Raw genomic sequence first — 72,089 nt, forward strand, 5'->3', positions numbered from 1 at the left:
TGGGTCAAGAAGGAAAAAATACTGGCCAACAAAACAAGATAATCATGCCCTTACAGGTTTTTAATACTAGAAAAATGTCAATAGTTGTTGAGCCAACGTTAGACTAATCCTACAAGTAGTTCAGAGGGCTTCCAGGAAGAAAGGAAGAGAGACAGAGAGAGGGGGGGAGGGGAAGGAGGGAGGGAGGGAAGAATTTGTCTTCCTCTCTTCCTCATCCTTCCTTCGTTCCACCATGGACTGTGTCATTGGAGAGGCTGAATCAGCAGAATATAGTGCATTGAGAGGACACACAAAGGACAAAGAAGAACAAAATGGATGTAGAAAGATAGTCACTAGAGAGATGAAATAGCTCTAAGGAATATGATCCCTTGCACTAGGGAAGAATGACAACTATGTAGTTGAGAAAGGACTTTTAGTAATCAGAACTTGTGGGTTAATCTTTTGGCTCCCTGTGTTCTATATGTATGTATTTCACTATAGCCTCCCTCTTTCTCTTGCACTCTGTGTATACTTATAGGAAAGTGTGTCTAAAACTTTGGAGGCAATACTTTGTACTAAGCGTTCTTAATAAATCATCTTAGTAAATACCTTTGCTAAAAATTAACTAAGACTACTAGTTGATAATCAGTAGGGATCACACTGATGGGAGCCTGTGAGCAACAATAATACAAGTGCCATAGCCCACATCACCTCTAGAATTATAAGGGATACAATAGTAAGATTGTTTTATAGGGACTCCAACCTGTGATTTTGAGGACAAGTTGAATTAGTGGACCCAAGTTGGGAGGGGAGGACACATGAATTTTATATGTGCAAACATTTCAATATAAAAATGAAAATAAGCAGATTTTGTATGAAACTATGAACTATAAGCACATTCTAAAATGTCTATTAAATTGACATAATAGTGACAAAGTTTGTATCCCTCTCTAAATTTTCTTCTTCCTTTTTTGTAGTTTTAAAATGTTTCATTGTTACTCTTTCCTTTTTTATTTGACTTGTATCCTCTCCAATTTTAGCAGAATGCTATAATAAGATGAAAATATAGTATGTCTTGACACAATGTCTTGCACATAGTAATCACTCAATAAATATTTATACCACTATATAAACTGACAAGAGCTCTAATCTTGGAAGCCTAGAAGATTTTTGTTTTGTATTCTTCCTCACCAACTTTATAATCACTTTCAAGCTTCTTAAACTCTCTAAATCTGTTTCTTCATCTGTAAAATGGGCATCATATGAATAAGCTGATTTTAGAAAGGTCTGGAAAAATTTACATGAACTGATGCTGAGTGAAACAAGCAGAACCATGAATACATTGTATGTAGTAACAGCAAGAATGCGCAGTGATCAACTATGAAAGACTTGGTTCTTCTAAGTGGTTCAAAGATTCGAGGCAATCCCAGTAAACTTTGGATGGAAGATGCCATCTGCGTCTTGCAAGAGAACTATGGAGAGTCAATGTAAATCAACATGTTACATTCACTTTTTTCTTTTTCTTCTATTTTTTCTCTCTCACGATTTTTCTCTTTTGTTCTGATTGTTTCTCCCAACATAATTCATAAGGAAATGTGTTAAAAAAAAAAGAATGTAAATGTATAACCAGAAAAAAATATAGCACATGGCATATGGTGATTCATAAATATTTATGTATTGACCAAAAATGGACATCATAACTATAGCACATTATCTCTTAGGATAGTCATGAAGATTCAATGAATGTATATAATGAGCTTTCCAAAGTTTATAGCAATGGTGAAACATGAGCTATTATTTATTCTGAAACTATAGCATGGAAAGAACTTAGTTTTGGAAATCAGTATGGTTATAATTTGAAAGTGAAAGAATTTGGTTTGATTATCTTTAAGGGTTGTATTTGAGGTGGCTAAGTGGAGGAATGGATAGAGTAAAGGACTTAAAGTCAGAAGTTCAAATCCAGCCTCAGACACACTGTAACCTTGGACAAGTCACTTGATCTTGTTTTCCTCAGTTTCCTCATCTGTAAAAGGAGCTACAGAAAGAAATGGAAAACCATTTTTATTGTCTTTGCCAAGAAAACCACAAATGGAGTCATAAAGAGTCAGATAAGACTGAAATGACTGAATAACAGCAAAGGTCTCCTCTTTAATTTTCCAACAAATTGAAGATGTCAAGGGGCAGGTAAGTACAAAAAAAAATTAATTATGAGTTAATTTACATTGACTTAGTGATTCACTTTAAACTTACAAAATTAAATTCTTCCTTCTAAAACAAAAAAGATATGCAAAATAACTATTGTTGGTTATAGTCCTGTGATCATGACATATTTCTTGCTATTCAGCAAGATCAGAAAATGACAGTCCTCCAGAGTCTAGAGATTGGAACTTAACTCCAGCTTGACTTGGTTTTGGTCCTTTGATGATTTGGCTCCAGAGCTATGATTGGTTACCAGATTAAAGATTTGTATTGGGTTATAATAAATGCCAGTCCCTAGAGTTTGTCCTCTGGAAAAAATGACAGATAACAGGGCTCTTATTAATTATTGTCCATGTGGGCTAATTCCTATAAAGTGATCTTCACTTCTCTTTTTCTGTGGGTTGCATTTTCCATGATAGTTCTAACTAGAAAAAATATATATAACCCTTAATGTCAGACTGCATTGTAATTGTATACAGTCCCTGGAGTTGAGGGATTATAAACCTGGAGCCCTCTGTGTGAAAGCTATCAGAATAAGGGCTTGGGGCAATTAATAAAGATGGATGTGACTTTTTCAGAGTTAGCATTTTTGGACGTTTTTTATGTTTTAATTTTTCAAAAAAATTGCTGGCTTGTTAAAATACTCAGAAATTAGAAATGAATGATAGAACCATTCCAGTTTCAGGATTTACAGAAAAAAGACAAATTTATTAATGAGCTTAAGGCCATTGCCTCTTGATGTTGACATCTTAGGAATGAGACACACTTTTTTCCCAAGAGAAATCCTCCTTTTTTATCTTCCAAAGGCCTTTGTAGCCATGTGACAGGAATGTCGCTAAAAGATTATGGAAGGCCTTGAATGCCAATCATTTTTTCTGTACTTTTCTCTAGGTAATGGGAAGATATAAAAAGTTTTTGAGTAAAGTATGGGACAATCATATCAGTGCATTAGAAAGATTATTTAGGCAACAGTGAGAAGATTTTGTAGGAGGGATAGACTGCAGACTGGCAGACTAATCAGGAGATAATTGTAAAAATCTTTAAAAAAAAAAAAACAATAGCTTTTTATTTTCAAAATGGTTTTCAACACTTACCCTGTGCTCCAAAAATGTTCTCCCTCCCTTCCCCCACTCCTTCCTATGCAAATGAGCTAATATATGTTAAACATGTGCAATTCTACTATACATATTTCCACATTTATCATGCTGCACAAGAAAAACCAGGTCAAAAAGGAAAAAAAAAAAAAAAAAGATGAGAAAGAAAACAAACAGCAAGCAAACAACCAAAAAGGTGAAAAAACTATGTTGTGATCCACATTCAGTCCCCACAGTCTCTTTGTGGCCCTCTCCATTACAAGTCTATTGGAATTGTCCTGATTCACCACATTGTTTTTTTATTTTTTATTATAATAACTTTTTATTGACAGAACCCATGCCAGGATAATTTTTTACAACATTATCCCTTGCACTCACTTCTGTTCCGATTTTTCCCTCCCACCCTCCACCCCCTCCCCTAGATGGCAAGCAGTCCTATATATGTTGAATATGTCCTAGTATATCCTAGATACAATTAATTTTTTACAACATTATCCCTTGCACTCACTTCTGTTCCGATTTTTTCCCCTCTCTCCCTCCACCCCCTCCCCTAGATGGCAAGCAGTCCTATATATGTTGAACATGTCGCAGTATAGATTCACCACATTGTTGCAAAGAGCCAAGTCCATCACAGCTGATCATCACATAATCTTGTTGTTGCTGTGTACAGTTTTCTCCTGGTTCTGCTCACTTCACTCAGCATCAGTTCCTGTAAGTCTCTCCAGGCCGTTTTGAAATCCTGCTGATCGTTTCTTATAGAACAATAATCCACCATAACTTATTCAGTCATTCTCCAATTGATGGGCATCCACTCAGTTCCAGCCACAACCAAGGCTGAACTGCAACAGTCTTAATGAAAAGAGATAAGGGTCTGAACTTAAATGGATACTCCATCTCCCATTAATTAACTTTTGCACTGGCCGAATTTCTTGCCTGTAAGCCTTCTCTTTTCACTTCTTCATCTTAGAATTCCCTAATTTCCTTCAAGCTTCAGCTTAAGAGCTACCTTCTACACAGAGTCTTTTCTGATGTCCCAAGACACCAATGTTTCTAATGTCCCCCCCACACTTTTCCTCACTTCTCCTGCTTATTTTGCATATATATAAGTGTGCACATGTTTCTAACTGACATGATCTGTAAGCTCCTTGGGGACAGTGACTATTTCACTGTTTTCCTTGCATCTTCAGGGTAGATATTCAGTAAATACTCGTTGATTAAGTGATCGATTGTCAGAAAAGGTGCTGGATATAAGAAATACTGACTAGTTAAAAATATTAAGATCTGGCTACTGACTACTTGTATAAAGTGAAAAAGAAATAGGAATCAAAGATACTGTCTAAGATTATAACATAGGAAGGATGATAGAACATCAGGAACAGAAAAAATTGTTAATGAAAAGAAATTAGGGAGGAATATTAAATTTAGAGGGAGAGATGTCAGAGTTGTTAAACCTGAGGTGTCAGTAGGAAATCCATGTTGAGATCAGACGATAGTAGATATGAAGCTGGAAGAGACCAGAAAACCCAGCAACTCCAACCTTTTCACAAACTGAAGCACAGAGGCAGATTACCTTGTCTGAGGTCATAAAGTTTAGAAATGTCCGAGGTGGAGTTTGAACCCAATTTTTCCTGATTCCAAGTCCAGTGCCAATTCACTATGCCATATCCTGCTATTGGGAGTAGAGAGATAGAATTCTGGGAAAGATGAGTGTGGAACCATGGGTCTAAGACGGCTACACCAAGTGGAAGGCACATCTCTCAGGGCTCTGAGAGGTCTAATGTTTGATAGTCTAAAACAACATGACATTTGGTAAAAGCCTTTGTTGGTTTTATGGATGGGAATTGGAATCCTGACCTTTTTTCTGAACTCCATCAGAACAGGGAAGTTGCAAAGGCTTTGTTAGAATTCATTAAGTAACCTTCCATTTTTGATTTAACTTAAGTATGGCTTTCAAACAATGACTCCTCAGAGCCAGGCACCATGTTCATAATGAAATGATTTCCTCTAATACTGCTTGAATTCTTCATCTCCCCCTCTCCCAACCTGCCCAACTATAACTAGCAAGCCCAGGTCAAGTCAACCTCTGTTTATTTCCCATTTCTTGTGATAGATGTTCTGGGAACAAACAGGGAACATTCTCTTTGAGTGTCGCCAGTAGTGACAGGACAGTGTCTCCTGATGCTTTATGATCCATGGTTTCCATCACTCCTCCACCATTTTCTACACAAGGTGATGGAGATACTGAGCACTTAGTAACCTGTCCAAGTTCTGATCATTATTTGTCAGTCTAGACACAAATAAACCACTCAGTTTGTCTAGCCAATTTTTGCTTATTTCAGGGTCGTGATTTATGAGCTCCAGAGTGGCCAAATGAGCAGCTATTAAGAACTGTAGGCAAGGTGACAGTAAGATGTGTGAGTTCCCTAAGAGGCAGTATGGTAGAGTGCAATGAATTTAGCGATATGGGTTCAAAAACCCTAAATGAATTAAGCAATATGGGCTCAAGGCTAGCTCTGATATTTAAAAGCTGTGTGACAAATTAATTCCATTCTTTGGACCTCAGTTTCCTCATCTGTAATATGAGCTGAGTGATGGTAGAAATAGACGAGACCTTTTCAAGGTTACCACTTAAAATTTTTTTTAGCTGGTAGACTGTTTTTTTTCTCAATGGTATTTTATTTTTTCAGTTACATGTAAAGATAGTTTTCAACATTCATTTTTGTAAGATTTTGAGTTTCATTTCTCTCCTTGGTTTCAAGAGCTCTTCTGCTAGTCCTTTGCCTCTGCCTCTGCCAGCTTCAGCCTCTCCTCTTCTGAATGTCTCCAGCCAGTACAATGGTGATATATGGAATGAATCTATCTTGCCTCCAAGAGTGGGCTTCTGGGTGTCTGTGGGCTTGTGGGAGCTCCTTGCTAATATGCTGTACACTGAGTATATTCCAATCATTACATCACTAGGAAACCATTATTTGTTGTAGGATTAAATCAATGCTAAATTAAATTTAACCATTGTCTCCTTAATTTAATACCTTGTTTCAAGTTCTGGCCCATTACATCTCCTTGGTAGGATCAGATCAATTCCACTGGCTTAGTACCTTGTAAGAATTATAACACCAATTATCACTCTTTATATCTAAATCATGAACTCATTTCAACCTTATCTTGATATAGGGTGTGAGGTGTTGATCAGTATCTATTTTCTGTCATATTCTTTTCCAGTTTTCTCAGTAATTTTTGTCAGATAGTGGGTTCTTATCCCAGACATTAGAATCTATGGGTTTATCAAACAGTAGATTACTATAGTCATTGATTGTTTCTTGCATAGCTAATCCATTCCATTGATCCATCGAGATTCTCATTTTACTTTAAATATCCAAGGATAAGAAAGATAGGATGATGCAGTAGGAATAATACTAAATTTGGAATCATACCTAAATTAAAACCCCAAGTTTCCTCTTACTTCTTGTTTGCCAGGTAAGTAATTTAAGCTCTATGAGTTTCAGATTCCTTATCTGCAACAAGAAGGGATTGGGCTAGATTTCCTATAAACTTCCTTTTAGCTTTAAAACTATGATAATATTATCTATAGGTCCATGTCTCTGATCCTCAGTTTCCTCAACTGTATGTAAACTGAGATAATATTTACACAAAGTGGTTGTAAGGATGAGATGTCATAGAGTAGATTTTAAAAGTTTATAATTATTTTAATCCTTCCAGGAATCATAGCTTTGTGGATGCAAGTCCCCACTTCCAATAGTGGGGATGGCCATCACCATTTTTCCTATCACCTGGCTTTGCAATTTTAAAGTCATCCTTGCTTCTTTAATCTACCTCAGTCCTTATATTCAATCAGCTGACAAAGTTTTCCAGGCCTAATTCTACAACATCTCATATCTAACTTCTCTATTCCTAACAACTTGATTTTAATTTAAAATCTCATAACCTGTGTAGTTTCTTTCTGGGTCTCTCTTCCTCAAGTCTCTTTCCTTTTCAATCTTCCATAAAACATAGATGAACGAAAGAGTTGCCAAGATTCATATGATGAATCCAAGAGTAGAGCTTTGCTTAGTAGTAATAGTAAAAAATGCTGTGGTAGAGGGAGTTATTTCACAGAGTAGATCTAGGAAACAAAGTACCAAAGGAATCAGTCGGCATGGAGTGCACAGATGACTTCACCTAGCTTCTTCACCTGAGATCGTGTTTTTGCTAGGCACTTATACCTGAGCAAGTCTCTCCCCTACAACCTCCCCATCCTCTTTATTCAATTGCTTTCCTGAGAGGAAAGTCTCTATTTCCTCATTCACTCTTTTCTACTTTAGGATCACTCTAATTATTCAAAATTTCCTCTTTAGATTGAGCTACAAACTTCCTCCGGTTACTCTTGTTTCTGACCTCTGTGACCACGTAAGAATAAGACCTAACCCTGTTGGACAAGATGGCTTTTCAAAGATCTGAAGACGGTTTTCAGGTGCCCTCTGATTCTGTTCTTCTCTGGGTTAAATGTTCCCATTTCCTTCAACTTTTTCTTACAATAATAATTATGGCTGATGTTGATAGAACACCTTAAGGTTTATAAAGCCCTTTCACCATCCCAGATGCCTTCCTCTGAACATGTTAAACTTATGCATAATCTTCCTAAAATACATCACCCAGAACTAAATACGGGGGTTCCAGCATAGTAATCCCATAACCTCAAGGATATAGAGTAGTTACCATCAAAGATGGAAGCTCTGAGAGGAGACTGATTGTCAGACAATCCTTATCTTCTAACTTCTGACCTGGTAGACTGACTTGAATGTTCATGTCCACACTTGGCTTCCTATTCACCCATTCCCTTGATGCATGTAGGAGTAGACTCGATACTCACTTCCAGTGATTTCTCAGATCTCACGCATAGAACTTATATGGATGATATATGATGGATGTCAAAGGGAGTGTGTATGTGTGTGGAGTAGAAGGAAGTAAAAGTGACAGGTAAATAAGTGACTGGCAAGGGATTGTTGTAAAATTCAATTAAATAAAACAAACATTTCCTAATGAAATAGAACCGGAGTAGTTGTATGATTTCAGAATTCTATTCGCAATGCTGCCTGATATTTTCCTGGTTCCTTCCAAAGGTCATGTTTGTCCTTCTCAAGTAAATTCCTTGCTCTAACACCATCCCAGACAACCTAACAAAACTTCGGGGGAGATTTTATGAAATTTAGAGAAAATCATTTTGGAAATTATTTTTTCTCACGTTCCCCTTTTCACTAAATCCCTTGGTCCAAGAGGATGTGATGTTTCCCCTTCAGCTTGAGAGACAAGGAGGGATTGAAGACTGATAAGAAATCTAATGACAGAGATAAAGAGGAAAAATGAGATGAGAATGGTTTCTCCAGTTCTGCTGTACTGAGGAGTGTAATAAACCCTTGTTTTAAAGGTTTGGGTATCTTTTGTTCTCCTTACTGAGGGTATTGATTTTTAGCCTCTGTTCTTAAATGACTATCCTTTCCCAAGGGGCACAGGGGCTTAACAAGTCTCATATATCCTCTGCTGGAATCAATATGAAGATGAAGCGGGTTCTCAGAAAGTGATGCAAAACTGGGGTCTCTGAATAAAGCCATGCTCTCTACCCTAACAAGGATGTGGCCAGTGACTTTAGAGCTAATACGAACTCTTAATGACTCAATTTCTTTAGCAAAACAAGAGAAGGTAATTAGTGTGGTAGTTGGTGATTGAGAGCCTTTCTTTAATAAGACTTTTCCCTGGGAATTTATTTTATGGAAACTCCAACAGGAATAAATGAGAAAGGGAAATCAGTTCCCAAGCTGAAAATATGACTGTGTCCTGTCTGCATCTTGAGGTCATGTTCCTTTCTGCCCTCCAGATTCCCAGAGGAAGGCCTTTCCTTGGAGCCAAGGCACTTGTCAACTTCACCTGAGAAATTTAATCAAGAGCTCTCAGACTTCTTATCTGTCTCAAAGATGGAGCCATGTCTCCCTTTCCACCTTGAGCTTATCAGAGACAAAAACACCGGGGCATTATATCTTTCTGTGGAGGAGATAAATAAGAGGTCCTATTTCTTTGAAGGGTATAAAAGGTGCCACCACATTATTCCCCCTCTTCCCATCATTCTTCTTTCCATTGGAAAGAGTAAAAATTTTAGTTAATGGCATTTCTTCCCATGAATGGGACCCTGAAGTCCTGGGCCCCTGTGAGATCTCAGCTCTATTTTCTCTTCATGTTTCTACTGGGGTAGTGGAGGTGATGGGAAGGGCAATCTGCTTGGCTCATCACTCAAGAACTGAGTCAGTGCTCAATCCTGTCACTGCCCTTTGCAACCTTGCTAAACTTATGTCTGCTCACTTAACAAATTGGAATAATGAAAGCTAATTCAATAGATATTTACCAGACCTCTACTATATTATGAACAATTCAATAACAATTAATAAATCTTTATTAAATACCTCCTCTGCACCTAAAATAAATTCTTATTAAGGGTCTTCTATATGCAAGGTCCTATGATAAATACCAGAGTAGGGACTGAACCTGTGATTTAATTGATTTAGGGAACATTTGTTAAGAAGAGATAATTTCTCCAAAAAAGCTTTATTGAGGGGACATACTCCTAAGAAAAAAGATCATTGAGCTTTAGCCCCACTAAGTCTGCACTCACGTGGATAAGATCACTTATCTGGGTTACCACCCTCCTTACTTAGGGCGCAGGCAGAGCTAATTTCTGGCTGCTAAATGACTAATCATGGCCACTTGGAGCTAAGTGTTGAGCGAAGGGGTAACCCTTAGGCTTTATGAGAGCAGATTGTAATCAGCAAAAGCTACAAGCTAGGGCTAGATTTATTATTTTGCTGATTGTCTAGACTTAAGAAAGAAATTGAACAATGCAGATTAAATGTAAAAGCCTGTTGTACCTTTTAGGAGAAATGGTTATTAAACACTGATCTGTAGACCCTTGGGTCTTAGGAGAGTTTTGCTAAGTGATTCACCCAAAGTTATTTAATCAGTATGTGTTAGAGGCAAAATTTGAACCCATATCATTGGTGGATCTGATGACAGCTCTCTATCCCTTATGTCACAATTGTCCCAAGGTGTTGGAACACATAACTGAAAAATTAAATAATCTTGGAATTTATTGAGTGTGCATCCCCTTGTTATATGGTGGGGAGATCACTTTGTTCTTCTCAGAGAGGGAACTAAGCTAGAAGCATATTTATCTATTCCCCTAAATATTATTAGGCTAGGGGATATGATAGGGCTCCTTTTAGATAAAAGATGATAGATCCAGATAGGGGTAAATAAACTGATAGATGGAGGGATGGAAAAATAAAGACAGACACAGGTACATGGATAGAGACAGACAGACAGACAGATCGATCCAGATAGAGGTAAATAAACAGATAAATGGAGAGATGGAAGGATAGATAAAGGTAGACACAGATACATGGATAGTTAGACAGACAGATAGCTAGATATGGGTAAAAACAGATAGGTAGAGGAAGACAGATTGAGACTGACAGAGGTAGATAAACAGATGGATGGATAGATACAGACAGACAGACAAACACATAGATTGAGGTAGATAGAGATAAATGGATGAATGGATGCATACAGACAGATAGATTAGGCAGATAGAGGTAGATAAATAGATGGATGAATGGATATTTACAGATGGACAAGCACAATAGAGATAGATGCATAAGTAGATGTTAGGTAGATAGATGATTACTTACATAGATGATAGAAAATGGAAAGAGAAATAGTTAAATAGGAATAGAAAATAGAAGGTAGTGATACATAGAGATGAGCAGATAGGTAAATAGATCATAGACATGGAAAGAGAAATAGCTATAGAGATAAATTATAGATATAAATTATATAGATATAGATATAGGTTGGTTATATAATAAAGTATTTATTGATCTTAATACATGCAAAGAAAGGTGATTTGGGGCATCATGGGTTGATCTAGTTTGAAGAGAGCAGTATAGCCAGCATGGGTATTCCAAGGTATATATGTGATTGTCGTCTACTGATTTGTCCAATTGAATATTTACCCAGAAATTCATCAATAGATGATCAATGTTTTGGCCACAGATTACCAGAGATCTGAGAGACACTGGATAGGACACAGAGCCTGGAGACAGGAAAAACTGAGTTCAAATCCAGCCTAACAAACTCCCTACCTGTGTGACTCTGGGCAAGTTATTTAATCTCTCTGAGCCTCAGTTTCCTCACTTATAAAGTGGGGCTAATAATAACACCCACTTTGAAGGGCTGTTACGAGGATCAAATGAGACCAGAGATAGCTTTTAAACAGATTTTAACCTTAAAACCTTAAACCTTAAAATTGTCACTCTATAAATATGAGCTATTGCTATACGTGAAGAAAATATTCAACAAAGAAATTGTAACTTTTTTCAGTATTGAAGGATCTGAAATTTATGTAGCTCAATCCCTTGTGATACAACAGATTTTGGATTCTAAATAGCTGAGTATGTGATGGTAAGATGACTTACTAGTAAAGTCTAGTGCAGAAAGGAAGAAAAGATGGTTCCAAGGTCTGGAAGAGGTTCACTTCTTGATCTATTGGTGGTGAAGGAGTTGGAAAAACTCAAGAGGGCAGCCCCTGGACACTAGCCTCACTGTCTCTGCCTACCTGGAACTTTGGCTTCTTTAGGATAGGATCTAACCATATGATTCTCCTGCTCAATAAACTCCAGTGGCTCCTTATTGCTCCAGGGCCAAATAGAAAATCTTAGTTGGCATTTAAAGCCTTTCACCATCTAGTTCCAAATTATCTTTTTATCTTAGTTATCCATTATGCCCCTTGTAAGCACTTTGAAATCTGGTCAAACTGCCTTTTTTGCTGTTTCTCATGTGACACTTCCTTTCCCAACCCTGTCTTTCCATGAGCTCTCCTTCATAGTTTGAATACATTTCTTGCTCATCTTTGCCTCTAAGAATCCCACACTTTCATCAAAATTAGTTCAAGCTCTCTTTTCTTTTTGCTCAGGGTTACATAATTAAGTGTCAAGGCCAGATTTGAATTCAGGAAGATGAGTCTTCTTGATTCTAAGCCCAGTGCTCAATCATCATGCTATCTAGCTGCCTTTGATTAATAAATGCTTATTAGTTGGTTAGTTACTATTGCCTCACCTCCCCAGTTTTATTTTATAAAAAAAACTGAGGTCTCTGTGCTTTAATTCTGAAAACCTTTAGGCAGCTTGCTCCCCAATGGATAATAAAAATGATACTGCAGCATCACTGCCAAGAACCTACCATCAGATGTGAAGAAAATTGAAGTGGTGATTAGTCATGCTTTCCAAAACAGCTCAGTCCACTCCTGAGAGAACAGAACGACTCTGCAGCCTTTGGGGGCAGCCCATTGGTAGTGCCAAACAGGGATCTCTTAGTCACCAGAGCAAGAGAGTCACAGGTGAGTGCCTGGGGCTGGCAAGATATGGGATGACTTTGTAGCTGCTCAGAGGGTGTTTTGGAGATCAGTACTGACTTCACAGTTGAACACACTGTACCTTGACTCCAATATAGGAATGTTATTTTGGTCCTCTTCAAGAACAAAGGACAACCACTGATCACAGTGAATGGGAGCTAAAAAGGAAAATCACTGAATCATATAATTATGGAGAGTGAAAACGATGCTGAACCTGAAGTTCCAGATTCTTTTTGAGAAGCAAGTCTTGAATCTTCATCTTTCTAGCTCCAAAGCTGGGCCTCTGGTCACTGTTTTTCACTACCTGAGGTGCCTCTCACACACAAAAAATGGAGCTCAATACTTACCTATCTTACAAGATGGGGGGAGGACGAACATAAGCAGCTCATTTCTCAGTCCTCTCTCATCTGTAAAATGAAGGAAGGATGATCCTTTCCTCATCTCCTCAGTTATTAAAGCTCTTCCTAGCTTTATCATGAGTACACTTAATCCTTTACATGGTATGTATTCCCCAGATAGAAAGTAAACTCCTTGAGGGCAGGAGATGGTTTTGTGTTTATTTGGGTCCATACCCAGAGAAGCTGATTCATAAACATTAGTTGGATTGGATTGGACATAAAATAAAAGACGTGCATTTGCAGGCCATGTTGGAGCCAGCTCAAACCAGCTCTCCAGAGATGATTGCTGAATCTTCATTGTAATCATTTACACCACAGAGGTTGCAGATGCTATAATCAAGACTTGACTTATCATTTTCTTGATCATCTAGACTTAAGAAAGTGATAGATAAAATGTTAATAATGCTGACTAAATTTAAAGGAGTATAATATGTATATATATATATTTTTCCTTTTAAAGACATTTGTTAAATGTTTACCAGCACATCTCTGAATATTGTACCCAGAGAAAGTAGAATTTGGTTGTAGGAACTTCCTATTATTATTTGATTATTGATTTTCATTTTCTAAAATTCCCGCCGTGAGAAAAGAGACTTCCCTCATCAAGAAATTCTCTGTATCAATTAATACATGTATCTATTCCCTATTCCTTTTCTATGATGCTCCCAAGAGAAGGGAAATGAAGCCTATATGTAAACTTTTAACTGATTTGAAGTAGATGAATAAATAGATATTTTTGGTTTTCGGGCAAAAGCTGGATGGAATGGAGTACTGTTGGGTATTTTGAGGTGGAGATTATTTCAAGTAAGGATGGGTTGGATTATATGGTGACCAATGACTGTGTCATTCTGTGATTTTGTGGATTTTAGAAGAGAAGGGAATCTAGAGATTATCTTTGTTGCTGTTGTTGAGTTGTTTCAGTCATGTTCAACTTTTCGTGAACCACATTTTGGTTTTTTTTTTTGGCAAAAATTCTTTCTCCAGATCATTTTACAGATGAGGAAATTGAGTCAAATAGGATTAAGTATCTTGCCCAGAGTCCACAGCTAGTAAGTGTCATTGAAACTCATGAAGATTAGTCTTTCTGGTTCCAAGCCCAGCGCTCTTATCTACTATGTTGCCTAGCTGTCCAGAATCTATAACTGTCCTCCCATCATACCTATAGAAAACTGAGACCAAACATATACCCTACATGGTTCTTATCATTCCAAGGAGCAGTATATCTTGTTTCCCAAGGAGCAAGTACAGAATAAATGGACTCTGCTATTATTGCTGTTCTGAGCTCTTACCTTTCCTGTAAATGGGACCATGTTCCAGGTGGTCACTACAACATGGCCTTTGGCCAACTTTGAAAATGATCTTCATACCAGGTAATAAATGCTTTCTCTGTAATCTACTATAATTAGCTCAAAGGGAACTATTTCTAACACTGCGTAACTGCCTTCCATTATACCAATCTAATCATGGAAGTGTTTTCATTGGGGTGAAAGGGAAAGTTGAAAGTAGCAAACCTTTGGAAAGGAAATATTGACATAACCCCAGTGAAGCAGAAAATGACTTGTTTTTCAACTTTCCATTAACTAAAGAGCAAATGCCACCTTTTATTAAAAAACAGTCCTTTGTCAAGTCTTATAACATGATTGAAAATAATGCCTGTCATCTCTTTTCATTTACCTATCCCCCACATTCAGGTTTTTTTTTTTTGCCCTTTCAAACCAATCTCCTATTTCAATCCTGTAGTGACAGTGAACATTATCTGTGACCCATCAGCTCATTTTCTTTTTTCAGTTTTCACATGGCTTTTATTTTGCTTTTTTTTTTTAATCAGTAGTCAGCTCAACAGAACTAGGGCATATAAGCATCTTAGAAAAAAAATACAGCAATGATTTGGTCTTGCTTTCTGAGTTTTACAACTCTCCCTCCCCCATCTCTTGGATTTCCCTTTTCTGGAATTTTATCAAGGATTTGGAGTTGGTAAAACCAAAAGGTCACCAGCAATTATTCCATTTGTAAGTCCCTAAGAAAAGAGGAACAGACAATTTCCATATCCTCATGCAAGGGACCCTATGTAAATGAAAAGCATTACTATTATCAAGAAAGGGGGTTATAATTTTTCAATTTAAAAAGCTTTCTTAAACATTTTAATCTTGGATACAAATTACTGCCTGGTGTTGTTTTTTAAAAAGGTAAATGACTTAGGTACCAAACATCCACAGTAAGCTATTTTTATATTGATTTTTACCTGTGTCAGAATTGTATTACTAGCATGCAAGGGAAGAGATTATAATAGGCCTATTGACATTGGACTAAATCTGGAGAACTCACCTTTATTATCAGGCCAGTTTTTGTGCCACTGACACGATACTTATCTAGGAGAGCTGGAAGGGTGCCAGCCCTTTATTTCTAGATGCTATCTCATTGACACTATAGATCAGGGAATACTCTACTGTATTAAGTTAGCATAGACTAGAGGTGAGCAAAATAGGAGTTAAAACTAGTATATAAAACTAGAGAAGAAAGGGGTCTCCCTGCCTTCCCATTCTCTAAATTTCATAATCTCTGAATTGGAAGGGACTGCCCATATCTGAAGAGTAATCCTCACCTATCACACTCCTAACAAATTAAGGAAGATTGGGAAAGGCTTCTTGTAGAAGGCGAGATCTTATAGAAGAGAGTTATAGAACCCAATAGGTGGAGATGAGAAGGGAGAGAATTACTATTATCAGAAACAGCCAGTAGAAATGACCAGTTTAGAGATGGAATGTCCTGTTGGAAGCCAACCCTATGGTACTGAATTGATGAATATCTATGTGGAAGTTGGAGAGGGTTGGGGATGCCGATGGAGAGGGAAATGTAAAAAGAGAAGAGCCAGGAGAGGGTCTGGTTATTTTCAAGCAGAAATTTTGATATTTTATCCTGGAAGTGATATGGAGCTACTGATTGAAAAGAGGGTTGACATGGTTAATTAGCCTTGCCTGGCTCTCCATCTTTGAGTTAACCGGCTTGTAGCTTGTTTGTATATAGTTGCTGGCACACTGTCTTTCCCATGATAGCTCCTTGAGACCAGGGGCTAGATTTTGTTGGGTTTTTTTGTCTATTTGGTTTTTTTAAATTAAAAAAAAATTCTGTCTTTATATCCCCACTCTACCACAATGTCTGATCTATAGTAAGCACTTAAAAATATTGGTGACATCTTCAGAATCTCTAAGATTCCATTTAATTCTAACACACTATAATGTTCACATCTTTCCCACTTCAAACTTCCAAAGATCTGTGATTTCATTATTGTGAGTGTTCTCCCCACTGGCGTACATCATAACTTTTCACATCTCTGGAGAAGGCTTCATGAGTTTTTCTGGCTTCAAACTCCATCACTTCATGATGAGTGTTTTGGGCACAGGCTCTTTGAGCATTCTGAGTCTGGTTCTTCATGGACATTCTGGTTCTGAGCCCAAACTCAAAGACTTTCTAGCATCTGCTAGAATTTGTGATTCCCTAGTATGATTTTGGCCAACTCACGGTCACTTGCCTGCCATTGTAAGGTATCAGGGAACAAGGTTAGTGAAAGAGAAAGGTTCATTTAAAGAGTGAATATCCAAACATGTCTACAATTTGAGCAATTAACCTCATATCATTTTGAAGTAGAAGATTAAGTTGATGTTATTAGGCAAATCAAAAGGCATCAGCAACAAGAGATATCTTTTAATATCCAGGGAATTCTAAACTCCCCGGGGTTCAGGCTTTTACATCCTGTCCATTTGCTCCCCCAACCTCCTAAATTTTCCAAACTAGACCTGCGAGACTTCCAGAGAGGAGCTTAGTTGTTAGCTTCTTTTCCCTCCCTTTTTCCTTCTCTCTTCCCCCTCCCTTTCTCCCTCCTTTTTTCCTTCCCTTTCTCCCTCCCTTCTTCCCTTCCTCTCTTCCTCCCTTTCTTCCTTCCTTCCTTCTTTCCTTTTTTCTTTTCCCTCCCATCTTCATTTCTAATTAGGACTTGAATTTAATGCTCCATCCCCAATGCTACCCTGCCTTCTAGGCCTGGGATTCTGAACAATGATAAACATTCCATAACCAGGAAACTTGGTTCCTTCTTTGAATCACATTAAGCCTAATTATCACGAATACTTTCTTGGGATTTTGAGATCAGGTAGTCTCTAATTAAGGAACAACATTGGGATCATCATTCATTCATGATGGCTGGCCCCATTTGTTTTGCAGGAGCCCTCCTGCTGTTAGGAGATCTAAGCCAACAGATTCTGTTTTGTTCTTGACTGGGAAAGATACAATAGATGGTCGTTTTTGTTTTACTTTTATGATCAGCAAGGTAAAATGTTGGAATTTATTTTTAAGCACTTAAAAGCACTGCAGATAACATTTTCCTCTAAAAGTGGAGTGAAGGAAAAGGACTACAATGCAGCCTTTAGACAATTTTTAATTACTTCTCTTCATGACTGTAAATAACTTGAAAGCAGGAGACTGTGCCAGAATGGAAGGAAGGGTATGCACTGAGGCCTTAAAGAGACCCCTGGGTAATGTGTTAACTCCAGGGCATTAATAGCCAGAGAACAGAGGGAATATGTAAAAAGCAGTAAATGAGGATGGATAAACTCCCCATCTTCCAGCTCAGATATGCAATCCAAAGTCAATGTAACTTAATGATACCAGCTTCTGGAAACACTCAGGAAAGCATAAGAGAGTGGGCCCTGGGTACACTCCAAAGAAAAGAGCAGGCTCAAGCCCTAAGCTGAACATGAGACAGAGATGGAATTATCTCTGGGGGACTGGGATGTAGCTCAGGTAACAACATTCAAAGAGGGCATGCCATCTGACTCCTTATTCCTGATATTTATTCATCCATCCATCCATCTATCCATCCATCCACCCATTCATTTGTCTATCATCCCTCATTTCTCTCTCTCTCTCTCTCTCTCTCTCTCTCTCCCTCTCTCTCTCTCTCTATCTCTCTATCTATCTATCCAGCCATCCACCTATCCATTTATCTATGGATAAACAAGGACTTCGAGAGACAGAGATAAGGGAAATCTGTGCCTGGAGGATGGCTTGTGTGATTGGAAGTCGAAGACTTTCTTTGTTCCCTCAGCATTTAGCCTAGTACCTAGCACACAGTAGGCTCTTAATACATGTTTATTGACTGACAATCTCTCAATGCTCCAGATCCTTCTGGAAGGTTATCAGTTATAGATGAAGCACCAATCTGTGTCAGTAGAAGAAGTTTCCATATCAGGCAATCCCAGGACTGATGAAACCTTAGAACTAGAACCCTTCCCCACCAATAAGCATGACTATAGATATCATAGCTAATGAATCACTCACATTTGCACAATATTTTAAGTAAACAGAAGAATCAAAGCCTAGAGTCATCAAAGAACAAACAGAAAAAAAATTAAATTTCTTTTCTTCTTGGGGATCTTTGATAGAAAGCAAACTTTACTCCTATTAACGGTGAGCCCCTAAACCATATTGGGAAGTGTTTGCTCTTTGGCTTGCTTCTGCTGTGACTTCCTTTGTAGGGGTAAATCCTTTTGCTCTGCACCCCTGCCACAATCGCCAGATTATACCCTGACAGGTGGAATTGGAAAGAAGTTCCTTTCTGGGGGCCTTGTGTACCAGAACCCTGAAACGATAGTGTCAGTCACACTAAGAATCTTGTGAATGGAGCAAGAGTGGCTGTCCCTATGTAAATAATCCATAGCCAATCCAGGTGGCTCAGAGAGCCCAGCCTTCTCCCAGAGGGCCATATGTTCATGCCATATGAGGTCCAGGAAAAGGGCTGCAAAAAACAATAGCAAAAGAATAAACTGAGATTTCAGGAAAAGGTAAGGGCAACAGAAGGATTGTGGGTCATTTTTTTTTAAAATTATGACAGAGGATCAAACTCGGTCCATTGTTCAGGGTCACTGAGGCAATGACAATTGACAAGCGAAAGAAAGAAGTGGGAAAACAGAGAAGCGGGAAGGAAGGAAAGAAGGAACATCAATAGATTTCATTACTCCACCAGGGCATGAGAGAATATTGCTAATTCCAGGACCCACTTTGGGTTGATGATGAATGGATTTTGAAGCCAAATATTATGAAATGTTTATTAAAAACACTTTATGGAAAATACCCAGAGTTTTGCAGGCTGACCCACGGAATCAGGGCTTGAAAACTTTGGGGGAGATTTTACATAATTAATAAGAAGGCATCTCCATCAATAAATCATTCACAGCCTCCAACAATTACCTTAACTCAGGCCTCTTTGCTTACTGGCTGCTAGATCTAATCTTTAGGGGGAGGGTCCTCTCTCTGCTCTTTGGAGATTCTCTCAGAGGTATGAGAACAGGGAACATTTGCCAAAGTTGTGATTATAAGACTGGAAATTCTTCATTGATTTTGATAAATGCCTGTTCCTTTTTAATGATAAGTGTATGAATTTGGAGAAACAAGAGCAAATATTTTCTAGAGGGAATGGAGAGGAACATGGAGGATGTTCTGCATTTGGGAAACTGTGCCTTTACAAGTGGGTGCTGCTCAACAATTGTGGTTGCCCTTTTGTCATCCTGTAGGCCTAAAAGGGAAATTGAGGCTCCAGGTCATAGAGGTTGAGCATATCAGATAGAAGAGCTAGAATTTAAACCCAAGGTGCCTTCCATCATAGAGCAGCTATCTGCCCTCCACACAGACTCTGTTGTGTGAATGAATGAATATTATTACGCACTGAATTGTTGTTCCCAGTTATATTACTACTACTAATAAATAATAATTGGCATATATTTAGCACATTAAGGTTTGCAAAGTTCTTTACACATATTATCTCATTTGATCTTTCCTTCATTTCTGGGATGCTAGTATTATACATATTTTCTAGATGAGGAAACTGAGGCAGATAAAGGGATTAAGTGACTTGCCTCAGGTCTGCCCATCTTAGATTTTCCTGATTACAAGTCCAGAACTCTATTCACAGCATCATCTAGTTGCTTGTTTCCATAGGGATATGATGGGGTCGCCTCCTATGGAAGTTGTGTTACTCTATCTTATTGTATTCCTTGTGGTGTAAAGGCAAAATCAATATCCTGTTGTTAAGTACTCAATGACTTATTGTTGTCTCATTTTTTCTCCAAATCAAATCTGATCTAACAGAGTGCTGGCAAAAATTAGGCTTGTCACCAATAGTAAGGAAGCTCCTCCCCTTGATATCCTCATGGGGAAGGAATAACCAAGGTTCTCATAGGAGGAGCAGACATGAACCTAGGTCTGTCCATAGCATTGGAGAGAAGACTCACATTGAGGAGATCATAGATTCAATGGACTAAGATTAGTCATAGGTAAACTGAGGGAATTGGATTAAATGCCAAACTCCAAATTTAATAATCCTATAGTCCTGTGATCTGCCATATTAGTTACCCAGAATGATGACTGTTTAAATTGGAAAATATAGGTTGGAAAACAGGAAGGGAGGGGTACTTTAAACATGTACTTTCTCAGAGAAACAGCTGGAAAGATACATTGTGATGTACCCTGGCAGCCCCCTGCCTCTTGTTGACCAGAAAGCTGGGCTGGACCTGGACCAGTCTCGGACACTGCCCTCCACCCTTCTCTTCTTCCCCACCCCCCTCTCCCTCATACACTGAATCACCAATGGTTTGTTTAGGAAATGCTCTCTTTTGCTAGCTGGGCTTTTATCTCAGCTGGAAGCCTTTCCTGTTTCAGCCCCTTCCTGTCTAGGCGTTAAAGCTAACACTTGACTCTGGGAGTTACAATCAACAAAGCCCCTGTTGTTAGATGAAGCTGGAGTCACTTTTAGCAACAGCCCCTGCCAAGAGTTTTGAGGCTACTCCATAATGTGGCTACACCTGCTGTCTGATGCATTAGGTGGAGGCTTCTGTTTGGGCTTCTGGTCTAGGAAACAACCCTTCAATTAGTCGATACCCCCTTCTAGGTTTTAAGGGCTCTCATCTTCCTCAAATTGCTTTTTGTAAGTGTTCTACTAGTTTAGTCAATAAAACTTGACTGCGAGAGAGGGAATAAAAATAATAATATTAATAATAGAATAAAAATAAGGATAGCATCTTTATCGGTTTTTTAAAGATTTGCAAAGAACTTTATAGTTATTATCTCATTTGATTCCAACAATCCAGAGAGAAAGGTGTGCTTATTATCTTCATTTTACAGTTGAGGAAACTGAGGCAAACTGAGGTTAACTGCCTTTCTGAGACTTGCAGAGATAGGGTCTGAGGCTAGATTTGAAGTCAGATCTGCCTGCCTCAGTGCTCTATCCCCAGAAAAATCTAGCTAGGGAATTGCACAGTTGATTCAATTCAATAAAAATTTATTAAGGGTCTACTATGAGCAAAGCTTTGTGACAGATGTGATTTCAAAGACAAAAGGAGGGAATTCCAGAAAATAGCCAATGAAAATGCATGGAGCTAAGAGATTGAGAGTTTTGTGCAAGGAACAGGGAGGGAGGAGGCCATTCACTGGGTCATAGAACACACAGGAGAGAAGTGAATAAACCTTAGAAAGGTCATGGGAGGTTAGGTAGAGAAAGGCTTTAACATTAGGGCCAGTGTTTCATTTTTGATCCATGTTATTTTTTAATTTTCTTTATTCTTTATTTGTTTTTAGATTATTATAGCTTTTTATTTACAAAACATAAACATGAGTAATTTTCAACATTAACCCTTGCAAAATCTTCTGTTCCAACTTTTCCCCTCCTTCCCCTGACCCCCTCCCTTAAATGGCAGGTGGTCCAATACATGTTAAATATGTTAAAGTATATGTTAAATCCAACATATGTATAACATATTTATACAATTATCTTGCTGCACAAGAAAAATCATGTGATTCATATAAAAGATAATAGAAGACTAGGGAGTTGATTGAATGGAGGGTGTGTATGTGAAGTGTTCAGAAGTGTGGTTTTGGAAAACAAATTTGGTGGGTGAATGGAAGATGGACTGGAATGAAGGGAGATGAGGTAGGAAGAGGCCCTCATAATTTTTTGCAATAATCTAGGTATGAGTTGATTTCATCCTGTATCAGAGTGATGGCTATGTAAGAAGCCAAAAGAGGATGGATAAGAGAGATCTTATGAATACAGAACCAATGGGACTTGGAACTTGGAGAGCCCAGAGCCAGAGACTGGATAAGAGGGTGAGAGAGTGAAGAGTTGAGCATGAGTAATTGAGGGGATAGCAGTAGGACCTTTGAAAGAAAGAGGAGAACACTTGGGATAGTGGAATAGGAAAGATAATGATTTCAGGTTTAGATATACTGAATTTAAGATATCTATGGGATATTTAGTTTGAGATATCAGGTAGTTGGAGATGCAAGACTGGAGGTTATTTATAGATAACTCAATTTGAGAATCATCAGCAGAGAAGATAATTAGCTCCATGTGAATCAATGAGATCACCCCGTATAGAAGGAGTAGAGAAGAGGGCCTGGTTCAGAGCTTTGGAGGATATCCACATTTAGTGGGAGTGACTTGCATAATGATTCTAAAGAGGAAAATGAGAAAGACCAGTCAGACAGTAGGAGGAGAATAAGGGAAGGAAATGACCCAAAAAACCTAGGGAGAAAAGATTGTCAAGGAGAAGAGGCTGATTGATAGTGTTAAAAAAAAGAATGCAAAGGTCAAGAGAGATAAGGATTGAGAAAAGATCATTACGTGTAGGAGATGGCACCTGAATTCTGTTTTGAAGGAAGTTAGGAACTCTATGAAGCAGATATGAGAAAGGAGAGCATTCTAGACATAGAAATGATAAAGAAGCACATGGAGGTTGTGAGGGATTGTATTTTAAATTGCCAGCAAAAAATTATACAGAAGGAGTGACCATCAGAAAGATGTATGACCTGAAAAGATAGTGGGGGAATGGGAAGAAGCATTTACTAAGACCTACTATGATTCAGACACTGTGCTAAGTGCTTTTCAAATATTGTAATGCAGGTGTTATTATTATTGCAGTTGAGGAAACCAAGGCAGACAGATGTTACATGACTTGTTTAGCATCATATAGCTAATATCTTATGTCAAATTTGAACTTGGGGTGTTTTTGACTTCCCAGAACACTAGCCCTTTACTATCTGCAATATAGCAAGAAAAAAAAGGGGAAAGAAAGATTTCTAGCACATTGTACTCCCCATAGAGTTTTTTAATGGGCAAAAGTTGAGTAGGAGGAGAATATGGAGAACACAGAGCTTTGTGCGTTCTTTTAGACCAAGAATGGTTTTCTTTTATTTTTGCCTCTTTGATCCTGCACATGTTGCACATTATTGTTGTTGTTGTTCAGTTGTTTCAGTAGGACTTTGTGACCCCATTTGGAATTTTTTGGGCAAATATACTGGAGGAGTTTGCCATTTTCTTCTCCAACTTGTTTTATAGGTGAGAATCTATAGATGGTTAAGTGACTTGCCCAGAATCACATAGCTAATAAATGTCTGAGGCCATGTTTGAACTCAAGGCACCAAGCTCTATCCACTGTACCACCCAGCTGCTCCTTACACATCATTAGTACATAGTAAATGAAATGAATTGTCTGAAAGAAGTCTGGAATATTAAAGGGCTAAACTATTGCAATAGTAGAGGTTAAACTTTAAGAGGATATGTTTTGGAAGATAACCACAGATAGCTATTAGCTTAATTGAGTCCAGACTACTAGCCTTTTAAAAAGCAAATCTAAACTTAAACAAAAAAAAACCTTAAAAAAACCCAATTGATTTCCTGCTTAAATCTGATCTAAAATTCAGTTGATTTTTCTCTTTATGGTTTCTTGCTGATATAATTTAGCTATTTACTTATAAATAGCATAAATATTTATTCCAGTTCATCTGGAATTTATTATTTGTATTTAGGCAGGAGGGGGTGGATCTGGATATCATCTTTATTCTGGAACTATGTATGGAGCCTGTATGAAGCTCAGCAGCTTTTGACTTACTTAGTCTAAAGGGTATAAAAAGTTTGAAATGTAGGCTAAGAGATTAGAAGAACATCAAGGAGAGAGATGGGAAAGAATGAGTTGCCAAGAATAGACCACAACTTTCTGTTCACTTGGTTGCTGTGCTGAGAAGCTGTAAAGCTTTCTAAAATGCTCCTGGACTCATGTCAAGGGAAAATAGGAATGCTTTCTCCACTGGTACCCTTACTACAATATCTTACTACAGTATCCCTAGTTTTCAGGGATGGTCTGGGAAATCCAGTGCATCCCAAATTGCTGCCAACCTAACATCCTTCTACAAGTAATCAGATATGCATTTACATCTTGTTAGATAGAGTTGACTATATAAGCCTAGAGTGGTCAATTAGGTGTTCAATTAGGAGAGCAGTGCTTCCTGGCAAAGTAGCAATATTGGGAAGAGTGCTGGCTGCTTGGTTTTACTTTTGTTATTTACCTTCAGTTCAATATTAACTAAATATCCTTTGCTTTACAAGATTTATTCTGATTTAGTTGGGGGAACTTTTAGCGAAAGTGGGGGGCTTATGGATTGAAAGAGAGCCAATTAGCCAAGAAGCAATGTGATAGGGGCATCCAGGTGTTCAAATAATTTATACTATATTTGGAATGATGATTAAAATAATAATAATGGTGGTGATGAAATAAGAAAAAGGCCAGTCTTGAAAGTGATATTGCATGTGAGTTAATTGCAGAGTTTGGGTAACTGAAAAGAGCAAGGAAGCCAGAGAAAGGTAAGAGTGGGAGAGGAGCAAGGAGTAGAATTTGAATAACTCATTCCGGGGATCAGAGTCCATAAAACCTATTTTTCCCCTAAGGAAGGCAACTGTTGAGTCTCAATTTTTTTCTCTCTAGAAGAACATTTTATCAAGCCCCCTTGACATCTGATTTTCAGAGGTTTCACTGGATGATTTTTTTTGTGCTGACAAATATTAACTGATGGCATGTAGATAATGGATTGTGAATGGCTTGGCCATGTCTCATTGAAAACAGTTCCTGTTCTAGTCAAGATCAGTATTTGCAGAATCTATGGGATTTGTTTGTTTCCAGCTCAGATCATTTATATAACTTGAATCTTCATTTTGACTTTTATGATTTTTACCTTCTATGAGAATAGTTTCCTGCTCGATAGTTCACTCCAAATTCTAATTAGCCCAGAAGAATCTCATGGCTAATGGTTAGTGTATGAAAGTATATTTATTGCTTTATATTTAGTCTTACAAATTCATAGATGCTTAGTTTCTGATTGCTACTTTGCATATAATTTTAAATTAAATTTTTTCAATGGACAAACATTTATTTTTCTCTCCCTTTTACCTGCCCCCCAAATTCTAGGGGAGGAAGAGAGAGAGAAAGAGACAAAGATAGAGGAAGAAGAAGAAGGAGAAGAAGAAAAAAAAAGCAAAACTTTAAAAACATATATAACATACAATATATATAACGTATATTTTCACATTGGCCATGCCCCAAAGTATATATACTTCATTTTGCTTCTTGAGCTCTTCACTTCTGTTAGAAGGTATGTGAAATTTGGAATTATGTCTTTTGGAATTATGTTCTTTGTAATTATGACTGGTCAATGTATTGATCAGAGTCTTTTAAAGTTGTTTATTTTTATGGTGTGGTTGTTCTGTATAAATTGTTCTCCTGGTACTTCTTATTTATTCTTCATCGATTCATCCAAGTATGTTTAGGTTTCTCTGAAACTATCCCCTGCATCATTTATTAGGGCACAATAGTATTCCATTATATTCATATACCATGATTTATTTAGCCATTTTCCAATTGATGAGTACTTTGGTTTTCAGTTTTTTGCGATTAAAACAAGAGCTGTTTTTTGTACAAATGTGTTCTTTTCTGCTTTGATCTTTTGGGGGCTTAGAACTGGCAGTGGTATTTCTGGGTCAAAGAATATGCAGAATTTAGTATAATTAAGGATACACTTCTACTGGGTAGGCTTTGGTTATGCATGGTTTAAAGACTCTAAACAATCATTTTATAGGCTTGCTTAATACAGAAATTAAAATATTTTTTGTTCAGCTGCCCTTTTTGTTGTCTTAAAATATAACTTCCAGCTAAATATAGAAATATTTAAGAACAATATATATGAAAGATTATACTGTTAGAGGAAGATTTAAAGAAATACACATTTTAATACAATTTTAGAGATAAATATTTTTGAGAAAGTTTTCCTCATAACTATTTTCTTTTAGAGAACTTGCATTCCCACTAAGAAAAATATTTTTTTTAAAAAATCCTTAAACAGAAAACTCAGAAAGATTTTCAACTAAGACTTAAAGTGTTTTCATGATAATGATATTCTTTGGTTGTCATTCAGAAGCCCTCAGGATAGAAAGGATCTTCACTGAAGTCATTTTTCAGTGAGTACAGACTGTTACTGTCCAATTAATTTGTTGTATTAACTTTTGTTTATGTTATTAGAAACTGAGAATTTTTTTCCTTTTTTGGTTAGATTCCTTTTTTACATTTTAACTATTTTTTCAATTACATGAAAAAATTAATTTTAGCATCAGTTTTTAACAATTTTGAGTTCCAAAGTTTCTTCTCTCTTCTCATTGAGAAATCAAGCAATGTTAGAGATTTTTATATGTATAGTCATGAAAAACATATTTATACATTTGTTGTGCTATGGGGAAAAAAAGACAACATACCCAAAAAATTAAGTAAAAAAAAAAGTATGTTTCAACTTGCATTTAAACTCCATCAGTTCTTTCTCTGGATGAAGCATTTTTCATCATTAGTCCTTCGGGATAGTCTTGGCTCTTTGTAGTGCTAAGAATAGCTAAATCATTCACAGTGTCATGGTACAATATTATTGTTACTATATTCACTGTTTTCCTGATTCTGCCTACTTCACTTTGCGTCAGTTCTTGAAAGTCCTTCCAGGTCTTTCTGAAAGAATTCTGCTCATCATTTCTTATAAAAATATTATTTCATCACAATCAGATACTCCAAAATTGTTCAGCATTCCTCAATTGATGAGCACCCCTGCAATTTCCATGTCTTTGCCACCACAGAAATAACTGCCACAGTATTTTTGTACATAAATGTCTCATTTAAAAATTCTCTTTGGGATATAGACCTTGCAGTGGTATTTCTGGGTTAATGGATATGCAGTTATATAGTCCTTTGGGTATAGTTCCAAATTGTTCTCCAGAATGATTGTATTAATTTGTAACTCCATCAATTAATGTCCCAATTTCCCCAGATCCCATCTAATATTTGTCATTTTAAAAATCTTATTAGTCAATCTGATAGTTATGAGGGAGTCTCTCAGAGTTGTTTTTAATATGTATTTTTCTAATCAGTAGTCATTTAGAGCATTACTTCATATGATTATAGATAACTTATTTCTTCATCTGAAAACTGGCTTTGATCATTTATCAATTGGGGAATGACTTGTATGTTTATAAATTTGACTCAGTTCCCTTTATTTTTGAGAAATGGGGCTTTTATCAGAGAAATTTGCTGTAATTCTTTTTACTTTTATGATTACTGTTTATTGCCCTTCATGGTATTTTCCCCCTGTTTACACTTCTGTCTGTCTATCTCTCTCCTTTTACCTTGTCCTTACTCAAAAATATCTTACTTCTTTTTAAAATTCTTTTTTATCATTTTAATTTTGGACTTATTACTACTTTCAACTAACTTCCGTTGTAAAAAAAAAAAAACATCAAGTAAATAAAAGCTATTCTTTTACTTAATTATTTGTGTGTGTTGGGGATCATTAATCTCTCTGGGCCTTAGTCTCTGAATCAATAATGTGGAAGGTTTAGATTAGATATTTTTCTTAGTGGGAATGCAAGTTCTCTGAAAGAAAATAGTTATGAGGAAAACTTTTTCAAAAATAATTTATCGGCTAAAATTCTTCCCAGATTTAAGTCTATGATTCTAAGGAAATAATCCCTACTAATATATTGAAAAATATGTCATTTTCCATTTTTGCAGATTATCACCGGTTAAGAAGGAAAAAGGATGTGTGTTTTAACTTTAGTAATTTGTAATGTACATTTTTAAATATGAGGACACTGAGTATGAGAGAACTGAAGAGATTTTTCCAGCATCTCACACATATAGTAAGGATCAGATGTGAATCTGAACCCAAATCTTCTTACCCAAGAACCAGCACTCTTTCCAATGTAATGAAGATAACTTCATATAAGTCTTCCCATAATTCTCTCTTCATGTTTGTTTTTCCTTGTGGAACAATAATATTCTTTTACAATCATGTCTAGCCAATTTCAAATCACTGGGTATTTTTCTTGTACTTTTTCATTACAAATAATGCTGCTATAAATATTTTGGTGCATTAAGGACTTTTGAACTCTTAGCTTTTCAGTACTAAAATTAAGCTCCTATGTGTGTCTCCCTTGAAGAATGGGAGTTCCTCCCATGTCAAGATTGTATATCGTTCCATGTATGCTAATGCTCATGTCTACAATCCCAACATAGTAACAGCTCAGAATTTTGTTTTGTCATTATTGTTTAATCATTTCAGCCATTCCAACCCTTTGTGACCCCATTTGGGCTAATACTTCAAAATCTGCAAAGTGCTTTCTAGGCATTTTCTCTTGATCTTCTTGTGAGATAGATGCTGTTTGTATTCTCTATAGAAACTGAAACTTAGAAAGAACAACTGATTTTTCAGGGACATGAAATGTTGTTGCTGTTGTTTATTCTTTCAGTTGAGCCTCAGTTGTGACCCAATGGACCTCTAAGTCCTTCTAGCTTCCACTGTCTCCCAAAATGTGTTCGAGTTCATGTTCCATTCAGTTTCCATTACACTATCTATCCATCTCAGCCACTGCCATTTCCTTTTCCTTTTGCTTTTAATCTTTCCCACTATCAGGATCTTTTCAATGAATCCTGTCTTTTCATTATGTGGCTAAAGTATTTATGCTTCAGTTTCAGAATTTGACCTTCCAGTGAATAGCCTGGATTGATTTCTTTAAGTATTGACTGATTTGATCTCCTTACTTTCCAAAGGATTCGCAAAAGACTGCTCTAGCATTACAATTTTAAAACATCAATTCTGTAGCTCTCAGCTTTCCATAGGGTCCAACTCTCATAACCATATATTATTGCTGTATCTTACTATTGGAAAAACCATAGGTGTGACTACATGGACTTTTCTCAGCAAGTTGATGACTTTACTTTTTAGTATTGTGTCCAGATTGAGTACAGCTGTCCTTTTAATGAGTGTCTTTTAATTTCATAACTGCTTTCGCCATCTGTTTGACCCTTTGGACCCAAGAATATAAAATCTGACACTGCTTCCATTTCTTATCCTTTTGTTAGGAAGTGATGGGACAAGTTGCCAAGATTTTTTTGTTAAATTAAAGCTTTTTATTATATATATATATATATATATATATATATATACATATACATATATATATACACACACATATGTATGTGTATATATATATATATATGGATAATTTTCAACATTCATCCTTACAAAACCTTGTGTTCCAAATTTTTCCCATCCCTTCCTCCCACCCCTTTCCTAGATGGCAAGTAATCCAATATATGTGAAATATGTGCAATTCTTCTATACATATTTCCACAAATATTCTGCATAAGAAAAATTAAATTTAAAAAAATGAGAAAAATGAAAGTTAACAACAACAAAAAGAGTGAAAATATTATGTTGTAATCCATACTCAGTTCCCACAGTCCTCTCTCTGGGTGCAGATGGCTCTCTCCATCACAAGACCATTGGAACTTACTTGCTTCATCTTCTTGTTGAAGAGAGCCAAGTCCATCAGAATTGAAGATTTTTTTTAATATATTAAGCTTCAAGCCAGCTTGATTCTCATTCATAAGATAATGATAATTTAAGGTGGAATCCAAACACGTCATTCTCACTCAAAATTCTGTGCTCTATAAATTGCACAATTCCTCTCATGATGAACATTTTAATTGTTTCCATTTAATTATTGAGAGGTCAACAGCAAAGTCTCTTGAAACATGGAAAAAACCTTATAAAGTTATACTTATACAAAATTTTAAAAGGACTAGAAGAATGAAATATATATTAAGAGAAAAGGTGACTAAAGCTGAATGGACAGAGTCCTTAAATGTCTTGACAAGAATGTCAAATAGAGTCTAGCACTTAGCACAGTGGCAGGTACATAATTGGTACTTAATCAATATTTGTTACTTGACTTATTTTCTGTGTTGACATGAATATATTTTATTGTAAATATTGACTAAGAAAGCTTATTTGTTTTTTATTGATATTAAATTTCTTTAAAAATTAAAAAAAATTCCCATTTGGGATCTTCCTTTGGATCTTCCTGTGATGTTAACTTGCCATTTCTATCCATTTTGGTCATCCTCCTCTAGACATATTCCCAGATGACAGTGGTCAGAAATAAATTTAAATGTTTGTTTTATTTTAAACTCAGGCTTTTTGGTTCCAAAACCTGAATACTATGATGCCCCCTTCTCTTTCCCTCCATGCCTTTCCACAGCCTCCACGGGAGGGACAAACCAGGGATGGGTAGGGATGAGAGAAGGCAGCACACCTGTGAAAGAATCGAGTTGGCTCATCAAGCAATCCACGCTCCCAGGGGTACCCTACTCCCTTCTAGTTCTTTTTAATTATTTATTAGGCTCTGACAATAGACTTGCATTTGTATAAGACATGAAAGCTTCAACCTTGCCCTCCAGTGTCCCTCTTTTCTAAGCTAGGCCAGCAAATAATTCAGAGAGATGATGCTCCTACTGAGAACGTGCTTAGTTAGCAGTGGGACTAAAGGCTTGGGTTTTGTTGGCAGATTTGTCTTTTCTATTGCCCAACATTGTTACGCATGGCAATATCTCTTCTTGGGAACGGTGCTGCACTCTAATCTCTGCCAGGTGTCTGGCTAGGACAAAGTCAAGGTCAGATATAAAACAGATAATACAGGAGTATACCATCGACCCCAGGTGACATAATTCTGAGCAGTCATAATATATTATCCCAAATATAAGAACACCTTTGATCATGAGCCAAGAAATTCCCTTAAGTTGCCTGTCTTCCATGGTCCGCAAAACACAGTACAGAATTCCATCCATGAATTTCTTTCTTTTTTAACTTTGATTTTTGATTTTTTGAATAAAATGAGCATTTCTATAATTTAGTTTATATTTGCTATATATACTTTATATATAATATATATTTTCTATATATATAATATAATATAGTATAATAAAAAGATGTTTGCACACGAAACTGCAAATCTATTATGTACAACTTATTATGCTTTTAAAATATATAATAAAGTGTTCATGTACATTTTTTCTTCCTTCCCCATCCCTCTGCCCTAGAAATGGTTATACCATTAGACATATATATGTGTGCATACATGTATACACACATATACATATATATTTAAAAGAAATAAGTTGTATTTTATATATACACATATTCATAAGGAATAACAAGTTATACATTATATATATTCATAAAATTATTCCATACAAACTTCTATTTATCATTTCCTTCTCTGGATGAAGAGAACACTTTCCTTCATATGTCCTTTTTTGTTAATTTGGATATTTGTAATAGTCAAAATGACTTATTTGCTTAGAATTGTTCTTAAAACAATATTGCTGTTATTAAATAAATATTCTCTTGGTCCTGCTCATTTCACTCATCATTATTTCTTGCAAGTCTTTCTTTGTATTTATAAGATCATTAAACTCATCATTTCTTTTTTTAAGCCTTCAAGTCTAATATTTTTATTTTATAGATAAGAAAGCTGAGGCATAGTGAGGTCAAATGATTTGGTCACGATCCCATAGTTAATAAATATGAGGTGGGATGCCAATTGAGACCTTCCTAACTCCGAATCCACTGCCTTATCCCTTATATTAAAACAATTTTTTTTTACTTTAAACTCGGAATGATACAATAATATGACAACACTGGGGGGAAATTATACCACCTATATAATATAGAAAGATAGTATTAAGAATAAGGGAATAGTACAACTATTTTGTACTTGTCAGAAATCTGGAGTACCATGTTTAGCCATCAAGCTCATCATTTCTTATAGCATAGTGTTTCATTGCAATCATATCCCATCATTTGGCATCCCTAAATTTCTAGATATTTGCCACCACAAAGAGAACTGTTAGAAACATTTTAGGACACATAGGTTCTTGTCATTGTTCCCTAATCATCTTTGGAAATAGATCTAGTAGTGGTATCGTTGGGTCAAAGGGATAGTTTAATAATTCTTTGAACTGCCCATGAATTTCTACCTACAGACTCCCATGTAAGAGGAAAAATCAGCTGGCATCAATATAGGACTTTCAGGATGACTGATAACATCTTTCTGCGATGGGGAGTGTAAGTTTTAATATCTTCATTTAGGCTCTTATTAGTTACATAACAATTACCTTGTCACGAAGTAAAGAAGAGCAGAAATAATAAATCAATCCCATCCAAGATCTATTGAGCACCTACTCTGTGTCAGGTACCATGTTAGGTGCTGAGATTACAAAAACGAAATATCCTCATTTTCAAAAAACTTACATTTGATCAAGAGGGCTAATGAGTATAAATAAGTTTACATAAAATATATATAAATTAAATATAGAGGACATTTTGTAAGGTGAGGGAACTAGCAATTGGGGATGGGGTCGGGAAGGGCTTCATACAAATGATATTTGTAGAGCAGTATTTGGTAGAAAATCAGGGACTCTTAGAAATGGTGGTGAAAGTAGGAATTTCTTTCAAGTGTTGAGTATGTAACTCAACATACTGTTGAGTATGTTGAGTAGGTGTCCAGTGGAAATGTAGTTCTAGTGCCATCCAGCACCATATATGAAGGGCTCCTGGAAGAGTTACATAAAATAATAAGCTTAGAAAGGTAGGTGGCTACAGAGGATTTTCAAAGTTAAATAGAGCAGCTTTTATTTGATCTTAGAGACAGTAGGGAGCCATTAGAGTTTATTGACTAAAATGGAGTAAAGATTTGTACTTATGAAAATCCCTTTGGTGGCTGTGTGCAGAATAGGCTGAAGAGGAGGAGTATTGGAAATAGAAAAACACTGGACAGGCTGTGAAATGGTCTACGTGGGAGGTTATAAAGTCTTGAATTAGAATTGTGGCTATGAGAGTAGAGGGAAGGAGTTAGGGTGTGACAGATACTGTTGAGTGAGGAAGCATAAGGCTTGAATTTGACAGATGAAGAAGAAATGTGTAATCAAGGATAATTACAAGGTTACAAATGTTGGTGACTAGAAGGATAACAGTATCCTGAACAGAAACAGGGAAGTATACAAGGGTAAGTTTTGTGGGAAAGATGAATTCACTTTGAGATGCTTACAAAAATCTTATTAGAAATATTCATTTGGTAATTGGAAAAAGCCAGCTAGGTGGTTCAGTGGATAGAATGCTGGACCTAAAGTCAGGAAGATTCATTTTCTTGAGTTTAAATCTGGCCTCGTATACTTATTAGCTATGTGACCCTAGGCAAGTCACTTCACCCTGTTTGCCTCAGTTTCCTTATTGGCAAAATAAATTGGAAAAGGAACTAGTAAAACTACTTCAGTGCCTTTGCCAAGAAACCCACAAATGGGTCATGAAGAGTTGGACAGGACTGAAAGATAACACTATTCCCTTCCTTTTCTCCTGGGCTGGTTTAACTAGAGTACACCAGCACGGATGCAAGTTTGGCTTAAATACCCATTCACCCACTGTAGAGCTATTTGGAGCCCTTGATGCTTGTCTTTAACATTCAGCCCTGACTCTTCTTTTTTCCTGTTCATTGCCAACACCTTAGCTGCAACATATACTTTGAAGGCATAGTCATTGATTGAAATTCCTGTACAATGGTCTCATTTTTGACAAAATTATTAAACCATAGCTATTGTAGATATAATTTATTTCAATTTGGCAAAGGTTTCAAAAAAAGCATATCATTCTTTTCTTCTGGAAAAGATGGAGAGATTAGGATTGGACAACAATATGATTAGATGTATTCACAACTGGTTGGATAGACAGATTCAAAAAAACAACTATTATTGTTCAATGTCAATGTGACAGGAGGTCATCAGTGGAGTACCCCAAGGATAAGTATTTATACTAGTACTACTTGCCATTTTTATTAACTTTTATAGTGTTATAGTTGCCATGCTTCTTAAATTTGCAAATGACACAATACTGGGAAGGATATATAATTAGCATACTGGATGACAGAATCAGGATCCAAAAAGATCTAGAGAATAGGGATCAATCTAACAAGGAAAAAATTCAATAAGACAGATGTAAAGTCTTAAACTTGGATACAAAAAAATCAATTTCATTGGTAGAAGATGAAGAAATTATTAGGACATAAGAGTTGTTCTGAAACTGGGATCTCCAGCACTCATGGTTCCTGACACATAGAAAGCACCTAATAAATGCTTGTTGGTTGATGAACTTCTTGTAGACTTCATCCATTTTGGACAATGATTACCAGCTACTTTGCTGTTTCCTGGCCATCTCTTAGTTCCAAACATACCATTTTGTTGAATTAAGAATCCTAGAATCCCACACTCTGCTTTTCTTTCCAGATCACAGCTTAAATTTCATCTTCTTTCTCAAGGATGTGTCTATCTTTCCCCTGGGCTCTGTTAATTGTCCCTAATCATCATTGAGCATTGGCCCTGTTCTCCCTAGGGCTGGGACTTGACAGTGTAGTTAATAAGCAATCCTTTTGATTAGCTTCTCCTAGTCTCCAACCTCATCAAATTACTGCCCATGTCTTAATTTTTAACTAAGGCATTAGTCTATAGCACTACTCCAAACCAATGGAGTTGGAGTTCCCATTTTAAAACTATTAATACTCCTTTTTAGAGAATTATTCTTGTCACATACCATCATATGATCACAAGAAGCTCAAAAACAATATAAGGCCTAAGCTTAGTTCATTTTCACCAATATTTTATAAATTTAATTCCAATCTAATCAAAAAATGGGCAGTCATAGAATCATAGATTTATAGCAGGCCTTAGAGGTTATTATTTAGTTCAACCTCTTCATTTTACAGTTAAGGAAACTGAGGCTGAGAGAGATGAAATAACTTGCCCAGCATCTTATAGTTAATAACAAATGTCTGACAGGATTGGAACTTAGAGCTTCTTGACTTCAACCACATTTTCTGAGAAATCAAAAAGTCCAATACTGTGTGAGGTATTATAAAACCAGAAAGAGCCAGTTTATGGAAAGCTTTATAAGCCAAACAGGATTTTATATTTCATTCTAGAGATGATGGGAAACCAGACATTGACTGAAAAGGGGTGGGGAGGGGTAGCATTGCCGATTTGTATTTTAGGAAGATTAATTTGACAATTGAGTGGAAGATGGACTGAAATGGAGATAGATTTAAAGCAGAGAGATCAGATAATAAATTACTACAATCATCCAGGCATAGGGTGGTGGGGGATTGTAACAGGGTATCATAGACAAGAAGGAAGTATATCCAAGAGTTCTACAAAGGTAGACAACAGAACTTGTTTGGAGATAAATGAGAGATCGAGGATGTTAGAAAGGAAAATCGACTGAAGATGATGAGATGGAATGTGGATGTGTGCATAAGGAGGGTTTTGCCTTGGCAAGGAAAAGGGTCAGGTTGCCCTCTGAGGTTCTCTACCATCTCTATCACCCCAGGGCCTTTTACATGCTTTGTTGTATTTGTGGTCTCTTCCAGGTAGATATTTCCAGATTGTCACTTTTTAACCCTCTTATCCTGTGAGATGCTTCCCTCTGTAGAGGACCCACTCAACATTCTAGAAGTCTTTCTTTGGGTCTTTGAATATCTTGGGGTCATCAAGTCTTTCTGTCCAATCCTTATCCAGAATCAATGAGAAGAGAATATTCTCTTCCCCAAGAACATTAAATGCGATTTTTGGGCCACCATTATGCTTTCATTACTTCTTTTGGGGAAGTGCAAGCTATTTTCCACATGCTGGCTCTGAGTCCAGATGCAAATCTCAAGGTTGACAGTTCAGCAGGCTTGCCTTAGTATTTACTAACTATTGGGAACTGGGTGTCCTTTTGTGAGATACATCTTCATTCAGCCTGATGACGTATCCATTTAGTCCCGGATAAATACGAAGAGCTTTATTTTGCATTAGTTCTGTCACAAGGATTATTGTTCCTTCATACCCAAATATTGTGATCCGTGGATAATGGAAAAACAAATAAAGATGAACCTTTTGGTTTATTTGCTTTAATTCGACGAAGTGCTACTGTTTTGAGCTGGCAGATCTCCCAGGAAATAAATCTCATTGCTATGGTAACCATACCTGGTAGCCACTTAAATATGATTGCTCCATATGCTATGGGGATGTGCATTGTATAAGGATGAATTTCCCCACACATATGGTTTTTAATCAACTTTCCAGAATAGAACACCTTAGCTAAATAGGCTCTTTGTATTCCACATTAAAGAATCATATCCTTAAAGAACCTTGGAGCTAGAAGGCACATGGGAGATCTTCTTTCTCGCTTTAAAGAGCAGCAAGACTCAGATAAGTTAATGATCTTGTCCATGGTCATAGGATCATAAAATCTTAGAAATTACTTTAATGGTCATCAGGTCCAATGGTTTCATTTTATAGATGAGTTTATTTGAGCACAATAATACACAGGAATATTGTCTAAGGAATTATTTAAACCATATCTTTCTAATTCCAACATTCTAACTCCTACAGAATTTTGACTCCCTTGATCACAAAGATTTAGTTGTTCAGTGGGATCCCATTTGGGATGTTTTTTGGACAAAGATGCTGCAGTGATTTGCCATTTCCTTCTCCAGTTCATTTGACAGATGAAGAAACTGAGGCAAATGGATAAAGCAACTTACCCAGAGTCACACAGCTAGTTGATATCTGAAGCCAGATTTGAAATTAGGAAGATGAGGTACTTTATTCATTGAGTCACCTACTTGCCTATAGTCACAGAAGTAATAAATAGCTAATTCAGAATTCAAGCCTGGGTTTTCTTAGGATGAAAGGATATGCTTTGGATATATGGTGACCCATTTGTGGTACATCATAAATGAATGCTACCTGGTCCCTTTCTTCTGTTCCTACCCCATGACAGTGGCAGGGGGCTGACATGCTCAGTCATTTAGAGAAGACCCATTGGGACTTTTTCATTTTTCTTCAATCCTGCAGATGATATCCAGTAACTCAGAATTCTAGGGAGTCCAGAAAACTGCCTTAATAGAAGGCACTGCGTTAGACTTTCAGACTACTGACTGGTTGTTTTACATTTCACCTCAACTCTGCACTGTCCTACCCTGTAAAGTCTAGGAAATTTAAAGACTAAGGTTCCCAGAAGAATACAGGTTTAAGTTACTGAATCCTGGTTTAAGCAGAATTGTATATCATGGATTTAGAGATAGAAGATGAGACCATCTAATCCAACTCCCTCATTTTATAGATGAGAAAACGTGATCCAGAGAGATGACTTTGATTTGAAAGCAGAGCCTTTAATCCAAAATCTATACTTTTTTTTCCTTAAGTGCCTTACTCTTTGGCCAAACATTCAATGGTTAGAGAGAAGATGAGAGCTCGTGTATATCAAAAGGTTTGCCTTTGGTGATTATGATTTTTAAATACACAATTTAAAAAATTCTGCTCCCTCCCCCACTCCTGAAATTCATTATTTCTTTCCACCATCATTTCTAACCTGCTTTTTTTTTTTAATGAATTGGGTGAAATAGGCCTAGTATTCATGATAAAGGAGAATGCCACTCAATAATGCCACAATATCAGATGCACTCCCTATTTATTTATTCAACATTTGGGCAACCAATAGCGCACCAGTTCTGGGGACAGGAAGATCCAAGTTCAAATCCAATCCAGACATTTACTAGCTGTGTCATGCTGAGCAAGTCACTTCACTTCTCTCTGCCTCATTTTTAAAATGGAGATGACAATGTCACCTACCTTTCAGAGTTGTTGTGAAGATCAAGTTATATATTTGTAAAAAGTGTTTAGCCCATAGTAGGTGCTCTATAAATGCTTATTTCTCCCCTGCTCTATCAACAATGCCAGACCTAGATTCAAATTCATCTTGTGACACTCCATAGGATTGTGGATTTGGACCTAGAAGGGACCTTAGAGGCCATCTGGTAAAACCTTCTCATTTTCATTTTGGGAAACTGTGAGATTAAGAGTTTTGCCCTGGCTAGTAAGTGTCTAAAGGAAGATTTGAACCCAAGTCTTCTTAAGTCCAGCATCCTATCTGATACTCCATGTTGCCACTGTGTGACCATGGACAAGAAGTCTCTGGACCTCTCTGACTCTTATTTTGCTCATCTGTTTAAAAAATGGGAATAATAATTCCTCACACCTGCCTCAGAGCTGTTTTCGGGGCCAAGAAGAATACCGTATATAAAATGTTATAAGCCATATGGAACTTCATAAACTATGGGACTTAAATAAAAGCTGGATCTGTGATTTCATCAATGTAATTCCTACGGTGGGAATTCTATCCTCCTCAATGAAGGATCTCAATAACTCAGCTAGAACATAGTCTTAAAGGCTTGCTTGGGGCACTAAGAGGTTAAGCATTTTGCTTCTGTCACACAACAATCGAGTCTCTGACAGGACTTGAAAGATTTCCTCATTTGAAATTAACTTGAGAAACTCGAAGACATTTGAGAGATTACTTCACTTTAAAAAAAAAAATCTTCATTTTTTCTATAGCATTTTAACATTTGTAAAGCCTTTTCCCTATTGATCACCCTGGGAGGTAATTAGTCAGTTGATTAGCATTTTTAAGCACTTACCATTTAACAGACAATATGCTAAGCCCTAGGGATACAAAAAGACAGAACTGTGTATTAGGAAAATCATTGTCGTCTGAGTAGAAGATGGATTGAGGTGGGGAGGGACTGGCAAGGAGACCAATTAGTAAGCTATTGCAATAGTCCAGGTATGAGGTAATTTGGGCCTGTATCATTGATAGCAGTGTCTCAGAAGAGAAGGAAGTATAAAGGTGATAAGGGCCTAATAGGATTCTGCCTATGGAAGAATAGAAGGATTTTGTTAGGTAGAGAGATTTTGTTAAGGTAGAAATGAGATTTGGCCATGAATAGGATCTTGGGATGAATAAGAGTAAGAAGTGAAAAATAACACCCATGTTATGAACCTGGATGACTGGGAAGATGAGTGGTGCTCTTGACAACAAAAGGAAGTTGAAAAGGAAGATAATGAGTTCTGATTGAGACATGTTGAGTTTCTGATGTCTACAAGAATATTCAGTTGGAGATGTTCAAAAAGCAATCAGAAACGGAGGTCCAAAGATCAGGAGACTAAGGCTGGATAAATAATGCATCTTATGAATATTAACTGAACCAACAGGAGTTCATTATGGAAGCACCAAGTGCGATATTATAAAGTGAAAAGAGAAGAGGGCCCAGGACACCATGGTGATCATGATATAGCAGCAAAGGAGACTGAGAAGCAGCAGTTCAATTGATAGGAGAATCAGTAGAAAGTAGTGTCATAAAAACCTTAAGAAAACTAGGAGGAGATGGTCATCCACATTGTCAAAGATTGCCAAAAATGTCAAGAAGGATGGGGAGAAGTCATTAGGTGTGACCATTGAGAGGTCATTGGCAAATTTGTAGAGGGGGGTTTCAGTTGAACAGTGAGGTTGGAAACTCTGCATTTAGTCATTTTTCAGTCACGTCCGACTCAGTCACAACCCCTCATTTGGGGGTTCTCTTGGCAAAGTTTCTGGAATGGTTTGCCATTCTGAGGGGGATTAAGAGAGCAGAGAAGTAGAGACATCTAGGATAGATGGATTTTTCAAGGAGCTTAGGCAAAAAGAAGATGAAAGATATAAGATCATAGCTGAGGTTTTTTTTTTTTTTAAGAGGAAATATTTGGGTGTGATCTGAGAGAGCATGGAAGAAATCACTAGTTAGATAACGATTGAAAGAGAGAGAGTAGGAATGATAGTGGGAGTAGTTTTTTGGACAACATGGGAGGAGAGTTGACCAGGATTTGTCCATGACAGGAAAGGATATGTCATCATCCAAGATGAGCGATGGAGTGGGCAGTCAGAAGCCATGGCTGAGCAATTTGAGAGGAGAAAGGGAAAAATGAATGATCCTATTTTTTCAATAAAATATGAAGCCAGATCCTCACTTGAGTGCTGAAGCTAGGGGATGCCATTGATGAGAAATGAGAAGATTTGGAACAAATGCTGTGGAAAGTTGGAATGGTAAATCAAATAGGGAGGAGTAGAATGATTGAAGTTAGATTGCATACATTTGTAATGGACACAATTAGCATGATTTCATTATTTTCTCCATCCCTTTTCAGCAGCATATGAATAGAACCTAAGGAGGCAGATGAGGGAGAGTCATCCCAGTTTAAGCTGTGATTTGCCATAGTAAAAGGAAAAAAAAAAAAAGATTTGAGAGCAGAAGATAGTAGGGAGTTAAATTGGTTTATCAAGAAGTCAATAGAGTAAAGAGAAGAGAATGTAGTCAAGCAATGCAAGTATTATCTGTACTCCTAGTTAACAAGCAAGTCAAGTCAAGCATTTATTAAGTGTCAACCATGAACCAGGTACTATGCTAAGTGCTGGGAATACAAAAAAGGGCAAAACCAAAAATAAAATAAAAAACCATACCCTGTTCTCAAGGAGGTCACTTTCTAATGGGAGAGAAAACAAGCAAATAACTATGTATAAATGAAATATGCACAAGATAAATTAGAGACAATTAAAAGAGAGATGGCAATAACATCAAGGGGAAATTGAAGAAGGCTTCCTGCCAAGGTGAGATTTTAGCTGGAACTTGAGAGAATCCAGAGAAGCCAGGAGGAGGAGAGAACATAAGGAGGGAGAGAAAAGGCATGAGAACCAGCTAGAGAAAATATATGTAGATGAGAAATGAGATGTCTTCTAGGAAGGACATGAAGAAGATCAGTGTCCCTGGATGGTCCAATACAAGGAGAGAAAGGTGTATGAAGCCTCGAAGGGTGGGGGAAATGGGAAATTTATCTGCCAGATATTGTACTGGGAACAAACAAATAAATGAATAAGTGAAAGTATAATTCTTAATCTACAGAATAAAGAAATGCCAGAAATTACTTTCATCAAGGCCTTTATCTTTTACCTCATTGTCTTTCAGCCATGATTTGTTCTTTATAGATATCTTCTCTTTTACATGTTTGCCAATTGATTTTATGATATTTAAAAAATAAATTCTTCCTTTATATTATTTGTAGGAGCTAAATTTATAGACCAACATCTCTATCTGTAACAATCAAAGCCAGTCATGCACTCATCCTTGCCCATTCTCTCTACCTAACTTTCCACATCCATCCAATCAGTTGCTAAGTCTTATCCAGCCTTTTCCCACATATCTCATCCATCTCTTTTCCATTTGTAAATGGAGCCTCTACTCAAATTCAGACTCCTTGTCACCTCTCACCTGGACTATCAATATAGCCTCCTAATTGGTCTTCCTTCTTCAAGTCTCTTTGATCTCCAATTCATCTTCCACACAGCTGTCAAATGGTTCTTCCTAAACCATAAACATTACCTTATTTTAAAATCCCCCAACAACCTTCAGTGGTTTCTTGTTGCCTCTAGGAAAAGGTACGAAATCCTCTGCCTGGCATTTAAAAGCTCTTCACAGTCTATTTCTCACCCAACCTTCCAATTTGATTCATCATTTCTATATATCCATAAATATTCATGTCAACTATTTGTAGAGGATATGAATATTCCTATCCATATATTTATATGACATATATAAATATTTATACTCTTATTATATTTACCTTCATTTGAGGAAATGCTTAAGCCACCCATGCTCACTTTATTATGCTCTACCCTTGGTATAGATAGTTGCTTCTATCTCAGCTCATTGCAGCTTTTTGCTCTCTCTTATTTGTCATTTCTTTCCATTAAAACAAAATCTTCTTGAGGTCAGGGACTGTTCCAATCCTTACCTAGACCTAATAGAATACTTAATTCTCTCCAAAGCATAACTGGAGTGCCATATTGTAATATAAGGTCTTTTCTGATATCCTTTTTACAAGCACTGAGTCCTATCTGAAATTATTTTGTATATATATTTTAATATCTTTTGGATAGGTATCTCCCCACTTCTCTGCCCTAGAATGTAAGGTTTTTGAAGACAAAGTGTTGCTTTTTGGAAGAACCAAATCCAATTCCTAATGTTTAATTGAATTGGATCAAAACCATAGGACTCAAATTCCTCTAATTCCCTAGACCTAAAGCCTTGGGCCCTTCCTAATGGTAGTAGACCATTCCCAGGGCAGACATCTGGAAAAGTACTAAGCACTTGCCATCTACTTTGTCACTGAACTCTTAAGACTTGTATCCCTTTCCATCTAGCTTCCAAATGAATCCTTCAATATGCGTGGCCTCCCTCACTTAGAAGATGAGCTCCTTGAGAATAGGGACTATTTTTTTATTATATCCTTAGTATGATAAATACTAAACACTTTTTCATTCATTGACACAATGAAGGCACTGGATTAACTGGCCTCTCCCTTGTACCTCTAGATACTTATAAAATATTCAAAACACTTCCATAACTCCATTTCATAGAATCATAAGGGAGACCACCTGAGAAGACCCCTAGGAAATTACAGCAAATCACTTTGGATAAGATTTCTCTCCCTTGGGAATTTCCAGAGATGGAAATCCCCTTTAAATGTATGTCATATTTGCAGTAAACATACATATATTTGGTCTCTGTTGAAGTTTCCAAAAGCTCAGTCTGTAGAATATAGCTATTCCATCAGATATGCACACATTTTCATATTTACCCCTATGAACACTGTATAATTTGATGGGTTTGCCACAATTATGTACATGAAACATAAGGAAGAGATTTCTTCTCAATGAGAATCACTCATTAACAAGCACAGCCAATGCTCTCTCCCACCTACCTTAAAACTTTATTTTAAATATCCAAGTAACACTAGTATTTCAGGAGAAGTGCCTGGTGCACTTTATAAATGCTTGCTCAAATTAGCCTCTTTCCCAAAAACTAGTCCCACAAAAGATCATCACAAGAGTAAATAGCAAGTGAATCCATTTATTTAACAAAACAGCAAACAAAAATTAAAGAAATTTCACAGATTGGAATATACCAAAAATAAATGAACTCTTCATATGGGAATGATTTAAGATCTCAGCTTGAACACACAGAGTGAGAGAGAGAGAGAGAGAGAGAGAGAGAGAACGATCACACCATTAGGGGATGGTCTCTCAATAATCTCTTGAATTGAAGACTCTCAAGTTCAGGAACATGATAGAGTCAACTCCCTCACATGTTGAAAGGTTCGAGTTTTCCATTCAAAATCTTTTTTCTTTATAGCCTCCCAGGAGTTCCTTTTCCTACATATCTCTTTAAAGAAGGTTTGGAAGCAACTGAATTAAATCCCTAATAAAAAGCATTAGAGCATTAGAATTCTTTTATTCAGTCAGTGCTCATGAAGCCTTTTGCCATCCCTCTATGAAAGCATCCCAAGTTTGAATGGAAGCTAGGTTAGATACTGAGAATGCTGGCAAATCTGAAAGTTTAAATACAAGTCAGATATTATTAATTCAAGCCTTTATCATTATCATTTTGCCTAATTTGAACATAAAGGTTTTGCCTCTAAGGTCCCTTCCAGTTCCAAATCTATGATCTCATTGTTTGGAGGGGTTGGACATAGATTCACTACTGGGAGTTCAGTCTTTAGCATATGTAGAGTATTGCAAATGCAGCCTAAGGAAAAAGGAAAAAAAAGAGGAAAGCTGGGAGTACCTTCTTCCTACCATGCATGGTAGGGCTGGCTGAATGGTGATGAATGCTCTAAGTATCTGTTGAGTTGGAAGAGTGATGATTTAATAGTCACTGAGTCAGAACTGAGGAGAATATAAAAGGGTTTTAGACTCATCCTTCACTCTGCTTCTGCTGTGGCTATGAAGGAGGCAGGACTACTTTGAGCTGACTTAGAAAAGTTGGGGGAGGTGAGGGATAAGACTAACTGCCTGTCTCTTTCCAGGGATGGTGGCTATGAACACACACTCTTGTCTGTTTTCCTTTATCTTTGTTCTTCTCTGAACAGGTATCCCAAGAAGAAATAATCCTGAGACATACCTGAATGGCCTCCTTCATAGGCTGGTTGCTGAGAAAATGCTTTATAAGTCTTCAAAACCTCACTTGGTAGACAAATGAAAGAAGGCACCTAGATCTGTGATTTCATTGGTACAAGGAACTTTGAGGGGAAAAACTCCTTCTGTCAATGGAGTTCAACACTTGCAACCTGATTCTGATACCTATTCTTTACCCACTAGGCCATACTGTTTCTAAGAGTCCTATAAATGTGTACTTAGTAAAGGGAATTCTTTTTCCTCCAACTTCTTTCCCTATCTAAAACACTTTACTTCACCAAAACAGAAAACTGAGTATAAGGGTTAGGTCCTTAAGGATGGGCCAGCAGATGCCTGTGACCATTGGTGGTGACCACTGAAATAACAGGTATTAAATTAGCCTGGACTTTGTTCAGTACTTTGCATAAAAACCTTCAGTTATTTTAAAAGCAATGTGGAAACTAAGGTTTCAAGGAGCCTTGGTCCCCATTTGTAGCTATGAAGCTGTGGAAATTTGTTTCTTTCCAGATTTCTATAATGGGAACACCTCAGAAGGGGAGGCAGGTTGCTGTCAGGTCACTGGAGATTAGAGGCTGTTCCTTAGAGATTGCCAAGATTACTGGGAAGTCTGAGGGTAGAAGCCAAGAGAGATGTTTTTGTTAGGCTTGTGGCTTCATTATTCATGGTGTCTGAGGGGCTACTTGGTAATGACTTCCTATTGCTTACACCTAAATTGGAACCAATTATTTAGAAGTGGAAGGTAGAATATATCATTCCCAGTTATATTCTTTGGACATTTGGAAACCTAGTCTCCTGTAGTTTCACAAGGGATTCTTTATAGAAATGCTGTTCCATCAGTGACTATTAAATAAACCCTTCCATGTTTTGCTGCTGGATACCTGGAGGTTTTTTCCCCTCTTTTCAAACCAATAGTTCTATGACAATTTATTTTTCATCATTCTCCAGTGAGCTTTGAAGGTCCCTCCCACTCCCCATCACAAATTTGCAGTATCCTCTGTGGGCAATCTCACTTCAAAACAGCTGCTCTCCCAGGTACAAGAGTTGTGATAACTTTCTAGTGAGCTTCATTTTAATAGTCAGTTGGTAAACACAATTAGCTCCAAGTATAAAGTATTTCTAATATGGCCTAGAAAGAATAGCAGCTACAAAACATACACAGGAAACATACATGGGAAGGGTGGTCACAAACTTAGAGTGAAATGATAATGACACACATGAGTATGGAGCACATGGTCAAGATGACTTACTCCTTCAGTTTTTCAGGAACTCAATGCCCCTTTTTTTCCCTCGTAGATTTTTCATGCCATTCCTGTTCTGGACTCAATGTCTCTTCTGGACAAATCACTTATCTGGATTCTCATGGTCTGCTCTTCCATAGTTTGACTTTTGATTGTCAAGATTAATTGCCTTTTCAAAAACATAAATAAAATCATTTTTAAAAATTATTATGACAATCTCTTTATTTTTACCTTTCCAACTCCCAGTATTGAGATATATGTGAATACCTTGCTTACTTTGGGTTTATGATTCCCATGTGTATTTTAATCAACAAATAAACAATTCTTAATTGAGTATCCATAGTATTTTAGGTTAACACTGTGCTAAACCAGTTGGGAAGACAAAGCTGTATGAGAGCTTAGTAAATACTTGTTGATTGACTCTCTGCTGCCCTCCACATTCTTCAGAAGGCTCTTATCCTCTAGGTGGGGGGACACCACATTAACTAAAAATGAGGAAGAATATATTAAATCTAAATGATTAGTGAGGGAGAAAAGGTCTACAAGAGTGTAGAGAAGGGAGAAATCACTGTTCTCTGAGCAAATCATGGAAGGATTCTCAAAAGAGGTCAACTTGATCTGAGTTTCAAATGAGGAGAAGGATTCAGGAAGTCAGAGAAGAAATAATGGTTATTCTAAACAGGAAGGATAATATGAATAATGTCCTAGATCTAGGAGCACACTTAGTCGGTTTAAAGCCAAGGGTTTGAACAAGGGAGCAACAAGGAAATAAGTTTGAAAAGGTAGGAGCCAGAATGCCCAACCAAGGACTTTTTTTATTGTGGACTTCATTCTGGAGACATCAGGGAGCTATTAATGGTTTTTGATATGAATGTATGAAGTGAGTTAAGGTGAGAAGATATTAGAGGCAGGAGAGACAGTTAAAAGAAGATTATAACTGTACAAACATCATCAATTTTTTGGTATCTTATACCAACTCTAGGACCTGCTCTGGGATCCCTTGGGTACAGTAAGAGGGAGGGATCATGGCATTGGGTTACAGAAAGCTCTTTATTTGGTTCCAAAATATTATCTGCCTGCATATTCAGTCTTTTGGGGGCGAGGAAATCAAAGATATTATAGTAATGGAGCTTAGATACTGCCCTCTCAAAAACACACACCATAAGAAACTGGGCTCCTTTAATGTTGCTTCTCTAGAGTTCTCACATCAAATCATTGCTATCACTTATAAAAAGCAATAACTTAATTTCTTATTACTTATGTTTATTCCCTCAGTTTTCTCTTCTTGTCTTATTGCAATAGCTAAAATCTCTTACTCTATATCAAATAATCAAATAAAGGTGGTAAGAGATAACCTTACTTTACCCCTGATCCTATTAGAAAGACTTCTAGCTTATTTTCATTACAAATAATTTTGACTCTTAGTTTTAAATGAATACTATTTACCACATTAAGGACAATTCCACTTATTCCAATGCTTTCTAGTTGTTGTTTTTTTTTAAATAGGAATGAGTGTTGTAGCTTATAAAAAGCTTTTTTGTATCTATTGATATAGTCATATGATTTTTGTTGTTCTTGTTATTAATATGATCAATTATAATTGTTTTCTAGTCTTGAACCAGGCCTACATTCTGGTATAAGTTCAGCCTGCTTATTATACTGTATAGTCCTTGTTTGCTGTCTTGGGGAAAAGAGGAAATGAGGGAGATAGGGAGAAAAATTTGGAACACAAAGTCCTAAAAAAAATGAATGTTGAAAACTATTTTTACGTGTATTTTGAAAGATAAAATACTATTGAGAAAAAAATGGTGTATATTCTTTGTGCTATATGGACCCTTTTAAGCATTTATATTCAGGAATGGAATTGGGTATATTTCACAAAAACTCTGCCAGTACAATTTGACCTTTTTGCAAAGTTTTCATATGCTATTTTTTTATGTACTTCATCTTCTCTCTAGTAATCTGATTCCTACTGAGTGTGTTGACTACATATTGTAGCACCCTATACAACCACCTAGTTCATTGGTATTATCTAGTAATTTAGCTCATTTTATCTTTCTCAGAACTAAGACTCCCTTGTCCTTAACCTTCAATTATTCCACCTAACAGTCAATCAACAAACATTTATTAAGTGCTTACAATCATCTACCCTTAAATAGTTATCCTCTACTATTATACCTGCCCTCTAACAATAGCCCCAGCCTCAACTAGTTGAGATGACCATATCCAATTATCTTTTCAAACAACTCTCTGAGCGTCTTTTCCATTCAGCTCAGATAGCTTGGCTCATTCATTCCTAAGCAGTTGAGAAATGATAAAAGTCTGGAATATGATAGTGACAACGAAAAGAGAGGTTATAGGAAATAATACAAAGGTGAGCAGGTGGGTGAGGAAAAATAAGTCCCAGAAAGGAAAATCAGCAAAATTTCCTTTGGAATATTTCTATTCTATGGAACTCCAGCAAAATAATAGCCCTGCCTAAAATGGATTTGTAAGTTAAATTGGATCAAATAGGAATTGGTCTGGTTACTGTTTCAGTTGAACACTGCCAATATGCAAAAGGCCTAGTGCTCAGTCTTGAGAGGACTGGGTGACTCATACATAGAAAAGCCCATCCCAAGGCTGACTCCTGTGCTGAAACATTGGGTCTAATTCGCATCAGAGTTGCTATTGATTTGATTGAATTGATGAATATGAGAAGAAACAGTCACCCACTTATCTCTTCCTTTCAGGGTGATGAAGCAAATTTCACATGACGCTTGTTTCTTCTTTTGGTTTACTTCCAAATCTCCTCACTCTCTATTCCAAGAAGCTTCTTCAGCAACACGGGGTTGAGTAATATTCTTGTGGAGTTGCTCTTTGGACACAGAATATTTAATGGTGGTACTGAAATACATATTAAAATATGGAAGGCTGATTGAAATGGGTTTAGCAATCTAGCACTTTATTATTTTGAATTAAAGAAAATGATTACTCTGTGTTAGAGTGACTTTGGCAAGTCAAATCCCCAAACATGGGAAAAGCCACCAAATTGAATAATTCTTGAATTTGATACAACTTTTATCATAGGCTTTAAATTCAGATCATAGGATCATAGATTTAGAGACAAAATTGATTTAAGAGGTCTCTGAGTCCAGTCAGATGACAAAAATTGAGGACAGAGAGGATTCATGACTTGGCCAAGATCACACACTTTTTAAGTATCTGAGGAAGAAAAGTGAAGTTTCAAGTTTTTGTCATTTAACAAATGGAGAACCTAGTACATGTACAGCTACATGAAATGTGATGGATGATAAGAAAACTTCTAAGAAATATCACACACAGTCCCTGTCCTCAAGTCACTTGGAAAGAAAACATGCACATGAAATAGTTATATGACAATATACAATATATAACTAATGTCTGATAGGAATGATTTAAAAACAAGATTATGTGATGACCAACTGTGATGGACTTGGCTCTTTCCAATAATGAGATGATTCAAGGCTATTTTAATAGACTTGTGATGTAAAGAGCCATCCACATCCAGAGAGAGAACTATACAGACTGAATATGTATCAAAGCATAGTATTTTAACCTTTCATTTGTTGTTGTTTGCTTGGTTTTTTTTCTTTTTCATCCCCCCTTTTGATATATCTTTCTTGCAGAGCATGGCAAATATGGAAATATGTTTAACCTATATCAGATTGCTTGCTCTCTAGAAGGGAGGAGGAAAGAAGAAAAATTTGGACGTGAGGTTTTGCAAAGATGAATGTTGAAAATTATCTTTGCATGTATTTGGAAAAATAAAAAACTATTGAAAGAAAAAGAAAGAAAGAAAGATAAAGGAAGGAAGGAAGGATGAAAAGAAGGAAGAGAGAAAGGAAGAAAGAAAAAATAAAGAAAGAAGATTATTTAGCAGATGGCAAGAGAAAGCAACGGTTTTCAAAAGTATTGATTCACAAAGGACCTTAAACTTGGCTTAGCTTTGTGGAGGCCCACATGTGATGAGGGTCCAGAATGTGGAGGGTAGAAGTGATTAACCTTTTTTAAAAAAAAATTGGCCCCAGTTTTCTCATTTGTAAAATTTGTAAAAAAAAAAAAAAAAAAAAAAAAAAAGTAAAAACCATATGAGGTTGATCTCATGGTTTTCTGAAACTCCTTCCACCTTTAAATCTGTGATCCTAAAAACTGGGAAAGCCCAAGCAAGGATTGGGGGACCTAACTCTAAGGCACAAACCCATTTCTGATGCATTCACTTTGTCTCAATGATGGAATAATTGCTCTCTGAGACAGAAAAGTCTTTCACTTTTTAAATGTCAACACAGCCAAACCATGGAGTCATTTCCTCCATGATCATCTCCATGGGAAACATGGTCAATTTCCCTTCTCCACTATGGATGAAATGTGATCTTCCACTCCTTGGAATAAGGCTTCCAATGTGAACCTGAATTCTGTCATCTAATCTGGAAGATGGAGGCTATGTTGCCATTAGTTAAAAAGAGTGGGGCACCTATAACATCAGAATTACCAGGATCTGAGTGTTTGAGTCCTTCAGATTCTCCTCCTTCAGAATGGTTTTCATCTTGTTAAAAGGAAGATCTTTAAAATCCCTTCACTGAATATAAAAGCTTATCTAGGATGGGTCCCAGACCTTAACTTCCCTGACCAGCCCCAGCTCATCCTGACAATAGTGAATGTTTTTACTGTGCACGCCGCACTGGCCAGGGTCTAATCCTGCAGGCAAGACTATTATCACCTTTTATTCATCAATCATCCTTTAATAAACTCTTATGTGTTAGGTATTGGGAGATTCAAAGAAAAATAAGAGTAATTCCTGTTCTCAAGGAGCTCACGTTCTAATGAGGGAAACAACAGCTAAGTAACTCAGTTTATTTTTGATTTACTTTTCAAGTCCTTACAATTTATTTTCACATCTTTTAAAATGAATTGTAAGTGACTCAAGGAGCATCCTGTCAGCATGGCCTAGGGGATGATGAGCTGCGCTTGGCATCTGTAAGTTTGGACTGTCTCAGGTACTTACTGACTGTGTAACTGAGCCAAGGGCTTAATCCTCTTGCCCTTCAATTTTCCCATCCATAAAATGGGAACAGTAATAGTGTAACTAGTTCCCAGGGCAGTTGTGAGGATCCAATAATAGAATGCAGATATATTGCTTGGACCTCAGAGCACTCTGCTAAGTGACAGCTGTCACGTCAGTGTGGGTGACACGTTCCTGATTATCCAGCTCTGGGCTCCGTACGGTGACTCCCAATGAGCATTGTTGACTCACTCTTGTTCTGTTGGTTTACAGCCCACGTTTGCAGATCAGTGGGAGACCAGATGTCTTCTCAGAGCCCCACGTTAGTGTGCCACAAGCCAATGCCAACGAGAACAGCCCAGACAGCAGTAGGGGTGGAATCATGGCTGGCTTTCCCATCACGGTAGCCATGAGAACTCAATCACTGGTATCGTGGTACATGGAGAAAGACCTGGATTTGGAGGCAAAAGGCTTGGTGTGAGTTTTATTCCCTGCTTCCCTCGCTCGTTAGCTGTGGAGCTTGGGGGGCTAGCATTTGTATCTCTGAACCTCAACATTCCCATCCCTAAAATGGGGCCAGTGGTGCCAGCACGACCTCCCTCACAAAGTTGTGAGACGCAAATGAGAATATTTAGGTTGAGTAACTTTGAAACTTAAAGAGTTACCATGTATCTCCTAGCTCTCGTGTTTCCTTTCAGCTCTTAAGTGAACAGCGGAGGATGGACTTGGAGAAAGGGAAGAACTGCATGTGAATCCCAGTTCTGACACTAGTGAAAACAACCCTGGGCAGTATATATTTGTGTGTATTTTATAAGGCAGCTAGGAGGTGCCATAATGCACTGAGTCCGGAAGGAGTTCATGTTCTGAGTTCAAATCCAACCTCAGACCCTCATAGCAGTGTGACCTTGGGGAAGTTATTTAACCCCGTTTACCTCAGTTTCCTTATCTGCTAAATGAGCTGGAGAAGGAAATGGCCAGTCATTCCAGTATCTTTGCCAAGGAAATCCCAAAGGGGGTCCCAAAGGATGCTCGTGACTGAACAACATCGATATTTTGCACATAGCCATTTGTGGATTTATTATTTCCCATGGAAGAATGTAAGTAGGGTCTTGGGGGCCTGGACTATCTCATTTTCGAGTCTCAGCAGTGTCGGGTATTTAGTAGGTGCTTAACAAATGCTTCTTGATGGATCCCTTGTCTCTAAAATGGGGATAACGATTCCCATTTTTCCTCATTTGCACAAATGATGTGAGGAAGAACTCTATAACTTGAAAAACACTAGAAAAGTGATAACTCTCATCAATGCACTGAATCAGTGGCCCAAGTACTGCCTCTGTAAGGTCAATCAGAAAAGTAGCACTTAGTGCTAACTCAGGTCTGTGTCCTATCCCAAGACAGGACATCATTTGGGCTTCTCCTGTAGAAATTCGCGTTAGTCACATAAAGAAACTTTGAATGCCGTTCACGTAGCACTACCATGTGCCAGGCACATAGAGGGGACACATAGAAAGGTCCCTCCCAAATGGATCACCTCAAGAAACTCACAATCTAATGGGGAGACCACACAAACAGCAAGGTACCCAATGCCTTCCTTTTTTTTTTTAAATTTTTTATTTATTTATTTATTTATTTATTTATTTTGCTGAGGCAATTGGGGTTAAGTGACTTGCCCAGGGTCACATAGCTAGGAAGTGTTAAGTATCTGAGGCCAGATTTGAATTCAAGTTTTTCTGACTTCAGGGCTGCTGCTCTATCCAGTGTACTATCTACCTGCCCCAACTAACACCTTCTTTTACAGATGAGGAAACTGAGGCTGAGGGGGATTGTTTTCTCCAAGATCATATCGTTAGAAAGTGATTCTTGTGTTGATATTATTTGTGTCTGCTTATTGATTAGTACGATTTATAATAAATGCTTCCTAATTGATTGATAGATGAGGGTCAGAAGGCTTCTTTTTCAGCTTTGGATCTCTTTTCAATATTTATCACAGTATCCTGTCTCTCATCAGTGCTTCACAATAAATATCTTAGCAGCACTTAGCACAGTGCTTGGCACACGAGAGGTATTTAATAAATGTTTAGTGAATGACTATCTGTTCGAAGAATGAATGCTAGCTTCTATTATCTATTTTGTGTCCAGGAGAAATTATTCATATTGGGGGCCCCTTTCTACCTCCCATAGGTCAGGTCAATATCCTTTCCTGAGATATTTTGTTTTAATGGAATCTGAATGAATTTGGATTAGCTTTTATTGGAAAGAACATTAAGAGGCTCTGACCTTCCGGAGCATCAGTGGGAGGGTTCCCAGTGCCACTTAGTGGACAAAGAGCAAACAACACTCCCTTCATTGCACAACCACAGGACTAATTTACACTCTATTGTTTTCTCTGGTCCTTCTGGAGTCCCTGGGAAGGGAACTTGAAGGTCCTCTAAAGAGACGAGGGAGGAGCCAAACTTTTAATAATTCTATGGCTTTTTAATACAGCACAGAAAAAGTTGCTTATTTGGCACTTAAAGCCCTTCTCAATCTGCCCTCAACCTACCTTTCTTGCCTTATTATATATTACTTCCCTCCATGAAGTCTATGGTCAAGCCCAGTCTCCATGTCCCATCTCTGTGTTCTGTATTAACAGTTCTCCACGACCGGTATACTTGCCCTCCTCACGTCTACCCCTTGAGTTCCCTGCTTTTCTTCAAGATTCAGCTGAAGCACCCCCAACTCTATGTGGGTTTCTTAACTATTTTTATACAATGGATTCCTTTTAGCAATTGTCAGAATAATGTTTCCATAAATGTATAGAACACACAAAGTTGTAAAGGAAACCAGTTATATTGAAATGCTTATTTTAAAATAGCTTATTTTTAAAATAGATTTTTCTTTATTTTGTTAAATATTTCCCAGTACCCATCTTGAAGTCATTAGAGAGCTTCCCATGTTGTTGTTGTTGTTGTTATTATTATTATTTAAATTTTGTCTCTCTTCTAGAATTTACTTATATAGAAAGGGCTTAATAGATGTATGTTGCATGGTTAATGTAGAAATATCAAAATATTTTAATAAACAAGTTCATAGATCCTAAGTTAATAATAAAAACTGCCAGCATGTACACAATGCTTTGAAGTTTGCAAAGCACTTTACAAATATTATCTCATATATCCTCACAACAACCTTGAGAGATGAGCATTATTATTATCTCCATTTTACAGATAAAGAAACTGAAGCAGAAAACAGTTAAGTGACTTGCCCAATTTTATACAGAAGGCAAAAGGTTAGCTTTACCCTCAGGTCTCCATGATGACAGACTCAGGGACTTAGCCACTTAGCTTTGTTCAAACACTCTGTTATATATATATATATATATATGTCTTTCCTAATTACCTACCCACTCCCATTGGCTAATGCTTAACCTCAAAATTACCCTATTATGTATATATTCATATGCTAATATAAATACATGTTGTCTTCCCCATTCGAATATAAGCTCTTTGAGGGCAGAGACAGTTTCATTTTTGTCTTTGTTTCTTGTCTCCCCAGGTCATAATGGGGAGTCATAATGGTACTATCCATAAAGGTACCTAAATCAATTCTTGTTAATTGATTGATCCACTGAAAAGAGAGCAAAGGACATTTGATGTTTCTGTGTTAAGGACCATGCTTAAACACACTGTAAGGGGCAGGTCAATTCTCCGAGAGCCCCCACAGCTGTGAACATCTGAAGGCGTTGTAACTTAGCCTTTCCTGACACAGGTGTTGCTTGTGGACTGGGAAAGAAATAAATTGGAGGCGGAGGGAAGAGGAGGGAGGTTGGAGAATAGCAACCGCCTCACCATCCTCTCACAAGAAGAGAAGAAAGGGTCTACCAGAGGTAAAGCAAAATTACATATTGTGTTCCCAACATTAACTAGTTTAATAATACTCTCATTTTAAAGATGAGAAAATGAGACTCATCATGATGCCCAAAGCTGCAGGCAATAGTTGGTGATATGGGACGTTACCAGACTTCAGGACTTGCAAAAAAGTTCAAGTTCTAATCTGATCTCAAGAGAAGGGAAGGAGGGAAGGAGAAAGAGAGAGGAGAAGAACACAAATATAATCAGCATAGGAGAGCTCCATTGAGAATCTCTCCTAGTGGGTTATGTTTCTCTCCTCTAATAATTTTACCAACTATACCGTCTCCCTCTCTTCCAAACGGGAGCTGAGGTAATAAACACAGGATATCCCCAGAGCTGACAGTTCTGGTCCACAACTTCAAACACATCCATATTTATGTAAAATTTCAGGAAAAAAAGTCAGCTCATATCAATTGTGAACCACCCTGCAGCCTTTCCCATCTTCTCCTTCTCCCTTTTAAGAAGTTCTTTTTTTAAGACCTCATGAATTAATCTGTACCATCCAGGCTCATTTCTGAGACACAAAAGAAATCTTGCTAAACTCTGAACCCTACTATTCATCTCTCCCAGATTCAATGAATTTCCATTATTTAATTTTCTGCCTATAAAGCAAATGAGCTCCAGATTCAATGAAGCAGCTGTTTCCTTTAGTCTTTGTACAAGCTGCTTATGGGAAGGGGGAGGACAAAGTGTGAATGGGAGACCATTGGATTCTGTTTGCTCAGAGGAGCTTGTCAACAAAGCCTTCTGTTTGGGTGCAAAGAACCCCAGCCTTGACGTCAAGGGAGATGGACTGGGGTCTCAGACCGGGCACTTCTGACCTGTACAAGCTCCCTGGACTTCTGGGTTCAAGTCAGTAAGAGGAAAATAGATCAGATTATTTCTAAGCTTCCTTTAATACTCAAAATACTATATAAGTATTAAGGATTAATTAGTCCTTTATTTCATCTTCCACTTGGTTCTGCAGCCCTTATTCTTAGGAGCTCTTTTTTGTGTCCTAGACTCCTTTGGTGGGGATTGATGAAGACTAGGGACCCTTCTCAGAATCATGCTTTTATATGAATATAACAGAATAGACAGAATTATATGGAGAATCAATTATATTGAAAAGGAAACCAATTATACTGAAAAGCAAATAACTAAAATAGGGAAAAAAGCAAAGAGTTCATGGGTACTAGATTAAGAACCCCAGCCTTGATGAAAATACACTTATAATATCATCTTGTCTTACTTTGGGGATATCCAAATCTTATTGTATCATAAATTACATCAAACACAGCCAGAGATACGAAGCCTAGAAAGGCAGGAGGGGGCCAACTTGAAAAAGGCTTTGGATGGCAAATGGAGGCATCCATTTTAAAATACTTTATATAAACTGTATTTATAGTTTTATTTTTAATAAATTTATTATATATTCTATTATAAAATATCAAATTTATATTTCATCTTGGATATCACAGAACCCATTGGGGCTTCTTAAGCCAGGAAAGGAAGTCATTATCAGATGTGTTTTGGGAAGACTAATTGGCAGTTGAGTAGAAGATGGACCTCAGTAGAGAGATAGGAAGACAAATCATAACACTATTGCAATAATCCAGACATGAAAGGATCAGATGCCCCTGTGCAGTCTTGGGAATGTCACAGTCTCTCTGAGCCTCAGTTTACTACTACATGAAGGAGAAATTTGGGCCAGCCTATCTCAAAGTTTCTTCTAGCTTTTTATCTATGATCTTCTACCCTGCTCCATCTTTTCCAATAATCGAAATTTGGGTACCAAGAGATCTCTCCCAGATTCAGATCTATGTCCCTGTAATAATTCCCACACCAAGTAATAAATGTAGGAACTTGGTGAAATTGAAATGTAAGCATGGTATCGGGAATCCCTGGCTCTAGGTTTTGAGGATGGGATAGTAGTAGGGTGAGAGATGGGGAAGTATGTGTGCAGGTTAGCATAAGCAGGGGCCTGGGATGAATATCAAAAGATGAGAAAGAGAGAAAGATTGGAAGTCAGGAAGAGCTGACTAGAAGGTTGAACTTACACTGTAGGTTTTTGCTCATTAAATGGCAAAAAGGGGATATAAGCAGATAATACCGACTATCTTATTTGTCAGATAAAGGACTAGTTATAAAAGAATAAAGTGATTCAAACCCCCGGGCCAAGGGCAGTCCCTGTGGAGAAATAAGACATTGCAGGGATGCTAAAGATTTATAAACCCTGTAAAGTTAGTCCATGGATCTGTTCTTATTGTGAGAACTAACCTTCCACTGGGGAAAAAGAAAATGCTCTGTCTGACTACTTTTCAAAGTCCAGACTGACTGAACCCTGATCCCATTTAGAGGCTTCATGACCCTCCTTCTAAGAATTGTAAGTAACAAGCCTGAAGTCACCCACCAAGCATCAACTGGCATTGGACGAGCTTGTCTTAACAGAGTAAAACCCAGTCTCAAAGAAAGAACCTGCAGCATGGAAGGAACTTGGTTATATAATGAATATGAGAATGGTGAGATTTTTAGAACATAGGATTCATGCTTTTTATTTGTTCTGCTGGGTCACTTTATTTTACTTATTCTTTTATTTTAAGTAGCTAAATTTATTTATTTTCAAATTGCTTTCATTTCATGAAACCAAGTTCCAGGGGATTTCACTTTTCTCCCTAAATACAGCTCACTGTTTTGTTTTCTTTTGTTTTGTTTTTTCATAGCCCTATGACAAAGGATCCCATTCAACTTTAACTCATCATTATGAAACCCAAGGCAAGAAACTGAAGACCAGGGGAATGTAAGTGGCCATCATCACTGCTTTTAATCATCAAGGGACTTAGAAGAAAAAAGGTGGTTTGGGGATTTGAATGGCTGATTAAGGAGTGTCTCTACAGTAGTCATGGTATATATAATTGTAATATAGTCATTGACTATAGTAAACTAGTGTTTGATAAACCCCAAGACTTCAGCTTCTGGGATAAGAACTCGCTATTTTACAAAAATTTCTGGGAAAATTGGAAATTAGTATAGCAGAAACTAGGCTTTGACTTGTACCTAGCACCTTATATCAAGATAAGATTGAAATGGGTTCATGATTTAGACATAATGATAAACTATCCTTTGTTCTTCTAATTTGGTTATAGTTACCTCTCAGATTTGTGGAGAAGGAAAGGATTTTGTCCAAAGAAGAACTAGTGTACATTATGGAATACAAAATGGATAATTTTAATTATATTAAGTTAAAAAAATTGTACAAACAAAAACAATGCAGATAAGATTAGAAGAGAAGCAGCAATATGGGAAACTTTTTTTTACATCCAAGGGTTCTGATAAAGACTTCATTTATAAAATATATAGATAATTGACTCAAATTTATAAGAATAAAAGCTATTCTCCAGTTGATTAATGGTAAAAAAAAAAATATGAACAGATGATTTCCAAATGAAAAAATTATAACTATTTCTAGTCATATAAAAATAATCTAAATCACTATTGATCAGAGAAATGCACATTGAGACAACTCGGAAGTACCACTACATCCTTCTCAGATTGACTAAGATGACAGGAAAAGATAATGATGAATGGTGGAGGGGAGGGAAAATTGGGAAAATAAAACATTGTTGGTGGAGTTGTGAATTTATCCAACCATTCTGGAGAGAACTATGCCCAAAGGGCTATCAAACTGTCATACTCTTTGATCCAGTAGTGTCTCTACTAGGCTGATATCTCAAAAGATCATTAAAAAAGGGAAAATAAGCAATACTGTAGCAGCCCTTTTTGTAATGGTAAGGAACTGGAAACTGAGTGGATGCCCATCAGTTGGGGAATGGCTGAATAAGTTGTGGTGTATGAGTGTTATGGGATATTATTGTATTACAAAACGATCAGCAGGATGATTTCAGAGAGACATGGAGATACTTATATGAACTGATGCTGAGTGAAATGAGTAGAATAAAAAAAAAAACATTGTACATGGCAATAGCAAGATTATATGATGATCAATTCTGATGGACATGGCTCTTTTCAGCAGCGAGGTGATTCAGGCCAATTCCAATGGTCTTGTGATGAAGCGAGTCATCTGCATCCAGAGAGAGGACTGTGGGAACCGAGTGTAGATCACAACATAGGATTTTCACTTTTTGTTGTTGTTTGCTTGTATTTTGTTTTCTTTCTCATTTTCCTATTTCATCTTATTCTTCTTGTGCAGCATGATAAATGTTGAAATATGTACAGAAGAATTACACATCTTTAGCATATATTGGATTACTTGCCATCTAGGAGAAGGAGTGGGGGAAAAGGAGGGAGAAAAATCGGAACACAAGATTTTATTAGGGTGAGTGTTAAAATTTTTCTATGCATATATTTTGAAAATAAAAAGCTTTAATAAAAAAAAGTTTCTCTAATGAAATTTAGCTTTCTGAACTGGGGAAGCAGGATGGGGAAGAAAGGATAGGTTCCTGGTCAGGGGTTGGTGAAAATGTATTCAGTTTGAATGCTCTGCTTCTAATTAAAACACCTCAACATTGAAGAAGAAAGGAAAAGGGATAGGTTTGAAAATTGCCTATTTTAATCAAGGCTCATACCACAGACAGTAGCTGCAAGGTAGAAAGATAATTTTGGATGTCTCAATATCCAGAAGTTCATAGGAGACAAGAATCCAAGGGGGAAAAAAGCAAGTAATGGTCTCAGATGTCTATGTTCAAATTTAAAAATTTAAAAAGCTTGGATGACAAGCAAAATAAACTAGAAATCCTACAGTAAGGGGTTATGTTTTATCTTATGTGTGATCAGTGAGACAGGATTGAGACCCATGTCTAGAATAGGAATCTGGAAAGCTCTAACCTAAAGAAAAGAAATAGAATAAGTATGCAAGGGAATAGGTGTAGAGCAAGATTATATGTTAAGAAGATGTGTACATGTGAAGAAGTATAGTTGGCAGGTAGGTTCTGGACTTGAAATGAGGAAGATCTGGTGGCAAATCCAGCCTTGGACACTGGCTGTGTGACCTTAGTTGTCACTTAACTTCTCTCCTCATCTGTAAAATGGTACGATAAATATACTACCTCCCAGAGTTGTTGTGAGGATAACATGAGAAATGAACCAAGCTGAAGAATTTGGTTTGTTTTTTTTTTCTCACAGAGGCAAAAGGTAATCTCGGGCAAAGGGGCACCATATTTGTTCCACAGTGTCTCATATCTTTTGATGCTTGTGTAGAAGGACTGCAGTCAGAGGAACTGTGGGCAACTCTCAACTAGCTAACTGGTGACAGGTGATTTTGCAGGCCACTTTTCTTCTCTGGATCTCAGTTTTTTCAAATGCAAAATGAGGGATTTGGACTAAATAGTCTCAAAAATTCTTAGGAGATATTATGGAGGTTGGAGTCATATTTCAGAAACTCTGAACCCCCAGAGTGCTTATTTCTGAGGTTCTCTGATTCTTTCCCTCTCTCAAACACAAAACTTGAAGCAGTGGGACAGCATGCACAACATCTGTTATTTTGTGTCATGGCACCTAGCTAGTACAGTGGGTAGACCTTGGGATTTGGAATCAGGAAGATCTGAATTCAGATTAGACACTCACTAGCTGTGTGGCCCTGGGTGAATTATGTAGTATCTCTGTGCCTGTTTTTTCAACTGTTAAAAGGAGATAATAATATCTTACTCCAAGGGTTGTGAACTACCCATAATAATGAATTAATATAGGCAAAGTTTGAAGTACTACACAAAGGCTAGCAACTAGCATGGGCCCTTTTGACAATCTGGTGAAGTCCATGAACTCCTTCTTGAAATAATGTTTCTAAATACATAAAACAGAAAAGATTCTCAAAGGAAACCAATTTTATTGGAAAACACTTATTGAATTAAAAAAAATACATAGATACTAACATTGTCAAGCCAAATGCATGCCATAAGTGCATCATTTCTTTCCAATGGAGCCATGAAAACTCATATATCAACTCATTGTTTCTGATGAGATTGTAGAGTCTCCCATCTTAGGCCCATTTAACTACACATTTTCACTGCTGTCAAATAGAGATTGACTAGGAGTCTTAGAGTGACTTTGCATTTTCTTTCTTGTTATAGAAAGACAATGAGGAAGGTAGATGACTCAGTGGATAGGATGTCTTGAGTCAAGAAGAGTTCAAATCTGACCTCAGACAGTTCCCAGATGTGTGAACCTGGGTAAGCCATTTAACCCTGGTTGCCTCAGTTTCCTCATCTGTAAAATGAACTGAAGAAGAAAATGGCAAACCAGTACAGTATGTTTGCCAAGAAAGCTCCAAAATGGCATCACAAAGAGTAAGACACAACTGAATAACCATAAGAAAAAGAAAAAACAATCTTGGTTCTCTGAATTTCAGAACTTATTGCACCTGGGTTCAATTGAATTAAACAAACATTTATTAATTAAGTACTCCGTGCTAAGCATTGGACTAGAAGTTAGGGAAACAGACAAAAGATGAAATCACTCTTATTTTCAAGGGGTTTGTTCCTATTCTACCGGTGCTGATTGTCCTCTCAGAAACTGTTGTCAGTCTCTGAGGACTGGGAAGTCACAGCCTCAGAAATTTAGAGGGAGAAGATTACTCGGGGGCCATCTTATCCAGGTATTTTTGTTTTGTTTTGTTTTTTGCAAAGGAAATTAAAATCAAGACAAGAAAATTGAAGCCCGAAATCACACAGTCAACAAGTATCAGAGCTGGGATCTCTGACTCCAAAGCCAGAATTCTTTCTCTCCAACAAACTGTAGTAGAAAGTCCATATCTTATCTAAAAACATGGGGCCCAAGGCTGGGACCATGAAAACTGAAACACTGAAGGTTCTCTTTCATGTGTCTGATCATTTGTACCATTGGAAAAATGTTGGTGAGATTATGGAACCTAATTCATTTAGTATAGGCAAAATTTAATCAGTAGTTTGAAATAAAATATTGATCAAACGCTTGAAATAATATGAATGAAAATCACTTTGAATCCAGTTTCTCATCTTTTAATTCTGCAGGACACATCATAATTTTTGATGTGTAACCTTTAAGGTCAGAGAGAAGAAAGAGAACTAGAGTTTGAGACAGAATGTGGGTTCAAATCCCAACTATATCACTCAACAGTTGTGTGACAAATCAACAGTCTTCCTTTGCCTCCTACTCCTTATACACCAGTCCATCCTCTTCAGTTAATTTTCACTGTCATGATGTCCCTTGCCATCTGGGGCACTATTCTCTGGGCATTCTTCTAAATGGTCAATGTCCTTTCTAAAATGTAGTGCCCAGAGTTGAATACATTTTCCAAATGTGGCCTGACCAAATGCAGATTTTCAATGAGATTATAGTCTCTGTCTTTGCAAGGTATCATTTGATTGTAACAATCAATGCAGGGGAAGGGGGGAAAGCACAAGTATTAATATAGTGCCTTCCATGAACCAGGCATTAATCGCTTTACAATTTTTACCTCGTTCCATCCTCCCAACAATCCCCGAAGGTAGTTTGTTATTGTTTTTTTACATTTTACAAATCAGGAAGCTGAGGCAAACAGAAATTAATTGCTTTACTCAAGAGTCACTTAGCTAGTAAATATCTCCAATTGAATTTGAATTCTCTTCTTTCTGATTCTAGCCTTTTGCCAATCCACTCTTATTTACTGCTCTAAAGAGGATGTAAATACCTGAAAGAGTGGCTAGGATAGAGATGATCAGGAATACAAGGTGTAATTTGACATCACAAGCAGAACAAGTGAAATCTTGTGGCATTGCACAGCATAAATTGTTGGGATTGCATGTTTAGGGAGAGGCTGTGCTATTTTTCTCAGCACAGTGGGCCAATTAGGCAGAATCATTTTTGGGCAATACTGTAGAATAGATAAATGTTGTAACTTCGTTATCCCACAATGCCATTTGGTGCTGTCTAAGGAAGTCTCTCTTGGTCTAAGAATACCAGCTAGGATTCTTTGTATCCCATGTGAGGCTGTCTGGGAGAAGGTAGAATCAAAGCCTTGATGTGAGACAGGCGCTCAAATTGTAGCAGCCAAGAAACCCCTAGCTATTCCTTTCTTTTATCATTTAGTCTCATGCTGAGCTTTTATTAGCATTCTCAAAGTGAAAATGGCTCCTGTCTAGCTTGCCCAGTTGTTCCCTGAAATGGGGATTTTCTTATGAGATTCTCTTCTTTTCTGCCTAATTAATAATTGATATACCTACATGACAGGATTTGCCAGTATTTTTTCTCTGATAAAATCTTGTTTTCAGATCTTAAAGGAGGGAAAGGGACCCACATATGCAAAAATGTTTGCGGCAGCCCTTTGTGTAGTGGCAAGAAACTGGAAACTGAGTGGATGCCCATTAGTTGGAGAATGGTTGAATAAATTTTGGTATATGAATGCTATGGAATATTATTGTTCTGTAAGAAATGAGCAGCAGGATGATTTCAGAGAGGCCTGGAGTGACTTATGTGAATTAATGCTGAGAGAAATGAGCCGAACCAGGAGATCATTATATACTTCAACAACAATCCTATATGATGATCAATTCTAATGGACATGGCTCTCTTCAATAATGAAATGATGCGAACCAATTTCAATTGTTCAGTGATGAAAACAGCCATCTACAACCAGAGAGAGGACCATGGGAGCCTAAGTGTGGACCACAACATAGCGTTCTCATTCTTCCTGTTGTTGTTTGGTTGCACTTTATTTTCTCTCCCAGTTTCTTTTTTCTTTCTTGATGTGATTTTTCTTGTACAGCAAAAATAATTGTATAAATATGTATACATATATTGTATTTAACATAGATTTTAACATATCTAATATGTATTGGACTACCTGCCATCTAGGGGAGGGGGTGGGGGGGAAGAAGGGGAAAATTTGGAACAGAAGGCTTTGCAAGGGTCAATGTTGAAAAATTACCCATGCATATGTTTTATAAATAAAAAGCTTTAATTTAAAAAATCTTACTTCTAAGATATAAAGTTAAATAATTCAAATTTATGAGAACAAAAATGATTCCCCAATTAATAAATGGTCAAAAAGTTGTATAAATAAGCAATTTGCAAAGGAAGAAATCCAAGCTATTAAGATATATGAAAAAATGCTACAAATTACTAATAATTAAAGAAATGCAAACTACAGCAACTCCAAGGCTGCCTTCTACTTACTAGATTTGTCATTTTCCATTTTTGTCATTTTTGACAATGTTGGAAGGCTTTGGAAAAAGACATATTCATGTACTATTGGTAGAGCTGTGAACTGGTTTAACTATTCTGTAAAGCATCTTGGAACTAGACCTAAAAGGTTAATAAACCATTTTTACTACTGACCCAGGAATACCTGGGTCAGTATACATAGATAGCTTTCTAGAAAACAAATAAGAGCAAGAAAATAGGTGCTGTCCAGAAATATGACTTGGTCCTTGCCCTTAAGGAGCTTGCAATCTAATAGAGAACATATTTATAGAGAGATAGGAATTTAATCAGGGCAAAGGAAAGGTTCTAAGAACTATTACTTCTGTCCTTATAAGGCATCTTTTGCAAGTAACGAGAAGGATCTATAATGTGAAAATGATTCCTTTAATTTACGTCCTCAAGTGGCTTATCTAGCCTAGCTGTGGACAGAAGACTGGAAGACAGAAGCAAAAGTGAATAATTCAAACCAATTTAGGTTTAAGTGAAACAAAATAAGAGAAACTCTTGAGGAAATGGACACTAATGATATAATTGATGGTGCAAGATTTTTCTTTGTGTCCTTTCTCCCTCCCTCCCTCCTTCCCTTTCTCCTTCCCTCCTTCCCTTCCTCCCTTCTTTCCTTCCTTCCTTCCTTCCTCTCTCTTCCTCCCTTTCCAAGAATATTTGTTGAATTCTTCCTATGTTCTACATGTTGTGGCAGCTATCTATGCTAAAAAGTCCTAAGGGCAAGTCATCTTCAAACAAGGACTAGATGAGTACTCATCAGGGATGTTGGAAGGGAGGTTCCCTCCCAGTTGTGAGCTTCTGTTCCTATCCAAGAGAAAAATTTTGGGGACAATGCAGTTCAAATCAATAAGTACTTAATAAGCATCTACTATATACAGGAGAGAGACATACTACAATAATGGTTAGGGATCAGGCTGTTGGGTCAAAAAGTCCTGTATTCCAATCCAATTTATGTCTCATACTACCTTGTGATTCCAGTTAAGTCACTTAACATCTCTGCCTGAACAAACTCCCTAGGATTATGAATTGCAGCCAAGATTCTATCAATACAGATTTCTATCTATCAGTAAAATCACGGGTTTAGTAAAGAAATAAAAATTGAGTTCCTTCACCTTAAAGTCTTTGAGCTACTTGATTATATTTTAATTTTTTGACTTTTTCATATTTTGACTTTTCATCCCCAGCCTTCAAATACTTAAAGGGTCCTAGGAACATCCTCTGGGTTAAGCTCAAGAAGTATGACAGGGCATTACCTTGTGATTTTTGTGGGAGAAATATAACAAATGCACTGGGACAATTAAACACCAGTAAAAGATGTAAATTGAAGTTCAATAAAATAATATAAAAAGTGCCATAAGGTAGTAATATCCAAGTGTCCATAGAGGATGTTGGAGGAAGTTGAGAGGAAAAAACTCTCACCTTTGGAAGGATGGACTGCAGGGAGCAGCTTGGAGAGTTTCTAATAGGAGAAGAACAAGGAGAAAGAGGAAGAGGAAAAAGAGGAGGAAGAAAAGACTGGGTAGGATTTCGCTACTCAGAGAAACATGGATAGGGAATGGTGTGGGAAAATATATAACCAGGAAAGTACTACTGGTATCAGAGAGAGTAGATGACCCCATTTCCCTGGAGTGGAGGAGGAGTAAGGTAGATTATGATCTGAATGTAGGATTATCCCACAGATCTTTTATATTTTATGATGAAATCTCTTTTCTATAAAATTTTATTGATGTCTTTTTGGGGGGTATCACCTTCACTTTCAAACATCCCTTTCTAATTATTTCCTTTATTATTTCCAAATATACCTATTCCCTTTCCCTGTCTCAGTAAACCATCCTTTGGAACAAAGATTTAAAAAAGAAAGAGAAAATCAAAATCAAGGGATATATTAGATTCTTCATCTCTTAAATTAGATTACATCTAGGATGCCTTCTAATTTAAATTGATAATGACTATATCTGAGAGCATATAAACCATTCCATAGTAGTCCCCCAAGGAGAAGATCTTTATTATTATATAGCATTTTTAATTTTTATTTTGTTATTCTCATTTATCATTTTGTATCAATCTTTCTATGTTTTTCCCCAAATTCCCCATAGTCACTGTTTTTAAGGACAGAAAAATATTTCCTTGCATTCATGTTCCACAACTTGAGCATTTCCCTACTCATTTGGTAACCATTTTGCTTCCATCCTTTGTGATTGTTGTTTTTCATCTGTGTCCAACTCTTTGTGGCCCCATTTGGGATTTTTCTTGAAAAAATGCTGGAGTGGTTTGCCATTTCCATCTCCACCTAATTTTACATATAAGGAAATGGAGGCAAACAAGATTAAGTGACTTGTCCAGAATCACACAGCTATTAAGTATCTGTGGTTCCATTTGAAGTCAGGTCCTCATGACTCCAGGCTCAATACTCTATCCCCTATACCATCTATCTTTCCTGCTTAAAATAATTTGCTGTGAATATTTTGGCATATTTTGATATTTGACTTTAATCTTTTCAAGGAATATGTCTAATAATATAATTTATGATTTAAAGGTTATAAATATTTTAGTTATTTTTAAGCATAGTTTTCAAATTGTTTTCCAGAATGACTGAATCAATGCATAACTCCACCAAAAATGTATTAGCATTCCTGACTTCATTTAACTCCTCCAGTACTGAAATTTTCTCTTTTTTGTCATGCTTGCTAATTTTCTGGGTATATAGTAAAATGTTGGAGATATTTTAATGAGAATTTCTCTGATTTAACTTTTAGGGTGATATTTACCTCATATAATTATTTCGACAATGCTTTTTTCTCAATTATTGAGAATAATTTATGTAGCACACAAAGTAATTGTTCTTTTGACACTTGATAAAATTAACTTGTAAGACCATTTGGACCAAAGTCCCTTTCCCCCTCTCTTTTCTAGTATATTCAATTTTTCCTAAATAGGATTGTTTAAAATACTTATTTTAAATTTTGCTAATTTTGGTGTAATATAGTTTTGTAATCATCCAGTTCTTTTATGTTCTCGGATTTGTTAGCATACTAACTGTGTAGAGTAGGTTCTGACTATTTCTTTTTGGTTTGTCTTCTCTGTCATGAATCAACTTTGTCAATTTAAAAAAAAGCAGTAGATTGATTTTCTTCTTTTTTGTATCTAGAACTAAAAGTATGTTGTTATGAATCATTTCAAAGAAGCAACTTTTAGAATTGTTTATCATTTCTGCAGTCTTTTGGTTTTCCATTTTATCTACTCAAATTTTCAAGATTTCATTTTTTGGAGGACATTATTAATTTCTTGCTTTTCTCCTTTTGTTTCTCTATTTGCAGGCTCAGGTCATTAATCCTCTCTTTTTCTAATTTGTCTATGTACTTTTCAGGGACATAATTTTTCATTTGAGGGTTGTTTCAACTGCTTCTCTTAAAACATGATTCTTTCACAGACTTTGTAGCTATGATTTGTATGTTGGTCCAAGCATTGTTTAGAATGTCATTAAGTCTTCATTTAAGTGTGCACCATGTAGTATCTCATCTTGGGGCTATTTTCTCCATTCCTACTCAATTTATCAGTCTAACTCCCTAGAGAGCATCTGAATATTGCTATCCCAGGGCCTTAGAAGTACCATTCAAGGGATTTCTAGAATTGTCACTCAAGAATCCCCACCAATATGCTCCTATTAATAATTAGCCAAACAATTAATTTTTACAAAAGATGTTTTTCAAGTAGTCATAGTAGGAACAATTGATGGAAAATAATTCTCTTAACACTTGTTGGTACTCTTGCCCACAAATACACTTGCTAGATCCTTGGGAGAGTGAGGCAAAAAGGTAATAATAATATGTAGGGAAAGGATTTTAGCTTCTAGCTCTGGGAATGAACAGGAGATGCTTCCTCTAGGTTTTGGATGGATCTCATCTACTAGGCAACAAATCTTTAAGACATGCTTGGAGTTTTGTATCAGTAAATAAGGTCTGGATCTTCATCCTTTAAGATTTCATTTCACTTCTTGTTAGAAGCTTCCAGTTCAGATTCCAGTTTACTTGCTTTGCAGAGAATTCCTAGAGGAATATCTGGATCCCAGTTGCCCATCACTGGCTTTCATCTGTACTATGGAGAAAGGATATCACAGTTTTTATAAAAATTCCATTCACCTCTTTCCTGAATTTAGGTAGTATGAAGATCCCATCATGCCTTTCCTCTACCTTATAGATTACAATACTTCTGTAATTGGATCTGAATGAAAGGTACTTGGGTCATAAAGTTATTCAGTCATTTCAGGGTTTTTCTTGGCAAAGACACTGGGTTGCTTTACCAGCTAGTAAGTATCTGTGGTCAGATCTGAACTCAGGAAAATGAGTCTTTCTGAATTCAGGTTCAATTCTCTATGCACTACAGCACCCCCTCACTGCCTTATTCCTTTATTGTTTCTGTTACATAGTCTAATATCTTTAGACACTCAGTATTTTACATTCTAAAGGATGAAGGAGTGAACAGAGATGTTTTGATTAACCTGTTTATCAGGCCTGGAAAAAAAAGAGGAGAGGGAGCACCCAGAGAGAAATACTAAGAGGGAAAAGAGACAGAAAATCCAAGCCAGAGGGATTTATTGTGGAGAAAGACTGGACCAATGATAAAGCTGACTATTTTACAGCTTTTTTTTTTTTTTTTTTTTTTTTTTTTACAAATTACAGCAATAAATAAGAACCAAAGGAAATGTGTTTATGCATATATACATATATTTCAGAATTAAGGTATTTCTTAATTCTCAAAATTAAGATAATTTTGGATAAGGAAAAAGAAAAAAAAAGAAAAGAAAATCTTTATGTCAGTAAATAAAATGACAACAAGTCAAGCTTTGAAAATGTTTTCAAATCTGCAAAAATAATTGATACTACAGGTAGGGATGCAGAGCTAATGCTTTTCATGAAATAGACAGATATCCTTTGGAAAGTGCAATCTATGTTCATGGGACCTTCTCCAGAACTAATAGACCCATGACAAGTCAATAGCAGGGATCCAAACTAGTTTCACTCTGTCTTCCCATTTTTCTCAAGTGAATCTTTTTTTTTTCTTCATAGCAAATGTGTAATTTAATGGGAAAAATTGACACTCCTTGTGGCCCCCCCAGTCTTGTGGCCTTGGGTCCCATGGCCTCCAATCCCGTGGCCTTGGTTCTCGTCCACACAAGTGTATGTTATATATTTGGGGGGAAGCACAAGTGGTTTATTTTGTAATCCTGTATATTTCATTTTATCCATTTAAAAACATTATTCTGAGAATAGGTCCAAAATGGGTTTCACTGGACAGTTAATAGAGTTCATATATATACATATATGCGTGTGTGTGTGTGTGTATGGATATGTATATTATATATATATATATATAACAGATTTTATTATCTTTTATTTATATATTTACTATTTATTATATGTAATTTATTTGTATTTTATCATATATGTGTTTTCCCACATATATGTGTGTATATATATATATATGTATATAAAAATGCATTTATATGCTTTCTCTTCCTCTATCTTCTTCTGTCTATCTGTCTCCCTCCCTCTTTGTGCCTCTCTCTGTCTCTATTTCTCTCTTAGATATAGTAGGTGGAATATAACAATAGAGGAATAGTGACCATTAGCTGGGGGGCAGAAATGGGGGTGGGGAAGCGGGCTTTGGGAAAGGCTTTTTTGTAGAAGGTGATAAGTGAGCTGAGTCTTATAGGAAGCCAGAACATCCAAGAGGCAGAGGTAGGAAAGCATTTGAGGCATGGTGTCTAGGCACTTCAAAGGCATGGATGAAGATGGATAAGGGGACATACTACATAAGAACCAGAAAATAGAGCAGTGTGAGTAGACTGTTATTGTTGTTGTTATTCAGCAATTCAATCATGTCCAACTTTTATGTGACTCCATGTACAAAAGTCCAGGGATTTTCCTTGGCAAAGACACTGGAGTGGTTTGCCATTTCTTTCTCTGTGACCCCTTTTTACAGATGAGGAACTGAGGCAAATAAGGGTTAAATGACTTAAGTAGGGTCTCACAGCTAGTAAGTATTTGAGGTCACAATTGGTCATATCTGAGAACAAACAGCATCCAAATGTCATGTTCAGAAATGTGCTATCATGTCCTGGCTGAAGGTTGGACCTTAATGGCCAATTCTTCCTGTGCAACAAGAGAACTGTTTGGTCCTGCATACACATATTGTATCTAGATATATTGTGACATATTTAACATGTATAGGACTGCTTGCCATCTGGGGGAGGAGGGAGAGGGAGGGGGAGGGGAAAAGTCGGAACAGAAGTGAGTACAAGGGATAATGTTGTAAAAAAATTACCCAGGCATGGATTCTGTCAATAAAAATTGAAATAAAATATCTGAAGGAAAGAATTGGAGGCCACAAGGAGTGCTACGAGAATTGAGGCCATGAGAACTGAGACCATGTGACCAGAGACCACGAGAACTGAGGCCATGAGAACCGAGGCCATGTGACCAGAGACCACAAGAACCGAGGCCACGGGACCAGAGGCCACAGGAACCAAGGCCACGGGACCAGAGGCCATGGGAATCAAGGTCTCTGCTCCATGTCTCTGTCTTTGGGGCAGTGTTACCACCACCATCTCTTGCTTTGAAAAATGGAAATGCTTCTTCCTATTCTCTTCCCTTTTTTGTTCTTTTATATGGAGGCAAAGATATTTCTTATAGAACAATAATATTCCATCACATTCATATAGCATAACTTATTCAACCATTTCCCAACTGATGGGCATCCACTCAGTTTCCAGTTTCTTGCAATTATGAAAAGGGCTGCCACAAACATTTTTTCCACATGTGGGTCCCTTTCCCTCCTTTATGATCTCTTTGGGATATAAGCCCAGTAGAAACCCTGCTGGGTCAAAGGGTAAGCACATTTTGATAGCCCTTTGGGCATAGTTCCAAATTGCTCTCCAGAATGGTTGGATCACTTCACAATTTGACCAAGAAGATATTAAACACTGTCTTTTCTTCAAAAAAAAAAAAAAAGAGGGGTTTGCAACACAACCTTCTGCAGCAGCCATCTTCTGAGAATATTTAATCTTTTCAGTCAAATGCAAAATTCAACTATTGGAGAAATCCATTTTTAGAAGAAAAAAACTAATACCTGTCTCCTAACGTCTTGCACCCACAACAGAACACTGACTTTATAAAGAACATACCCAAATATCCTTGAAATGACTTTCAAGTAGAACATTGACTTCATTCAATGAAGACATTGAAAACAATAGGAATATTCCTTAAATGCACTATAATTTGGTATTAAACTTACTAGTCTCTAGAGGATCATAAAAACCTATGTCTTATTTCAAAAGGGTTCTCCATATATCTTTAACTAACATACTACTCTCTTGCCTCATCATGAGCTGGAGATAACTGTAATCATGAGTGTGAAACAAGTAGACTCTATTGTCTGACTGATCTTACTGATCTGTAACAAGTTCTAGCATAAGCCCAGTGATGACTGAATAAGTATTATCTAAGGACCAACCAAACTAGGTATAGAAAGACAGCCTTAATGACTTAGTCATCAGAAGATTTCTTGACAGAATGAACTATAGAAACTCACAATACATCCTCATACAGTGTCATTGTTGAAGTATATAATGATCTCCTGGTTCTTCTCATTTCACTCAGCATCAGTTCATGTAAGTCTCTCCAAACTTCTCTGTATTCATCCTGCTGGTCATTTCTTACAGAACAATAATATTCCATTACATTCATATACCACAATTTACCCAACTATTCTCCAATTGATGGGCATCCATTTGTTTTCCAGTTCCTTGCCACTACAAACAGGGCTGCCACAAACATTTTGGTACATATAGCTCCCTTTCCCTTCTTTAGTACCTCTTTGGGGTATAAGCCCAGTAGTAGCACTGCTGGATCAAAGGGTATGCACAGTTTGATAACTTTTTGGGCCAAAAATGTCCCAGCTCTCAAATAGAATTCCCTCCAGGGACGACCCTCTGGAACCTCCCATTCCAGAAGTCCTTCAGCAGTAGCAGTATAAAGAAAATTGCCATTGGCCTTATTTAGCATCATCACAGTCCATTGCTTCTTCCATGGACGCAAGAAGGTAAGAGGGGTAGAACTGGGATCATTAAAGGGACAGAAAGCACAAAATACTCAAGTCCATTCATTTGATCCTTTGAAGCAACAAATAATCAGAAAAGATTGCATTGCTTGCTATCAGTGCTGGGGCTAGGGAGGGGTTTGGAATGGAAATGGATTAAAGCCAAATCTAGCCCACTAAGGGAGATGCAGACTGCTAGCTGAGCACTGAGACTGCCTCTGTTATTTTAGAGTTACATGAAAGAAGCCTTAGCAAGGCAATTAGGTATCTCTCCTTTTTCAGGTCCCAAAAGTGATTTTTCTAGGATATTTATAAATGGTTTAACTGATGATTCATGTTTGATAAGAAAGCACTATTACCCTGGAGATTTGTTCCCACAAAATGTACATCTACTACATTAACTCAATTAGATCTACAAGCAGAATCTATCTGTCATATGGAAGCA

At 37.0% G+C, this 72,089-nt stretch overlaps 1 long non-coding RNA gene across 1 annotated transcript; it reads left to right on the top strand.

Moving 5' to 3' along the window:
* Positions 1 to 50,436: 50,436 nt before the first annotated feature.
* Positions 50,437 to 58,607, top strand: LOC116422201. The gene is made up of 3 exons (XR_004232755.1): positions 50,437 to 50,975; positions 57,091 to 57,167; positions 58,578 to 58,607. It is a non-coding gene; the product is annotated as an uncharacterized LOC116422201 (long non-coding RNA).
* Positions 58,608 to 72,089: the final 13,482 nt, after the last annotated feature.

This window comes from Sarcophilus harrisii, chromosome 3, assembly GCF_902635505.1.
Source record: "Sarcophilus harrisii chromosome 3, mSarHar1.11, whole genome shotgun sequence".
In the NCBI taxonomy this organism is placed as follows: domain Eukaryota; kingdom Metazoa; phylum Chordata; class Mammalia; order Dasyuromorphia; family Dasyuridae; genus Sarcophilus; species Sarcophilus harrisii.